General features: G+C 40.4%; 2 protein-coding genes across 2 annotated transcripts; both read right to left on the reverse strand.

Moving 5' to 3' along the window:
* Positions 1-24,530: 24,530 nt before the first annotated feature.
* On the reverse strand, positions 24,531-34,119 carry MMP10 (matrix metallopeptidase 10). Its single transcript, XM_012770514.2, has 10 exons — positions 34,015-34,119; positions 33,007-33,251; positions 32,766-32,914; positions 32,163-32,288; positions 30,531-30,692; positions 30,199-30,343; positions 29,267-29,400; positions 26,756-26,915; positions 25,962-26,065; positions 24,531-24,925 (listed from the first exon to the last, which is right to left on the reverse strand). The coding sequence occupies exons 1-10, from the start codon at positions 34,117-34,119 to the stop codon at positions 24,786-24,788; spliced, it is 1,470 nt and encodes a 489-aa protein (XP_012625968.1). The 3' UTR covers positions 24,531-24,785.
* Positions 34,120-43,697: 9,578 nt separating this feature from the next.
* Positions 43,698-52,343, reverse strand: MMP1 (matrix metallopeptidase 1). Its single transcript, XM_012770516.2, has 10 exons — positions 52,159-52,343; positions 51,424-51,668; positions 50,818-50,966; positions 50,450-50,575; positions 49,563-49,718; positions 48,944-49,061; positions 46,713-46,846; positions 45,069-45,231; positions 44,476-44,579; positions 43,698-44,294 (listed from the first exon to the last, which is right to left on the reverse strand). Exons 1-10 carry the CDS (start codon positions 52,258-52,260, stop codon positions 44,185-44,187), a joined length of 1,407 nt encoding a protein of 468 aa, XP_012625970.1. The 5' UTR covers positions 52,261-52,343; the 3' UTR covers positions 43,698-44,184.
* Between the last annotated feature and the right edge of the window lie 17,169 nt (positions 52,344-69,512).

A 69,512-nucleotide genomic window follows, 5' to 3' on the forward strand; every position in this document is an offset into this window, starting at 1 on the left:
CATGGATAAAAAGTACCCTGCACTCCCTTAATTTTCAGACAAAAAAACTGATGCAAAAATCTAATTCCTAAAAACATTGACCACAAATAAAAAGAAAAGCATTACCTCTAAAAAATAAGACTACATCTCTTTCAGGAATTTCATAAACAGCCTCAACTCCATTTGTCAGAAATGGCCAGAACTCAGAAATGAAATTGAGATCTTCATTGTAGTTGGTATTGCTGCGTATGAAGAACCTGGATGTGAAAAGGAAGCAAATGATTTTATCTAACTGCCAGTAACAACCTCTGGCTGACTTCCAATTTTTCTTATCACTAGAACCCAAAACTAACGTCCAAAAAGGTGACCACTTCCAGCATGCCCTTTATTTACATTACATCTTATATGACAAAAACCCTACTTGGAAGTCATTGAGAGATTGAGGTCCGGGAGGCTGCAGAAGGCTAAGGAAGATGTTGAAGGCCACACAGCTGATAAGAGGCAAAGGCTGCTCCTACCAAACCCTCCCCTTCCATGATCTTTCAGTTGGGAGTTTTGCTATGTTCATTTCATATTCCGTAGGGACTGGCATAACAGCACAGCAAGACTTCCACGTGAGCTTACAAAAGAGTTTCCAAGACCAAACAGAAGCACTGTAGCTTGCCAGCCCGGGGAAGGAACAAAGGGTCATACAAAGACTGGGGCATGGGAAAGAACCTCCCTGATCAGTCATTGTAGCAGATGCTGTTGATGTCCAAATCCCTCAAGTTCCCCCACCCCCCAAAATCACCTTCAGATTCCATAGGTATGTCCCATAAATGTCTCTCATCCACTGGACCTGAAGCGGGGTGCCCAAATTGTTGGCTAGTTGACACCTTTGGGAACCTCCCTCAAATAATGAGGGAAAGAATTGATGGAAAGCACTCTAGATTTTTTGCTCTTTGGTGGGACAGTTCTGAGAGATGTTCTATGTAGTTTTCAAAGGGTCTGAAATGGGACTGGGTCCCTGTTGCCCGTAATGGCAATCAGCTCTTTGATACATCCCTTGTGGGCTCTATACCCTTCTCTGTCTCACTTCCTTATCCTATGCCCTGTAGGATCACCTCCCAAATAAACTGCAGTACAGTATTTGCACTTAAATCCGTATCCTAGTGTATGCTTCAGTCTTCCCCCAGCTGCCTAAGGACTTCACGCAAATCAGTGAACATGTCCAGCCTTCAGTTCCCTCACGGATAAAATGGCATGGTCTTAGGGTATGTTCTCACTGGTCATTTAGGTGCCAAATTACAATATTACCTGAACTCCCTCTGTCAAATACAACATTCCCCTCACACAGTTGTTTTTAAGAGATTTTTTTCCCCCTGACATATAGAAAGCTTTCCATTAAGACAGAAGATGGGAAGAAAGTAAGAAAGGGGAGGAGGGAGGAAGGAAAGAAACACAATACATTTAATATGTTCCAGTATTAATCCACAAATATAAGACTTATAATACAAATGAAGGTGTTTTGTAAAAATATTCATCATTCTCTTGCATTTTCTCTCATGTAGATATTAACACAAAATAGTATAAAACATCAAACATTCTATAGCATCGGGAGACTTACTACCTCTTTTCAAACTCCCAGCAATATTCATTTTCTGGAGACCACAACTAGGAGAAAATTAGTATCTATTTGTGGTTCTCAATAACTCATATTTGTTCTCTAACTCTACGTGTTGGTGCATATGGTTATGGTTGCATGGGAGCCCTATAATACCTTTTACCTCATGGATTTTTAAATGAAGACCAAATGGTCTTTCTGTGAAAAAAATTTTTGAAGAATAAATTCTTTTGTGCAAATGCATTATTATTAAAATTACAAGTTAAAAAGTAACATATAGAACATTGAGTGAAATGTCAAAGTAACTTTTAAAAATACAAGTCATTGATAATGGTGATTTTTTTTTTTTTACCTGTTCTTAAAGAAGAACAATTGTCCACGAATTTTGCTTACAGCATCAAATGTTAATTTCCTATCACAGGCTTGTGGTATTTGCAACACTTTGGGTGGGATGGGATTTTTGGAAGGTCCTCAAAAAATAAATAAAAGTTCTGAAGTTAAGTTAGGTTGGCATACTGTATTAACACAAAACTACATTTGAATGAAGGCTCTTTCTTAAAGATCACAGTTAATAGTTGTTTATTTGAAACATATATATATAGACCAATAATGGCCTGTCCAAAGTACGTTTCTTTGTGCTCACCATAGATGGCCTGGATGGCATCGATGTTCCTCTGAGACAGCATGACATCACCATAGTAGAAGTAAGATGAGTGCATCAAAGAACCAATGTGGTTATCATGATTTAGTCCAAGGGAATGACCCAATTCATGTGCTGCAACATGATACAAGTTGTAATCTAAAAAGGCCAATAAAACACAGTTGCAGTTTTTAGAATGTTATATTTTCAAGGAAGTCAAAAAGGAAATATAAATCTCCAAACTGTGCAAACTTTATTGTTGACTTTGTTCAAATTTGGGGTGTGCATGTGGTGTGTGGTATGCATGCGTGTGTGTGTGTGTGTGTGTGTGTTCAATGAAAGGATCAAAGGCCTTCATTAATACTAGAGATGCTGATCACAGTCTGAATTTCTGAAATTGGACTAGTATCCTACAAAAAAATCAGATGACAGGGAAAAATCACAGCATTGATTAGCAAATGTCATTAAGTAAGAAAAAGTATTATATTTCAGAAGAATAATGGCATCCTATGAGCATTTATTATTTTGTTACACTCATAAATTTATATAGGCTTACTGCTAAAGTGAGCAAAATTCTCCAAAATCACTTTGCCAAAGGCTACCATTTTTCAATTTTAGTATATAAACATATATGTGATATGACATTTAATATCATAGTAAAAATTTTAGAGCAGCATATTTTGTGTCAGTAGAGTTACACAGCTTGAAGAAATAATATTCTCTTATGTTTGTACTAAAGGAGACAAAGTAGTTACCATTACCTTTCTAAACAATTTATAGCATCAAAAAAAGTTTATGTTTATTAAAGTATTTAAGGGTGATTCCAAAATTGTTTCATTTTACTGAAAGCATTCTTTTAGATAAAACCAAAAATATTACAATAAGCTATGGAAGGGGAAAAGTAAAAGAGACAGCAAAGGGATTAGCCGGCTCACTTCTGAGATCGTTGCTCCATGTTTCATCTTCATTAAAATGGACATCTCCCCCTAAGCCTTGTCCCGGTGGGAATGCATGAGCCAGGTAATTACTACCACGTCCGTAAAAGGGAGAATTGTCACCATGATCTGCAGGAAGAAGAATTCAACAAAGATACATCCCAGCTTTATTCGGCATGACCCAGGAGAGACAAGAGAACAATCACAGGTAGCAAAAGAAATTCTTCAACTCTGAGACTTTCAACCATTTGGCCCACAAAATCAACACCCTCGTATATAAGGAGGAATTCTGACCGAGCAAGTCCCAGAGCAGCAGCAGGGAAGTTCAGAATGATTTGGGGAGGGAAGAAGAGCTTACCTCCCCACACAAAGGATAGCATTATGTCTGCTTCACCCTCAAAGACCTGGGTGAAAGTTAGGTCTGCCGCATTGCTCCAGAGTTCAAAGGCTTTCCCAATGGCACGGTCCACGTCCCCTGGAGGCAAATCTGGTGTGCGGTTTTTGATCCTTAAAATGAAAAAAGAGAGAACAGAGACATACTAGACTTCATTTCTTACTGTCCTGGGGGGACATAGTATTCTCACCCTGGAGCTCAGTCTTTACCTGTAGGTCAGGTTTGTTCTCTGCCAACGATAGCTCCCATGGGTGCTGTCATAAAAGCCCACGTCGGGCATCCCACACCTGGGCTGCTTCATCACCTTCAGGGTCTCAGCATCTGGCTTCCCAGTCACCTTCAGCCCGAAGAATGCCTGCATTTGCTTCAGCTTTTCAACTACTGGGCCACTTTTTCTCTGCCCTCGGAATTGCTTGATTCCGCTCTTCAAGTTGTAGTAGTTTTCTAGGTATTTCTGATAAAGAAAAGAATACCGAAACACTGGATGTAAAACCTTTCTCAATTTTCTAGAAAGTTGCAACATTTCACTGTGGTGACAGAATAGCCTCTTTTCCTTAATTATAGAGTGCACAGAGGAAAAAGAGCTGTCTGCTTCCATAATCATGCTGTAGCCCTTATTCTGCTTATGATTGATGCAGAAAAGCTATTGCAGTAGAAAACCCCACGCTGTTCCTACCTCTAGCTTTCCTGTGAGCTCAGGATTAGTATAGCTGGTCTACATTTTGTTCCTTTAGTTCCCTCTAGCTGTACCTTCTAAAAAAACGTCTATGGATTGATAGATGTTAATAGATTTCTGTTTTTGTTCTGAAGGGACCTTTTTCTGATAAAATACTCTCTCCTGGAATGAATCCCAAACTTGCTTGAATTCCTATCCCTTGACTTATGAAAAATGAGGACCTAGTGCTCTTGCATTACTGACATGGGAAATGCAGCACTTACCTGGACTAGTTCCTCATCTTGCTCTTGGGTTTCTGGAGTTGCTGGGAGGCCATGAGACCCCAGGCCCCAGAGCAGCAGCAGCAGCAGAGAAAAGCTGGGCATGCTAGCCTTTGTCTTCCTTCTCAGGGCAAGACAACTGAGGGCTCCCACCTGCCTGCTGCTCCAGGGTCTCAGCCTGCAGCCTCCCTCTTTAAGTAGGGTCCTTGCATTCCCAGAAAACCAAAGACTATCTGATTCCCCTGAGGTAACATCCTCTTCATTTGCAATGTGTGGCCTCAATATTCATCAGAAATTGTGACATGAAGCAGGCTAACCTTTTGCTTTTGCAATCTCATGAGTATAATCAAACAGGACATCAACAATGAGACACACCCTACCCTATACAGTTGGGCAGAGCCCTAAAGCATGGCCGAGTCACATAAAAGGATCTGGGGAAAAAGCATTCCTGACAGAGGAAACTGCTGGTGCAAAATAATTTTTTTTTTTTTTTGAGACAGAGTCTCGCTTTTGTTGTCCAGGCTAGAGTGAGTGCCATGGCGTCAGCCTAGCTCACAGCAACCTCAAACTCCTGGGCTCAAGCGATCCTACTGCCTCAGCCTCCCGAGTAGCTGGGACTACAGGCATGCGCCACCATGCCCGCCTAATTTTTTCTATATATATTAGTTGGCCAATTAATTTCTTTCTATTTATAGTAGAGACGGGGTCTCGCTCTTGCTCAGGCTGGTTTTGAACTCCTGACCTCGAGCGATCCTCCCGCCTCAGCCTCCCAGAGTGCTAGGATTACAGGCGTGAGCCACCGCACCCGGCCATGGTGCAAAATATTGAGGAGTAAATGATCACATATATTCAAGAAGTAGTGCTGAGACCGACGTGGCTAGAGCAGAGTGGACAAAGGGGAGAACAGTAAGGGACTAAAAGAATGGTTACAATGGTAGAGGAAGATGAGAGAGAGTTTGCAGATCATTGCAGGGACTCTAGGTTTTGCTATGAGCAATATAGAGAATCACTGCTCTGGGGGACACTGTCCCTTGGTCTCTTGCTAGAGCTACTGGCTTTCGGGACTGCCATGTAGACAGGGACCTATAGCAACATGAGAGAGAGAGAGAGAGAGAGAGAGAGAGAGAGAGAGAGAGAGAGAGAAAGGCACAAGTAGAATGTGCTTCCCAAGGCCTGTCCCCAGTTGGAGGCACCTGAGCCTGCCCTATACAGCGTGTCATTTCTTCCCCAACACTTGCCAGGTCACTAAGACACATATTTTCTTTATCAAGAAAATCTTGGCTTTTGCTAATGTGTGTGATAAAGCTAAATGAAAGGAAATGAACTTATTTGCTGAATCGTTTTTCAATGAAAGGCAATGACTGTGAAGGTTTAACATGAGAAAAATATTTCTGAGAAGGCCTTGATAGCAATCAGCTGTTCTATTATGAAGCTGGGCCTGTGCTGTCCAGTGCAGGAGCCACTAATCTATGTGACCACCGAGCCCTTGAAATGTGGCTCATCTGTACTGGGGCATGCCACAAGTGTGAAATATGCACCAGATTCTGAGGACTTAGTATAAAGAAAAGAATGAAAAAAAATCTCATTCTTGATGTTGTAACATTGATTGCATGTAGAAATTATAATATTTTGAATATACTGGGTTAGATAAAATATGTTACTAAAATTAATTTCCCTTGTTTTCTTTTTATGTTTAAAAGTGTGGCTACTAGGAAATTTAAAATTCCACATAACTGCACTGATCTAGTGACCTATATGATTAAAAGATGGGCCAGTTAATCACGTGCCCCATCAGTTATTTATTATTTAGAGCCCAGTAGGTGCAGAACATTGCACTGGCATTGTGAGTGATCAAAACTATACCCTGTCTAGGCACAGTGGCTCATACCTGTAATCCTAGCACTTGGGGAGGCCAAGTCAGGAAGATCAATTGAGGCCAGAAGTTTGAGAAGTTTGTCTCTACAAAAAAATTTAAAAATTGGCCAGGCATAGTGGTGTGCATCTGTAGGCCTAACTCTTTGGAAGGCTAAGCCAGGAGGACTGCCTGAGCCTGGGAGTTGGAGGTTGCAGTGAGCTGTGATCAGGCCACTTCCCTCCAGCCTGGGTGACAGCACGAGACTCTGTCTCACAACAAACAAACAAAAACTGTACTCACTACCCCACACAAGAACCTGGACTCTGCCATCATCACGGCAGAATCTATGTGGGAAGATGAAACATACACATCTAACAAGTTAGCAGCAGATATCTCAAAGAAGTTGTGAAGATGAGTCTATATCCTCTTGATATAACTCTAAGTCTTTTTTTCCTTTTTTATTGACAAGCAGCTACAAGTGGAGATTGAGACTTGTCAATTTGCATGAAAATGAACGTTTGTTGCCTTAGAGACCCTATGGGTTTTTTCCTTTATTTTTTCTTTATGTATTTTGTGAGTGCCGGAATGAGGCTGTCTGCTAAAGATGGGCCTCTTTTTCCTGGCAATGGGGGAAGGGTCTTCTGCATAAATCCTAGGAGTGATGTAGATCTTGCCTGGCCTTTCTCCTCATGGGGTACTATTTGTTGTTTGCTTGCTTGGCTGCCTTCCCTCTATATATTTAGCTTCTCGAGGGTAAGTGTTTCGGTTACCTGTTACGCAACAAACCACTTTGAAATTTAGTGTTTCAAAATAATAACAATTTATCCTCTGTCTTGACTCTAAAGCTGATTGGATCTCAGCTGGACAGTTCGGCTGCTCTGGATTGGAATTGCTTCTGTAGGCACAGTCAGATCGTGGCGGGGCTGGAACAACCAAAATATTCTGGCTTCATCATGGGTCTGGTGTCTTGGTGGAGAAGATTAGAAGCAGGGCTCAGAAGATCTCTCTCTCTTTCTCTCTCTCTCTCTCCCATGCAGTCTCAGAGATTCCTCTCCTTCAGCAGAATAGCCAGTGTTTTCTTTTTCTGTTACTACTTTTGGCAGTACTTTCCCCATAGATGCTTGGACACATTTGATCCAGGGGGGCTAACCTGCATTTATTTATCCATTTAACAGATACTTAATTCATATCTTCAGTGTACCAATCACTTATGGTGGGGGAGCAAGAAATGGGCCAGATTCGTGCATGGTACCTGTAGTCTGTGCTATAAAATATTCATACAAAGTCCTGCAGTTGCACAGAAGATAAAGATGTAAATTTCCCCTGAGGACCTGGACAAAGGGAGATGGTGGATCAGTCTGGCCCTCTGTTTCTCACCCTTCATTAATCCTCATTCCTCCTCCCAGGCGTTTGTCAGATTCACAAACCCTCTTTAATCTTCTTTGCATATTTTTCTTTAAATGCAATCCCTTTAAAATCATAAACTCATTCTAGGTGATAATATCTGCGGAAATATGATTAGCATTTTGATTTCATAGTAAATGTTTGTCCCTGTACCACAGACAAACCTCTTCTGTGCCTCTAATGATTTGAGGCCCCCTTTGGGAAAAGCTGCTCTGGCCTGATGACTTTCTCCCTTTGCAGTGGACCAACCTCTTCCCACGAGAGCATGAACTCAACAAGCGATGCGGAGGGTTCTTCACTTCCTCCTCTTTTTTTTTTTTTTCTTTTTTTTTTAATATAGAGGTCAAAACTATGAGACTTCCTCCTCTTTGGCAAGTTCCTCTCCCCTTTTCCACCAAGTCAATTTGATTTCACAGAATCCCAGGGGTCTTATAAAGTCTCTGTTTTCCAAGTAGTGACCCTGGCATGACCTTGAGCACAACAGAGATGAGTGTATGAACTCCCAACAGACAATGGATAAGAACACATTCTCCCCTGTCGATTTAATGTGGTTTTTTTTTGTTTGTTTGTTTGTTTGTTTGTTTTTTGAGACAGAGTCTTGCTTTGTTGCCCAGGCTAGAGTGAATGCCGTGGCATCAGCCTAGCTCGCAGCAACCTCAATCTCCTGGGCTCAAGCGATCCTACTGCCTCAGCCTCCTGAGTAGCTGGGACTACAGGAATGAACCACCATGCTCGGCTAATTTTTTCTATATATTTTAGTTGGCCAATTAATTTCTTTCTATTTATAGTAGAGATGGGGTCTCGCTCTTGCTCAGGCTGGTTTTGAACTCCTGACCTCGAGCGATCCACCCGCCTCGGCCTCCCAGAGTGCTAGGATTACAGGCGTGAGCCACTGCAGATTTAATGCTTAACCACAACTTCCTCATCTAAATAGAGTGTTGCATGAGTTTAAGCAGAAAAGGGGAAGTGAAAGAATTTCTCAGGAAAAAGCAAATCCCATCTTTCACACGGGACTCATGATGCCTGCAGAGGCGAGGGAAATCCGGAGAGAGGGCACCTTCTAGGATAGGTGGGATATAGGTAGTGTTTTCCCAGCCAAGATGGGGCAGGAACTCCCTGAGCACTAAGGGGTGTGTGCTCACCGTGGGTGGAGAACGAGTCACCTCAGCACTCCTGGGGCTTCCTGCCAGGGGCTGCTCTTCTCTCCCAGCAGCCACAGAGACAGGAAAGGGGGCTCCTGGTGAACTCAGGAAAATGCCATTTTGACCTTGAGTAGCTGGGACTATAGGCATGTGCCACCATGCCCGGCTAATTTTTTCTATATATGTTTAGTTGTCCAACTAATTTCTTTCTATTTTTTTTTAGTAGAGACGGGGTCTCGCTCTTGCTCAGGCTGGTCTCAAACTCCTGAGCTCAAATGATCCGCCTGCCTCAGCCTACCAGAGTGCTAGCATTACAGGCATGAGCTACTGCACCGGATGGGACCCTGCCTAGGTTTTAATGTCATCTCTGCCATTTTTAAGAAATCTAACCTTCGACAGCATTCTCAATCTTTTAATGCCTTAGTTTCCCCAGTGTAAAATGGGAATGATTATGGTCCCTGCCTTATGAGGTTGTTGTGAGATAAAAATGAACTAATGTTAAAATGCTTAGCACAATACTGCCATTTGGTAGGAAATAAAAAAAAAATTAGCAATTATTATTATGGATAAAATTTATCAATGCCCACCAAGGCAATTCTCAACTCATCTTAGCATCCAAGGTCTTCTGTACTGAGGTCTCAAAATATCTTCTTAACCCAGCTTCTCAGTTTTCTTACCCAATGTGTAAAAAAAGATCCTGGAACTACTCATTCTTCAAATATCTCCTGAAATTTAATTGTCATGCCTTCATTCATGCGTTTCTTTTCCTCTGACTACAATGAATAAAATTCTATTCTTGTTTCAAGGCACAATTCAAATGAAACTTCATTTAAGAAATGTGTTTCGATAATTCTAGCAAGCTAGTTTTCTTTCTCTGAATTTTGTGGTATTATGTAGCTTTTTAAAAGGACTTTTCAAATTTTGCCTTATGCTTCAATATTTGTCTTCCCTTCTGAATGAAATTTTTTTTACAGGATAGACACCATACAAATCACAATGGTTTATAAAAATAGGTGTTGAATATGAAGAATTTGATACAAATGAACAAATTAATAGTTTTATGTGCAAATATCTCATGAATGGAATGTAATCAATGATGTGTTACCATGGTCCTGAAAATTGCTTAGGAAGTTTGAGTGTGATTTTTATATGCTACAGGAAAAAAAAAGTTTTTAGGAAGCCACAAATCACCCTGATTTTTATAGAGAATTTTTTTATGTTTTTGAGACAGCGTCACACTCTGTCACCATAGGCTAGAGTGCAGTGGTGCCATCATAGCTCACTGCAGCCTCCAACTTCTGGGCTCAAGTGATACACCTGCCTCAGTTTCCTGAGTGGCTGGCACTACAGGTGCATGCCACCATGCCAGGCTAAGAGAAAATTTTTTTTTTAGGCAGGTACACATCACCAAAATTATTTATAGGATATAACAGAAAAAGTAATATTCAATATGCACGTCTGTGCTTTCCAGGCAATTTTCCTATGTGTATTAGTTAGCTATTGCTGTGTAACAAATTGCCACAAACTTAGCAGCTTAAAACAAAACCACTTGAATATCTAATTCTCCATGTCCTACAGTGGGATGGTTGAGACAAAGCTTTGGAGGGAGCATGAGAGGAGGAAGAACATCCCTTCAGTCTGGAGAATGTATGGAATTGGACGAGGAATCTTGTTCCACTTTCCAGCTTGGTGGCAACAACACGTGGGAAGTCCAGATTCCAGGGGGTGCCTGTGGTTTAATGAGGGAGGCCAGTCCCTCACAAAACCCTTGAAAGGTAGGCACCATTTAATCTTTTTTGCAGGTGAGGAAAAATTGGGACTGAAATTATCTTCCCCAGGGTAGGACAAGGGGTGACATAACTGATATTTAAGACCAGGATCAACTGTTTTCAAAGTCATTGTTCCTTCTGGTATTGGTGCTTTATAGCTTAAAGCAGGCACCCTCAAACTATGGCCCATGGGCCATATGCGGGTCGCCTAGCACATTTATCCGGCCCTCCGGGTGTTTTTCCCACCGCTGCCTGTCCTGCTTAGCAGCCGACTCATCCCAGGCCCACAGTGCACACTCTCCAATGGTCTGAGGGACAGTGAACTGGCTCTCTGTTTAAAAAGTTTGAGGACTCCTGGCTTAAAGTAATGACTTTGGGCCTGAGGATAGTTGTGTATGCATGAGGAAGGAGGCAGTTGTTTATACCTTCTAAAAATCTAAACAGTGTGTTTGACAGAGTTAGAGTCAAAGGACTTGGATTTGAGCCCCAGCTCTTTCACTTACAAACCCTGCAAACCTGGACAAGTTTCTTGCCTATGTAATGCTCAATTGTTATAAGGAAATAATAATATTTAGGCCACCAAACTATTATAAATATACTGTTAGAAACATGTATTTTATAAATTGCATGAATACAATAGTAGTCATTATTTCCCTGATATTAAAAATTTTCCCTGTGCTCAGGTATTATATGGTAAGAAAAGGTAAATAGAGATACTCAGGGAAATGTAGCTCATGTTCTTGGTACATGGTTAGTATCTTCTCACTCTAAAAGAGGAAATATAATCAGGCCGCTAAAAATATGAGACAGCGTGAACCAGACCCCAAATGATCAACACTCTAAGTTGTGGCACTGAAAATGCTGAATAATTTTATATGATGAGCTCATGGAATGTTGAGTGAGAGGCAGAACTTGAAGGCAAGATTTTAGTATGAGGTAGAGATTTAGCAGATAGAGATGTGAAATCCAACCCTACTCCTTACTAGGTATGTAGACTCAACTCAATTCTGTTCCTTTGACTAGAAAATTATAACAGTAGCAATAATATCCCCCTAAATTTTTTATCAGAAAAATTAAACAAAATTATATATTTATATATAGCTCAAGGGCTGTCTGGAAAGTATCCAGCCATTGTTAATAATATAACAAGAATGGTTTGTGTGACATCCTTGGCTGCCAGGTTACGTTGTGTGACGTAACCTGGCAGCCAAGGAGAGTGGAGTGGGATGCACATGTGTGAACAATGACGACTTCACTGTACTATTCCACGGGGTGCTAGAAGCCATTGAGTGAGCATGTGTACTGTATGGCTATTACATTCAAAATGACTGAGTGAGTAGAGCAACAAATCTGCATCAAATTTTGCATTACGTTGGAACATTCCTCCATGGAAACTATTCAGATGATTCAGAAGGCTTTCGTGGATGATGCAATGAGTGCAGGAGAAATAAAAGTGTGGCACAAACGCTTCAAAGGTGGTCAAGAATCTGTTGAAAGTGATCCACATTCTGGAAGGCCTGCAACACGCAACACTTGAGAATGTTGAATGCATATGGGCTGCAATGAACAAAGGTCAGTGACTGACAGTGCGAGAACTAGAAGCTGTTCTGGGGATTCCAAAAACTACTGTGTCCGAGATTTTGATGCAGGATCTTGGCATGAAACGTGCCACGGCAAAATGCGTTCTGCAGCGTCTGCTACCAGAGCAGAAGGAAAATGGTGCTACATTTGCTAATGACCTTCAAACCACTACCAGTGAACCAGATTTGCTCAAGAAGGTCATAACTGGAGATGAATGATGGTTCTATGGCTATGATCCAGAAAGGAAGGCCCAGTCATCCAAAGGGAAATTGTCTGGTTTTCCACACCTGAAGAAGGTGTGGCGAAGTTACAGTAAGATCAAGACCATGTAAACAGTGGTTTTTGATTGGGAAAGTGTTGTCCATCATAAGTACACTTCTCCAGGCCAAACAATTAATAAGAAGTACTATCTCAATCTTCTTCATGGGTTGAGAGAAGCAATAAGATGAAAATCACCCCAGTTATGAGCAACTGATGATTGGCAGCTTCATCAGTACAATGCACCTGCCATGCATCACGTCTCATGCAGTTTTTTTGCGAAACATCAAATCACTCAGGTGACTCAGTCCCCCTTCAGCCCATATTTGGCACCCTTTGACATCTGGCTTTTCCCACAACTAAAATCACCTTTGAAGGGGAAGAGATTTCAGACAGTTAATGAGAGTCAGGAAAATTCAGCAATGCAGCTGATGACATTTCCAACACAGGATTTTGCAGAGTATTTTGAACTGTGGCAGAGATGCTGGGAGAACTGTGTGAGGTCCCAAAGTGACTACTTTGAAGGGACTGAGTCATCATTGTCCTACGTACAATGTTTCTTGTATCTTGTCTCTTCTTCAATAAATGTCTCCATTTTTCATATTAGGTGGCTGGATACTTTCAAGACGGACCTCCTATATATCTACTTCATCTACTTCAATGTTTGTCACATAGTGTTTGAATGCTGTTTATTCTTAGAGTTGAAAGATACCTTAAAACTATCTGATTATAATGGGTACGAAAATACAGTTAGATAAAAGGAATTATATCTAGCATTTGATAGCACAGTAGGTGACTATAGTTAACAACAATTTGTGATATAATTCAAAGTAGCTGGAAGAAGGCTGGGCACACTAGGTCATGCCTGTAATCTCAGCACTTTGGGAGGCTGAGGCAGGAGGATTCTTTGAGGCCTGGAGTTTGAGACTAGCCTGGGCAACATAGTGAGACCCTTTCTCTACAGAAAATTTAAGAATAGTAGCTGGGTGTGGTGGCATGCATCTGTAGTCCCAGCTACTCAGGAGGCTGAAGTGGAAGGATTGCTTGAGAGAGTTCAAGGCTGTAGTAAGCTATGATGACACCACTGCACTCCAGCCTGGGTGACAGAGCAAGACCTTGTCTCAAAATAAAAAATAAATAAATAACTAGAGGAGAGGAATTGGAATGTTCCCAACATAAAGAAGCAGTGAATATTTGAGTTAACGGGCGTCCTAATTACCCTGGTTTGATTATTACACATTGTATGCATGTATCAAAATATCACATGTGAAAAAAAAAGTAAAAAAAAAATAAAAAAATAAAATAAAAAAAAAATATCACATGTGGCCCCAAAATATGTACAACTGTTTTGTACCAGCAAAAAAATGCCTAATTAAACCTTCTTACTTTGCAAATGAGGAAACTGAAACCTTGATAGTCTCAGTTGTTTTGTTTCTTAGAAAGCAAAACAATTATGACTATGATTCAGCAGACAGGGTGTGTTCCTTTTAAGAATTTATCAAAGGAAGTGACTCTTGATGAAATCGTTGCTGCCCAGTGAGATAAGGCAAGAAAAAAAAACCACAAATATTTTCTGCTGAACCCTCATAATAAAGCAAGTTGAATAATTACCTTTAGAGACTTGGATACATTGCTCAAGAGGCAGCTATGTTACCAAGTATTGCATCATCATCATAATCATTGTTATAATCCCCATGATTGTACTGATGAGATAAATGTGATTTTAGGAACAATTGTGAAGTTGGCAAATTTCCAAGCTAGGTAAATTATGCCCTGAACTCACTTATATATTCCCCACCTTATGGGTTTAGCTAACAGTGGTGCAGTGATATCCCATCAATATGGTTGGGAAGGTTTTACTAATAAGTATAATTGTTTTTTTGTTTTTTCTTTTTAATTTTTAATTTTTTAATTTTTTAAATTTTTAATTTTTTTTAGATAATATATTTTTTAAATTTTAGTGTATTATGGGGGTACAAGTGTTAAGGTTACTTATATTGCCCATGCCCCTCTCCCCCCTCAAGTAAGAGCTTCAAGCATGTCCAAGTATAATTGTTTATAAATCAGCTTCCAAATATGAGCAGGCCTATCACTCACATGTCCTTGATCTAGGGAGGAAGTTAAGGAGCTAAATTTCCTACTGACCTCGCAGGGATTGAAGAGGTTGTACCCATAGATCCTCAACCACCCCCCTTTGATTTAATCCTTAAGAAACTAGGGCATTGCTTTGGTGCATGCTTTTATCATCACTGAAATAAATTTTTCCTGTTTCATAGCTGCTGAGGAAATACATTACACATGGAGGAGTATCTTGTGTTATGTAGCTGAGGGACAGGGCAATTTATTTTTTATTGACATGCTTCCTACTTCAAAGACAGATTTGATGATGTGACAGAATGATTATTAAGCGAACAAATGTGCTCAGTGGGTGACTAAATGAAAAAAGTTAATGAGTTATAAGATTTTGGGAGAAATTTTACTCAGTTGTTTTATTTACTGAATGCAGTGTTTCATTTAGTTTTAAACTCTTAATCACATGTTAGAAAGCTGATGCAAAAACATAAATTAATGGGACTACCCTTTTTTTTTTTTTTTGACTCTCTCAAACCTTCCTTTGGGATTCCCAAACCTGTCCTCTAACATCTCCATGCCATCGGGCATGCGATGCCCTTCCTTTGGAACACCTTCCTCTCTGGACTTGAAGCCTGGCAACTCCAACTCATTCTTCACATTTTAAAGTCAAACGTTACTTTTTTCTTACTTTTAGGGAGTTATTCATGCTTTCATTCAACTAACAGTGATTCACTGAGTGCTTACTATGCGCCAGTCTCCGAGTTGCAGTGGAAAATAACCAAAGGACAGTGTGGTCTAATGTGGGATGAATTTGAGGGGGCAGTTACCGTACAAAGTGATAAGCGCTGTGATCGGGGTATATTTTGGGAATGCACGGGAGGCACACAGCACAGCCCAGGAGGGCCAGAGAGAGCCTCTCATGGGAGGAGACTTCTGCACCCAGTCCCGCAAAGCAAGATGGTAGCCAGCAAGCAGGTGTAGCTAGAGGGGTGGAAGAGCTTTTGTTGTTGTAGAAGTTTTTATCCTTGGTATTTGCTTGGTTTCTTATTTTTTTTTTTTCTGTTTACCTTTTTACTTTTAACCAGAAACTATTGAATTAGAAGGGATGTTTATTGTACAGAATCAGGTAATTCTAATAGAACTGAATAGAAAAAAAATAGAAAAGCTTTGAAGCTGGGATGGCAAGAGAAAGTTCATTCTAATTCCTCCTTTGGCTTTTCCCCAAGCCTTCTGTTTCATTTATTTTATTCCACTTTCTACCTATTTAACTGGTGTTAGACACTAGATGTGGTGAGAATTCATCTGCTGCAATTCAGCCAGGTACATGACGAGCATCTGGACGGTTTTCTGCAGTCTAAACGCCACCTACTCCCAGAAGGAGCTTCCGGTAACTGTGTTTTCTTATTCTGCTTTTCCTTGTCTGTTTTCATCCAGGTACCCCTGGACTGTAGTATATCTCTTTTCCTGTGTGCTATAAACAAGGGCTTCTGAAAGTGTGGTCCATGAGTCAGTGCTGATCATGAACTCTTTGTTAATGGTCTTTGATAAGGTAAGTTCCACAACTGAGTGTGATTTCACAGCAATTTGAGAAAGTAATTTTATGTCTGTTGAATATAATCTAATAATGCAAAAATTGAGCATTTAAAAATGTCTTTGGTCATCTCATTTTCATAGTAATTCTCTTTTCTTGTATTTTACAAAAGTATTGACTCCTGATGAATTGGCAATGTAAGGAACTGGTCCTTCACTTCAAAAGGTTTGAGAAGAAACACCTCCTATACTCTTGTGTCTTTCTGTCTGGACCACCTCTCTCTCCCTTGTCTCCTAAGTTCTTTCGCTTTGGTTCTCCATATGGATGCCTATTTCTCTTGGAAGCCACCCTGATATTTCAGTGCTGGGGACAGAGACACTCCTGGGGTATCCCACAGCTCTGTGTGCTTCCCCCATGGGGCCATCACACTTGATGGCTCTCATTTCTCTACCTCCCCCAGGAGAATAGAAGCTCTGCAAGAGTGGGGCCATGTCTGTGAAGCTCTGTCTCCCTGATATGATGCCTACCATTTAGTAGCCACTCAGTGGATATCTGCCAAATGAGTGAATTAGCTGATGAATGATGGAGCAGAGGAGGTAGAACTGCCCGCCCTCCAACCTTCCAGAACCTGCTTCATGCAAGCATCGCTCTCTCCACTTAGATAGAGAGCAGTCAGGGTTTGCTTCTCGGGGGGACCAACTTGAACTCTCTCTGCACCTGGTCCTTGAGGCATGGAGAGCCCCCTGCCAGGTTGTCTGCCTCACCCCAGGGTTTAGGAAGAAACTGCTGTCCAGGCTGCTCTCTCCTCTTTGTCTCCAGGCTGCTGCCTAGGTGGTCTGGCCCTGTGCAACTTCCTAAGGTAGTCCTGCATTATAGCACCCTAATCCTCTCCTCCTTCACTCTGCCCACCTTCCCCTCCACCAATTCACAGACTTCCCTTTCTTAGGTCTGCTCACACACAGCTGGTCATCTTCCTGCATCTCAAATGCGGTTCACACATTCCTGCCTACACTTGTCTTACTGCCATCATGTCACCTTTTCCATTCTCTGTGTCTGTCTCTCTCTTCTCTGTGTCTGTCTCTCTCTTTCTCTGTGTCTGTCTCTATTTTTTTCTTTTTGTAGTGTGTGTGTGTTGCTCTGACTCTATTACTTCTCTGTCCCTTACATGCATATTTAACCCATGTGCCCTAATGTTTGTCAATAGTAAGAAAGGGACATTTATCATGCACATACCCCAAACTTGTTTGTGAATAATTTTATTAATGACTGCAAATGCTGTGTTCTAATGCTTTTTGGTGCCTGGATAAGAAAGTGAGTAAAATACAGAAAAATAAAGAGAAAGATACCCCTAATCAAGTAAGGGCATTGATGACCATTTTCTGACTTCAAATTTTTGCCTTGGCATGCACCCTAGACACACTCATATGTCTCACCATGTTAAGGGTGTCATTGCCAGATTGTGAGCTCTACAAGGGGATGGGACATTTCTGCCTCCAGACCTTCTTTAGCAGAACTGGATTTGGGCCTGAATTACCTGGAGAATTATTATGTGGCTGTGGCTTCACATAAGGAGATCACTCGATGTATTAGATATCTGTTGCTGAGTAGAAAATTGCCACAAATTTAGCAGCTTAAAACAGCACACATTTGTTACTTCCATTTCCACGGGTCATGAGTGTGGACATAGCTTAGCTGGTCCTCTGCATAGGATCTCAACGTATCGGCTAAATTGTATTCTCATCTGGAGGCTTCACTGGGGAAAAATCTTCTTCCAAGCTTACTTGGGTTGCATTTACTTACTTTTTCTGTCTCATCACCACCGTCCTGTGGCTACGTATTGACAAATCCCAGCCTGTTCTCAGCATTCCCCTGTCTTTCCAAAGCTAGAGCCTTTGTTCCCTTCCCGCAGGTGCAGGCATTTGCCTAATTTTCTGAACTGAAACTGACCAGAGGTAGGAAGCACTGAAATATTCACCTTACCTCTTTCTGGGAATCCGCATCAATTTGCCATTCGTGCTGGTCTTGTCCTGACGTAGGGTTCCGTGAAATAACAAGAAATATACATGTTGGTCCCTGCCTCTAGCTCCTGACACAATACTCCTAATCCCTTGGAATTTCCTGAGTGATAGGTGTGCTGGGAGGACCTTTTATTCTAATGTTGGGTCTCTGCTCCAGTTCCTAAGACAGAGCTCCTAGTAACCTTATAGGGAAAGGTGGTGGGCAAATCTTGTATCCTAATATTCGGTCTGGGCCCCTGGCTCCTGACATTGAACCCCTAATCCTTTGGGATTTCCTGGGTGATAGGAACATCTTTTATTTTAATGAGGCGATTCTTGGTGGGCTCTTGGATGGGGGCCAGTCACCATCCAAGGAAGACCAAGCCATGGTTGGAAGCCTGGAACTTTCAGCCCCACCCCCGTCTTCCAGTGAGGATTCGGAGATTGTGTTAATAACGGATCATGCCTATATGATGGAGCCTTCATAAAAATCCCTAAAGTATGAGATTTGGAGAACAGCCGGGTTGGTGAACACAAATGCGTCAAGATGCTGAGAGAGTGGCGTGCCTGGAGAGAGCATGGAAGCTGCATGTCCCTTCCACATCGGTCCCTACCTTTTCATCGGTACATAGGGCCCTTGTGATATCCTTTATAATAAACGTAAGTAAATGGTTCCCTGAGTTCTGAGAGCTGTTCTAGCAAATTATTGAACATGACAAGAGGGTCCTCAGAACCCCTGGTTTATAGCTGGTCTGTCAGAAGTGCAGGAGGCCTGGACATGCCTTTGGTGTCTGAAGTGAGGGGATCACGATTATAGGACTGAGTCCTGAACAATCTGAGGGGTCTCCACTAACTGCAGGTGTTTAGTGTCATAATTAAATTGCAGGATACCCAGGTGGTGTTGGGAGGGTTGAAATATTGATTCATGTGGGGAAAAAAAAACCCCACACATCTGGTGTTAGCAGCGTTGTGAGTATAGGGAAGAAAACAGTCTGGTTTTTCCATACAGATTCCAAGTCTGTTTAAAAATCTTTGGCTGAGCCCTGAAGTGCAAGGAGGCAGTTGGTTGTGTGACTTATCCTCTGTTTTAGTTTCTGCTCAGAGATTCTTATTCTGATACGAGGCCAGCAATGGGCTGTTCCCTGTTCAGAAGGATGCTTTGCCCTCCCCCTTTAACAAGCAGCTGGTGGTGTCCTGAGGGCCAGCCTCTTGCCTTCGGCCTGCATTCCCCAGCCTTGCTCACCAGAGTGTTCTCAGGATTCCTCCCACCTGCGGGGATCTCCACTGACTCACCTTCCGACCCCACCTGCTTGACTGGAGTATGACTGGACTCTGCTTCATGCCCCTTCTGAAGGTGTGTTTTGCCCAGTGGAGTGTAGCTCCTCATCAGCTCCCGAATCTGTGACAGGTTCTTGCCACTAGTTCTGCCCCAGTTCTCTCCTGTTCTGAAGAGATTCTAGTTCAACATATTCTGCTCTGAGAAATTGGTCAGGCCAAAATCAATTCCAAGACTGGCTAAACCTATGTCAGAAGTTAATTTTATGTGGGAAGGTACCATGGACAAAGCGGAGAATGATGCAGGCTTTGAAGGATGGCTGGTCGTCCACAGGTAACGAAGGTTAAAATGAGTGAGAAGGGAGGTGACGTGAGCACAGACTGGTAGGTAGACAACTACGGAGACAGAGGGACACCTAACATGTGTGTCTCCTCCAGTCCACTCTGCCACTCTCCTGCTGTACCCTTCATTGCACCCTCTCTAGACAGGGCACGGGCGGAGCCACAAGATATGGCGACTGAGGGAATGTCCCTGTGAGAAAAATAAAGAAGCCAAAGATGGCTGAGTTTCGAGATGAAGATAGAAGAAGGTGGTTCTGTTATCTGAACCAGGGACGCTGAAGAAGGAGCAAGTCTGGGGAGGGCACATACTGTTGAGGGGATGATAGAACACAAGAGTTGGATCACTCCTGTCTTTGTCTATCTAAAGGATGCCACTTACTATTGGGAGTCTAATAACTCCAAACATACAAAAAAGATACCATGAATCCAATACTTCTCCAGAAGTTCTGAGGGTGAATCTTGATTCAGGATTCCAAGTCAGAATTTATTTTGTCTCAGTGCTAATTGTCCTTAGACATTGTCACACACTGAGGGCTATGGAATCAGAAACACTGTGACAGGGACAACTCAGCAATCTCAGAGAACATCAGTATCATCAAATTTTTGTGTCCCCAAAAGCAAAGACATTAACTAGAGCATAGTGGAGACAAACTTAGGCTAGATTAGGCTGATTTACGATCTGTTAACATAGCCTCAAGAAGAGCAAAATCTTTGAAACCAGAGAGTAGTAGTTCTGGAGTAGAATCTTGGTGCTGCTGTTCACCACTTGCGGATCTTGTGAAAATTCATCCTTCTGAGTCTAAGATCCTCTAATATAAAGACATTACCATTTGCCATGGCTATCATGAGGGCTAAATAAATTGCACATATGAAAAACTATACACTGATGTGATCTTTACAAATTATATGAGTGCATTAAATTATCATGTGTCCCCAAACTATGTACATCTACTCTGCATCAATTAAAATAAATAAATAAAGTACTACACTTGTACAGCATCTAGAAATTAAAGTTCTTTTTTTCTTACCCCCTCAACCAAATAAAGGCATTCGTTAAAACCATTAATCAAGCCTGGAAACACAAGAGAAAAGATTTCCTACGAGTGCTTTCTTTGCCAACATTTTCCCAAGACTGTCTTTGCACGCTGTTTCTACTTTCTCATCTCACAGTCCTTCCTACTGGAAAACACTGATGTTGCTGTCTCAGCTTCAAAATTCTTTCCTCTCCCATTGACTGGCAGCACCATATTGGGGTGAGATTAAGCACCCTCACGCCCAACACTCCCCAAAGTCTAGGCCAGTTCTTGTGGTCCTGCTCTTGTTTTCACAGTGATTGACTCATTGTAGCTCCATGACCATAGAGCCCAGTCAGGAGAAAGTGGAGAAAACTTGTTTGGTGGATAGAGGCAATGTGTTGAAGAAATGTAATGCCTGCAGTCCTCTGGCCACCACAAGGAAATCTAGTCTAAAGGATGAAGCCATCACCCAGGACAGAGCCAAAAGAGTAGCTGAAAAAACTCATCAAACTACAAGTAAAAACTAAACCAAGGCTTTTCTTGTTAGTTGGTGAGCCCATGAATTTCTTTATTAAGTCAATCTGTCCCAGAAATCATCCTAAAGGATACTTTGGTCAGATTTCTGCCCCTAGGTCCCTACCCATGCTACTGCTGTTGGGATCATCACGACTTTTGTATCATGGAATCGGTGAACTGCTTTCTCAGTTCTTCTTCCTCTACTGAGCTCTTAAGTGAGATGGTTTTTCAACAGATGTACTCACAAATGACATATGTAAAAGGATATTAATTGAAAAAAATTCCTCAAATGTGTACTAATAAGGGTTTGTTAAATAAATTACAGGTTCATATCCCGGGTTGCTATATTTAATAGAATGAGGCAGCACTCTGTTTCTGAAGTGAAGCAGTCTCCAAGGTATATTAAATGAGAAAAAGTGAAGGGTAAAAAAATAAGGCTTAATAGACATGTGCACTAATGCACAAAGTAGATGAAAGGTTTCACAGGAAATTGGTAGCATTGGCTTACCTCTGGGAAAGCAAACCGGGTTGCTGAGATATGCTGAGAGGGAGAAAAATTTGCTACTAATGAAAGTAATGTTTCTTTCCTTTTGCATTTTGGGTCATTTACATGTATTTCCGATTCAAAAAACGAGTGCAAAATACTTAAAACATAGAAAAATGTTATTTTTAGGCAGCAAGAAAAAGCCCTTTGTGATTGTGATTAGTGCCTTCTACGAAATATTTCTGATTCTCCTCCCAGGTATGTGAGAGGATATTATCTTCCCACCTTTTGTATTAGATGAGGCAATGTAACTTTCTCTGGCCAATGAAATGTGGCAGAATGACATTTTTTTATATCCACCCCACAGCTTTGGGAGTCAGTGTGAAAGTTACCATAACTCCTTCCCTCTGCCATGATGAAGATCAGAGCTCAAAGTGGTGGCTGTTCCATCAGCCTGAGTCCTTTTTTAAAATTTATTTATTTTTTTTTTAAATTTCAGAATATTATGGGGTTGAGGACAACCTGAAGTAGACACCCCAGTAGAATACCATGATGCAGTCTTAGTTCCAAGCCACGGAAGATTGTTCATTACCATGGCACAACCTGGGCTAGCCTGAGTGACGCTTCATTTTACAAGATTTAGTCCTGAACCATCTTCTGTCTCTGCAGTCTTCCTATATAACCTCATCTATTTCCATGACTTAACCGATGCTGCCAAACTCACACAGTTTTTTAATCTACTTTGTTTTGAGCTCCAGATTCCTTTATCGAATGACCTATTAATGCCTTTACTTGGTTATCTTACAGGAATTCCTATATTTTAAGAATGAGATGATTCCTACTGACTCTTAGCTTTCACCCACAAAATTGCTTCTCTTCCAGCCTTTCTTCCCCTAACTCTTTTGAAGCCACTGCCATCCAAGAGGTTGTTCAAGATAGAAATCTAGGAGCTATTCTTTCTCTTTTAGTAGAGATGGGGTCTGGCTAACTTGCCCAGGCTGGTCTCAAACTCCTGGCCTCAAGCAATCCTCCTGCCTTAGCCTCCCAAAGTGCTGGGATTACAGGCAAGAGTAGGATCAATTCTTAACACCTCCTTTCCTTCAGAACTCTTTATCGAGTCCATCATGAAATCCAAACAGTGTCAAAATATACCTTAAATCCGTCATCTCTCTCAATCTCTCCTCCCCTGAGCCCCCACCCCCCATCATCTATAATAGCTCTTTCACCTGTGTTCCAACTTTCATCATTGCTTTCTTCCAATTATTTCCTGCTAGAATAACTATTCAGAATATATAATGGATTGTGTCATTCCTCTGGGTAAAATTTCTTTCAACAAATTCACAGTGAACCAAAAATAAAACCCAGGTCTTTAATACATCTGAAAGGCCCCAAATGATTTGATTCTGCCTACTTATCTAATATCATCTTATTCCATAGCTACCTTCCAACGCTGTAATCAGGTCCCCATTTTCTTTTAGTCCCTTCAGCATGCCAAGATTTTTTCCACCACTGAGTCTCATTTCCTTTTCTTGGAATGGTCTCTCTCCTCCTACCCATCCACCCACCTGGCTAAGTGGATGTAGATGATTTTCCTTTTTTCATTATTGTCCCAGAGAGACTTTCTCTAATAACCAACCCTTCCCAGGTAGCCCCTCCTACAACATTATTCTCCTTTACACAATTTTTTTTTTTTTTTTTTTTTTTTGAGACAGAGTCTCGCTTTGTTGCCCAGGCTAGAGTGAGTGCCGTGGCGTCAGCCTAGCTCACAGCAACCTCAAACTCCTGGGCTCGAGTGATCCTTCTGCCTCAGCCTCCCGGGTAGCTGGGACTACAGGCATGCGCCACCATGCCCGGCTAATTTTTTTTATATATATATCAGTTGGCCAATTAATTTCTTTCTATTTATAGTAGAGACGGGGTCTCGCTCTTGCTCAGGCTGGTTTTGAACTCCTGACCTTGAGCAATCCGCCCGCCTCGGCCTCCCAAGAGCTAGGATTACAGGCGTGAGCCACAGCGCCCGGCCATCCTTTACACATTTTGTTATTTCTCTGTCAATACCTTTATAATTTGTAATTATATATTAATTTGTGCTCTTTTGTTTGATTTCTTTCTCCTATTGGAGAGAACTCAATGAGGTTGGGGTACATGTGTTTTCCTCACTGTTCCATACTTTGCATCTATGACAGTGCCTGGCATTTAAGTGAGTCCATAAAAGAACGAACAGGTTTCTAAAGTGTACCTGGTAGGGCATAAGGCATGTACCTTAGTGGTGATAAATCTGTCATATAATTGGCACGTGCACACAAACTCTGACCACCCAGAGCTACCAGGTACAAAATGGCAAAAAAGAGTATTGTAATGAAAGGGTGAGATGACATGAGGAATTTGGTCTCTAGGGCAGGCAGGGAATGCCATTGAAGACAGCTTTGAGTTAAAACAAGAGGTATTGGGCTTCAAACTAGTTTTGTTTCCCCACCTATAAAATTATAAATTGGGTTAGATGATATGGCAAGTTCTCAGGCTCAAAACTTTTGGAATTCTATTTCCCAGTTTGGTTCAGAACCAGGACTACAGGGCAACTATTGACCCACAACTTTCTTTCTTAGGTGTGTAAGGAGCACTTACAATTTCTGTGAGGTGAAAACAAAGACCCTGTTGGTGCAGAGCATGGGAGAGGGTAGGTGACAGCCATATGGCCCATCCATAGAGTGTATGATCCTACTACGCCTACTGGCAGAGCATCTGTCAAATGCTTAGTCCCCAGTGTGGTCAGTTATTGAACATGAATTACTCTAGAAAGTAAGGAACAGTCCAAAAATAAAAAAAATATTTATTAAATAATTAATAAAACACTGCTGGAGATACATCCTCTTGTCTATTGCATATAAATATTTCTCACTTCTATTCAAAGTAATTCCAAAGCAAGCAAAGCATTCCAGACAAATGCTCCATAACACATGAAGGTGCCTGTGAGGTTCATCTTCTTCAGCCACAGCACATGCGGGAATAATTAATCATTTTGACTCATAATAAATTAGGTGAATAATTATTAGATTCATTTAAAATGCCGATGTCTGTCTTTTCTCTGCCTTGCCTGACACCGTAACCAGCTGTTGCTCTTCCATATATGTGTCACCATCCTGGCATTGGGGTCAAACTCAAACTGAGATGATCCACTGAAGAAATAGAAAAATCCTGTAAACATAGATGAGGAAAATGATGAGACATCTCCAAATAGACCATTTTGCACCAGATATAACTTAGAATAAGAACAAGCTAATCACGGATGACATTTATTAAGTGGTTACTCTGTACCAGGAGCTGAACTAAGTGCTTTTCACACTTTATGTCATCGACGGTTACCAAAAAAGTGGGAGGTGTTATTAACAAGAACAAAACTGAAAATTAGTGTTTGTTTTTTTTTTTAATTCTCCTATGGTATCCTCTTTAATGGAGGGAGGACTCTATCTCATCTGTCTGACTTCAAAGCCAGTGCTCTAAAACGTTACATTATACTGCTTCTAATTAGATAGAGTTCTGTGATATTTTAAAACCTTGTTTATTTTCCTTTCTTCCCAATCTCTTCTCCCCCACCAGGTCCTAAATCACAGCGTGGGAGGCAGTCAGACCCAAGAGAATCAGACCAATGGAAAAACACACCAGAGGCCTGTTTTCCGCATTGCACATACCATGGTCAATTTGTTTTAGCACCGAGATCGGCAGGCTCATGAGCACTGCAATTGTCAAGCCCTGGAAGCTGCCTCCAAACTTCCTTCAGGATAAGCAAGCACACATTTTGCTTCCCATCTACCCATTACCAGCAGTCAGACTTTGTCTATTCTGAGGATATAGGAGGATACCATTTATTTACAAATGACTAATATAGACAATTGCGGACTGCAACAGAAGCCGAGACAAGGCCCACTGGGATGGGATGGGAGAGAAGGGACGGCAGGATGGGATAGAGGAGAATGACACCTTGCCTCACACTGGTTGTATTTTTATACCAACATAGTGACCTGGAAGATAATGGCTTCAGTGTGAGAAAGTGTCCTAAGATTTTGCGTGCAGGTATAAAACAGAGACTTGGAAGTGATTTGAGAAAAACAACATGTAAACCCAATTTGCATAAATTGGAAAGTTAAAATTTTCAGGAGTTAGGAGTAAAAAGAATGAAATCATGAAATGCCCAGAAGTGCCCCCACTGGCAATGAAATGAGGGTCCTCTTACCAAATGCCTGAAACACGGCATCAACCTTTGGCTCAACTCCTGGAAAGTCATCAGCTATCAGCCTGGGGAAGCCATGCTCCATGGACTGGCTGTTTTCATCAAATCTGCACCAGGTGAAAGAAATATAGCTCAACATTGTGTAGAGTTCCTATTACATGCCACAGGATGATGTGATTTCCCAGTGTCTAATCCTATGTAAACTTTTCAAGTTGTGTAAAGAAGAGTTAAACATTTTTAGGAGTGCAATAATACTTTCTTGGGCTTATGTTTAGCACATAAAACAATAGTTTCCCCAGAAATAGGGACATCATGCCATTCTACAAAGGTTCAATACATATATCAGGGGACTATTTTATAAGCCTGGATACATAGAACCCAAATACTTTTCTGCCATAAATACATGAAGACTATATACACGTAAGATGCAAAGTGAATTAAATCATTTGGCTAAAAATAAACCTCTGGTTCTCTATCATACTGGAAGCCTGAAGACTTTGTCTCTATAGTCTGCCTCTTACAGATCTGCACTTCTAGGGCAGCTACATGGTGACTGGCCATGGGATGGGAAGTGAATGTGCCTTTGGACCCCACTGGCTGCTTCTGATGTCCTTTGGTGTTTGTCAGTGATCACCACGCTGAGAGCCTTTTATATATGTGAGGTTGGACAGTTGTAAGCTGTCTTCCTCAGAGTCGGAAAGTTAGAAGATAGAGGGTGGGCATGGGGAAGAGCCTTACAGAAAGAAAATAATTGCCCTAATTAGTCTCCATACAAAGTCATTGCTATTGCATCTCACCTCCAGTATTTGTCCTCTACAAAGAAGTATGTTTTCTTCTTGTCCTTATCAGAAAGAGCTGCATCAATTTTCCTTATGGTTGGAGGGAAACCCAGAGTGTGGATCCTTCTTGGGTAACCTGCTTGTATCTCACTTCCTCTGACTGCCCAGAACTGATTTCCTATTGAAAAAATAAACCCGAGAAATTCTGAGTGAAGCCATTGGTTTTAGAAATGATTATAGTGCATTTTTATGGTAAAGAGGAAGTCAACCTCTCTGGAAAACTGTCAGTTACTTACAAAGTTAAATACACATTTACACTATGACCCAGCAATTTCACTTATTAGATATTTACCCAAGAACAATGCATACAAACATCTACCTACCCCTTGGGGACACTTGGTATTGTTTGAAAACATTTTTTTTTTTATTGTTATAACTGGAGGATGCTAGTGGCATCTAGTAGGTAGAAGCCCAGGATGCTGCTAAACACCTTACAATACACAAGACAGCCCCCTCTCTCAAGAAAAATTTTTTTATTTCACAAGTCAATAGTGCTGAGGTCGGGAAACTCTAAGGTACACAAAAACATGTAAATGAATGTTCTCAGTAGACTTATTTACAGTAGCCCTCAAACAGAAAATGTCAAATATCCATCAACGGGTGACTAGATAAACAAATCGTGGCATATTCATGCAACAGAATAGTAATTGGCAAGAAGAAGAAGCCAGCTACTAAAATATGCAACAGTATGGATGCATTTCAAAAACATCTTGCAGTGAAACACATCTGCTTTATTCCATTTATGTGAATGTTTAGGAAAGGCAAAAGTGAGAGCAGACCAGTGGTTTCCTGGAACTGGAGGCAGAGAGTGGTGACTGGTTGCAGAGGGGCAGGAGGGAACTTTCTGGAATAATGGAAATGTTTTATGCTTTGATTGTAGTGGTGGATACTCTAGAGCATACTGTGTCAACATTTATTGAAATGTACACATCTCATTGCATATTAATGTTGCCTGATAACAATTTTTTTAAAGGTTCCTGGGACTACACTGTATTTGTAGATAACTTTGGAAAGAATGGGTATCTCAAAAATATAGAGTGTTGTAATCCATGAAAAAAAAAAAAAAGGAAGTCTTGGTTTTACTTCCAACCACCAACCTAATGCCCAGTTTACAGCTGGTGTTTAATAGAAATTTCCTGAATGAATGAACAAATAAATGAGTAGATAACTTTGGCTCACTGTCCTTTCTGTGTCTAATATTTATTATCTATAAATTATAGTGACCAGTTCTAGTTATTTCTTATCACCGCTAGTGACTTCTGAATCTAAATTTCTAACCTGGACTTCTTTCTCTCATTTCCCATCAAAAGTCAGTTGCTTATTGAACACTTGCTCCTAGATATCTCACTGTCTCCAAGTCCAATCTGTCCTTTTTCTGAATACTCTAGGAATCCACCCAAATTTGAGTGAATTAGGACAATGAAATCCTATCCATCTCTCTGCCTTTACTTTGTCACACTACTCCCTCCCACCCCCAAACTGATCCCTTCCTCACACCACTGCCAGATGAAATCTAAAATGCCAATCTGCTGTGCATCTCTCTTGCTCCATCTGAACTGAATGACTTGCACCTGTCTGAGTGGTTTCAGATATGCTTTTACTTTGGTAAGAAAAAGTTTCTTCTGCCTTAGAGACCTTTCCACTTTCTACATGCCCAGCCCATGTCTACACAGCAAAGGAAAACTTCAAGACTCATCCTAATATTGCCTCCTCTCAGGGATGTGTGCTGAGCCCTGGGTATGAGTCAGGAGCTTTTCCTCTGTGCTCCCCTCAATCCAAGCTCTTGTCATGTGATTTGCTGCCCACTCAGGAATATGAGTCCCTTTCTGTTCTGACCTCCCCTAACGGGCACAGTGTCTGGCATGCTGCAAGTGATAAGTAAAGGGTAGATGAATTAATGGATAGTAGTAATACTTCAGAGTTAAATAACCCTTTATAATTTCTAGTGCAATTTTGCTTTAATTCATTTAATCTTCTCAAAAATGAGATTGTCAGAAGTAAATATTTTTTAAAATCCCCATACTGTTTGACATTTAAAAATATTCCAAATTAACCTATGAGTCTAGGAAAAAGAAATAAAAACTGGGGGAAAAAAACCTTAAAAGTGAACAAAATGAGAATAATGAACACCAAAATTTGTGGGGTGAAAAGGGATATTTATGGGCATAAATTCTTATATTAGAAAAAAATGTTTTAAGTTATAAGGAATGGTACGTAGATAATTATACTTGTTAGGGGCCAAAGGAAAATATAAGTTAATAAGTATAATATAAGAAAATATAAGTTAATAAGTATAATAAATATAAGTTAATATAATATAAGAAAATATAAGTTAATAAGTATAATATAAGAAAATATAAGTTAATAAGTATCACATCTAAGAAGTTTAATATAATAGAGAAAACTCATGTCACTGAAATTTTTACAATACGATTTATTCCAAATTAAAAATCCTTATATAGTACTTACCTTTAAAAATGAAAACAGTATCCTTACTATTAACCTCATAGGCAGCATCTAAATGTGATGGCAGAGAGGGCCAAAATGTAGAAATTAAATGAAATTCAGGTTCAGGGTTCCACCGAGTTTTGCGCCAAAAATATCTGTAATACATAAAAATTATTTGCAATTGTCTTTCTCCTTTAGATAGATGAAAAAAGGAACATATATTTCTTTTCTTTTAATCATGCTAGTTCACCCATTTGCAGAAGTCTATATTGAACTGTCCTCCTGTATATGATTCCAGGGTAATGACATCTATGGTAGGAATTGTGACCCGTCCAACACAATTATTTAGCTTGGTTCCATTTTAAAAGTCTGTAAACAGTATGTGTATTATGTGCCCACTAACATTTTAAAAATATATTATGTGTATTTATGCTTGTATGGGAATAGAACATCTTTGTAAAGAGACAAAGCAATCAGTAGCAGTGGTTGTACATATGGAGAAAACCCAGGTCGGAGATGACAGAGAGATTTTTAACTCTGTATCTTATAGTACTGTTTGAATATTGTAACATATGTATATATCACATTTTCTAAAATTAAATTATTTAAATGGTGGCATTTGTTAGCAAAGGTAAAGATATCACCCTGCTTCTAAAGATCCACCAGTACTTTTTGAAGAAGTTCCATGATTTAGGATATTGAAAAAGTAAAGAAAACAGATAAAGCCCTCTGCCTTCATCAAGCTGACATTTTAATGATTAAGAATCATCCTTTGTGAAAAATGATCTGGATAATTCTAAGGAGAGGTTAAAAATGCAACAAGATCTAGATTTAAATGATTTCAAAATGTAGAGGAAATATTTCATTTAAAAATCACTGTCAAGTTTCTGTTTTTCTTTCTAAGCACTGTAGATCAAAAGAATAGACAGAAAAATGCCATTTTCTGGTCTGACCTGTCTTTAAAGAACAGGACTTCTCCCCTCAGAGTGCTGACTGCATCGAAGGACAGAGCAGGATCGCACTTGGCTGGTGTCACAGGTCTTGGAGGGACGGGTTTCGTGGGCACCGGGGTGTCATCAGAGAAGGCAGGGGGAGGTCCTAAAAGGGAGCAGATTCAGGGATACAAACATTAGGGAAATGTCATACATCTGTCGATTTACACGCTTTCTGAACATTCTCAAGGTCCTTTGAGCTAAATCACAAATGTTCTATGTAGCATTTTAAAGCTTTCCTGAAGACCATCATTGCAACGCGCATGATGCCTGATTTTTCCGATGTCACTCACCATAGAGGGACTGAATGCCGTCCACATCATCTTGAGAAAGGCGGAACTGGGCCAGGTCTGTAGACTTGTAGAGTGGGTGCATCACAGCTTTCACGTTGGCCGAGTGAGAGAGACCCAGGGAGTGGCCAAGTTCATGAACAGCAACGAGGAATAAATTGGTTCCTATTTGAAAAACCATAAATGTTTAGAATATAGCAGCTATTTGTTTTATAAATACAGGCCATCCTTGGAATCACAGTGCCTTTTCCTTATTTGTGGATTGGTTCATTGATTGGCATATTCCATGCTTCATAGAAATTCATGTGTTTTTCAAGGACAACTTTAAGTCAACATACAAGACAGTTTTTCATCATATCTCTCCCTAGTTCTGTCTTTGATCAGGAAAATGAAGTCACTTTTCCTATATTGATAATAATAATAAGCATTGCTCTAAAAGATTTTTCTTTGAAGGAAGTAAGTCTTATAGCATGTCAATAAATATAACTCTTCATTGTCTAAAAAGAAAAAAATAGTCATTGTTTGATGTTAGTGACATGTAACAGTTCCAATCTCAGTTGAAATTAATCATAGAATATTTTTCTTATTCCTCAAACTCTTAACCAACAAAACTCTGGTTATTTCCTCTTGGGACTTAGTCTGGTTCTTTCTTCTTCTTTTGTATTAACATCAAATAATTTTTGATTGTCAAAAATCTTCCCAGTAATAAGTGCCATTGGATATGTACAATCTTCAGTTGAAAACAAACATGCCCAATAACAGTTTTCCACAGCACAAATATAGTTGGATTCAGCTTTTCTTTATATTATAAAAAGAGTTTTACTGAATTTAGTAGTAGAAAGTATTTAATCAAGGCTGCAAGCAATTATGCAGAAAAGAATAGTTGTTCAAATAAAACTAGATCATTTCATGCGGGGCAAATTTCAGGCTTGTATTCAGTAAAGACATTGTTTGTGTTTACATGAAAAACCCCAACCAATCTCAGAAATAGTGATTGTTTCAACAGCGTGTTTTCAAACTTCAGAATCCCTCAAAAACATCAATAAATAGCATGCAGATAATTTTAGTTATTGTGTTTCGACTTAGTAAACTCTTTCAGAACCAGTTTAGAAAAAAAAAACAAAAAACCCCTTGTAAGCTAGTGACAGTGACATGCTTATTTAAACAAATGACTTGTCAGTTTTTAAAAAAAATTTAAAAATAATTTCCTGGCATATTCTCCTGATCTTTTAAGAGAGAGGAGGGCAAATGAGAAGAAAGGAAGAAACCCAAGGGCTAATTTTAGGGTCAGAACCGATTCAATGGAATTCATTCTACCCTAATCATGGATAGTAGGAGTGATGATAAACTTTATTAATTATGCTGATCCCAAAACTTTTACACGATCCTGAGTTGTGGAGAGAAGATTGAACGGTACTTAGATAACTGTACTTGTTAGGGGCCAAAGGAAAATGCAGACATGTTACAAAATTCATCAGTAAAGATTGAAATGAAGATACTTTGTTTACTACTCAAATAATAGAAAAATTGTCAGTTATTAGTATATTCTATTTACTGTCATTCTGGACAGCCAAATTAATCTTGGATAGGGTTAGACATTATTCCTGGAATCATCCTGAGAGGTTTATGACTTACCCGATGCATCCTCTGTCCAGTTTTCATCATCATCAAAGTGAACATCCCCATGAAACCCAGGTCCAGGTGGGTAGGCATGAGCCAAACTCCCTCCCGGTCCATAGAAAGGGAAAAAGTCTCCATGTTCTGATGGGAAAAAAAAAATGAATGGAAATATAAGTTTTTGGAATTTCTTTTTACCGTGTTTCAACAAGGCAATACCAGATGCTATGGTCTGAATGTTGGTGGCTTCCCCCACATTCATATGTTGAAACTTACTATCTCACATAGTTGTACTAAGGAGTGGGGCCTTTAGGATGCTATTAGACCACAAGGGCTCTGGCTTCCTGCATGGGATTAGTGACCTTGTCAAAGAGGCTTGGGGCAGCCTCCTGGCCCTTTCTGCCATGTGAGGATACAGAAGGTGCCATCTATGAGGAACAGGCTCTCACCAGACACCAAATCTGCTGATGCCTTTGATCGTGGACTTCCCAGTGTCCAGAATTGACAGCAATAAATTTCTGTTTTGTTTTTTTTTTTTTATAAACTACCCAGTCTAAAGTATTTTGTTATAGTAGCCTGAACAGACTAAAACACCAGATAATGAATATTTCATTTTATTACCTCCAACTGCAAAAGAAATCATTATGTCAGCCTCTCCTTCATACAGCCTGGAGAATGTGAGTGGCGTCACCTCCTCCCAGACTTTCAGAGCTCTCTCAATGGCAGAATCAACAGCATCTCTTGGCAAATCTGGTGTGTAATTCACAATCCTGTACGAGAAAAATCGAAGAAGATGATATTTTCTCCTATGCTACAGCTTATAAAATTTCAATCCTATGCGAAAACTCTTTAGACCCATCACCTGTAAGTAAGGTGGGTTTTCCTCCACTTCGGCGTGCCAGGAAAGGTAGTGAAGTGACCAACGTCAGGAACGCCACACCTGGGCTTGCGAATCACCTCCAGGGTGTCAGAGTCCAGCTTCCCCGTCACCTCCAACCCAAGGAACTTCTGCATTTCTCGGATTTTTTTAACAACAGAACCACTGTCCTTTCTTCTGACAAACATCTTCACATCTTTTGCGAGGTTATAGTAGTCTTCTAGGTATTTCTAATGAAATGATAAGTATAATTTTTAGGTCATTTTTCTGATTTTTAACCATTTACCCGAATTTTACATCTATCCTAATTTTTCTCTAGTTTCTTTTAAACAAAAGTAGGTATCACATTTAATTTGATTTTTTCATTAAGGTTCATTTCATCATTTGATTTTCATACAAGTTTTAGATTTGTTTGCAATTTAATTTGCTAGTCAAGTAAGGAATTTGGAGTTGAAAATCCAGGTTTAGCATCTTTTTTTAAAAAAGGAATTCTCCTTTGACATAATTATGTGACTACTCTGGGTGACTGTCTCTGACTTTTTCCCACTTAACATTGTTAAGACCTGGTTCAAGGCTCAAGTGGGATAAATTCTTTTGTCCAAACCTGACAAGTAACAATATATTAATAAACATGAGTACCTGATATTATTTGAAGATCAAACTTAGCAGTTTCCCCCTCCCCAATTATTTCGACTAAAGAAATTATACAGCCAGAGAAGTTTCATCTATTTTTCATTTGTTATGTTCATTTAGCCCCAAAGCTGATGCTACTGCTTTATTGTAACCTTGAGTTATTATATTCCCTTCCTGCACCTTTCTTTCCTTCTCTGCTAAGATGAAAAGAATTTCTACCTCCCAACACTTGAATATTCTCTGATGTGGACATTACTCCAATAAAATGACTTCTAATGAAATCAGCCTGCTTTGCTTTGGAAGACCAAGTCAGCACCCTTGTTCTCCCCGTGGCTGGCCAGTGGCTGCAATAATAATTACCCGGGCAAGATCCACGCTGGTGGCCTCCTCCTTTGCCCCTCTCTTCAGGGTATAAGCCGAACACACTGACAGGCACAACAGCACAAGAATGGCAAGGTGCTTCATCCTTACTGTCTTTAGCTCAGGGAAACACCTTCTCTGTCTACTGGCTTCTGGCTCTGCTCTCTAAGGACCTTCCTTTTATAGGGAGGCAGCACTCAGATCACCAACAGCATGATTCACACATGTGTGTTTCGAATCTGAATAACCGCAGGAATGGTCACAAAAATCTAATGTGAAGAGGATACAGCTCATACCAATCACTTCCCTCAACCTTCTCAACTTGAAAGAATGACTAATTTTCAGGAAATGGTTTCTGTGTACAGAGGAAAAAGAATTGGCTACATAATTCATGTCTTTGTATTTACCAACAGAGCGCTGACAAGCCTGGTAAAATATCGAATGTTTACATGTTTTAGAATCAGTGCAATTTTCTTTTGAAAAGACTCTATTTTAAACTCAAATAGAAGCAGGTAAGGAATAAGTAGATTTTGTTTTTGTTTGTTTGTTTGTTTTGATACAGAGTCTGACTCTATTGCCTGGGCTAGAGTGCCGTGGCATCAGCCTAGCTCACAGCAACCTCAAACTCCTGGGCTCAAGCGATCCTCCTGCCTCATCCTCCCGCATAGCCGGGACTACAGGCATGCCAAGCTAATTTTTTCTATGTGTTTTTAGTTGTCCAGCTAAATTTCTATTCTTTTCTATTTTATTTATTTATTTATTTTAGTAGAGATGGGGTCTCGCTCTTGCACAGGCTGGTCTTGAACTCCTGAGCTCAAACGATCCACCCACCTCGGCCTCCCATAGTGCTAGGATTACAGATGTGAGCCACCATGTCCAGCCAGGAATAAGCAGATTGATGGAAAGAAATTCCAGGTATAATTGTAGTCTAAATGTGAGGATTGCTATCTAAGATGATATTAGAACAAATGTTTCATTTCTTGAGTCCTCGTTTACAACAGCTATTACTGATTTTCAAATAGATTTACTAGCCCTGCAGTAGAGTACCATGCGAAGGGGTGGACCAGGGAAAGGAAGAGGTATAGAGGAAAGAAGCAGCAAAGGAGTGAACCTTTGGCGTTCACTCTTTCTCCATCTCAGAGTGGCTAATATGTTCATAGTAACTGCTCCATAAAGACTTATTAAATGGAAAGGAATTAAATTGCATGTTAGACTGAGAGGTTCCTTCTACCTTTATCCTCTTCTTTGCTTCTAAAAATTCTCTTCACCCTCTTTGCCTACTCCTTGAGTACAAAGGAGGAGATGGGTTGAGATTTGTAAATGGGGAATGATTTCAAATCCTTTTTCCTTCATGTGCCTAACCATGCACCCTTGCCTATTAAGAGTATTTTATTTCTTTTTTCTCAGCCAGATAGAGTGTTTTTCGTACAGTAAGTCTGTAATAACATTTTTGTCAAATTAACCTATTAATATAAAGCACCCGGCCAGGCGCAGTGGCTCACGCCTATAATCCTAGCTCTCTGGGAGGCCGAGGCGGGCGGATTGCTCAAGATCAGGAGTTCAAAACCAGCCTGAGCAAGAGCGAGATCCTGTCTCTACTATAAATAGAAAGAAATTAATTGGCTAACTAATATAGATAGAAAAAATTAGCCGGGCATGGTGGTGCATGCCTGTAGTCCCAGCTACTTGGGAGGCTGAAGCAGTAGGATCGCTTGAGCCCAGGAGTTTGAGGTTGCTGCAAGCTAGACTGACCCCACGGCACTCACTCTAGTCAGGGCAACAAATCAAGACTCTGTCTCAAAAAAAAAAAAAAGAAAAAGAAAAAAAAATATAAAGCACCCTGAAATTCTTGTGGTATAGAATTATATTTTTCTCTCACTGAAGATGAATTAACTCTACTATGTCTGAAGTATGTAATTGAAAAATAATAGATTACATTTATGAGCATGTAGGAACAATCTTTTCAGCTTCACCTACCATCTCCATCCTACTTGAGGTATGCTGGACAGGTGGGACTTTCGGGAACCAGGAGGCTCTGAGACCTCCCAGGCAGAGTTGGAGACAAGCTTGGATAGGCACTAAGCCAGCTAAGTCAACTTGTGGCATAATGTGGCCAAGAAGTTTGCTCTGCAACATCAGCTTGAAAACATGATGTCACAGCACAAAACATTACTCTTGTATCCATGATGACACTGGAGTACACATTCCTACTGTGCTACCAGTTGTATGAAAGTATAGCACGTACAACTGTGTACAGCGCACAGCACTTGATAATGATAACAGATCACTGTGTTACTGGTTTATGCATTTGCTATATATTTTATCATTATTTTAGAGTGTACTCCTCCTGCTTACAAAAAATAAGTTAATTGTAAAATAGCCTCAGGCAGGTCCTTCGGGAGGTACTCCAGAAGAAGACGTTGTTGCCATAGGAGATGACAGCTCCACGTGTGCTTGTGACCCTGAAGACCTTCCAGTGGGACGAGATGTGGAGATGGAAGATGGAGATTTTGATGATCCTGACCCTCTTCAGGCCTAGGCTAATGTGTTTATGTCTTACTTTTTTAACAAAACGGTTATAAAAGTCAAACAAATTTAAAAAGAATTTTAAATAGAAAAAAGGTTATAGAATAGAATATAAAGGAAGAAAATGTTTTTTGTACAGCTTAACAATGTTTGTGTTTTAACCTAAGTATTATTACAAAAGAGTCAAAAAGTTTTAAAATAAAAAGTTTATAAAGTGAAAACATTTTAGTAAGCTGAGGTTCATTTATTATAGAAGAGAAATATGTTTCTATAAATTCAGTGTAGCCTAAGTGCACAGTATTTATAACGTCTGCAGTAGTGTACAGTAATGTCCTAGTCCCTCACAGTCACTCACCACTCACTCACTGACTCACCCAGAGAAACTTACAGTCCTATCAAGCTCCATTCATGGAAAGCACCTTATACAGGCAAACTGGTTTTTATCTTTTATACCATATATTTACTGTACGTTTTCTACGTTTAGATACAAAAACACCTACCATTGTGTTTCAATTGCCTACAGTATTCTGTAATGCTGTACAGATTTATAGCCTAGGTGTGTAGTAGGCCATATCATCTAGGTCTGTGTAAATATACTTTACGATGTTCACACAATGACAAAATTGCCTAAACACACATTCTTAGAACATATCCCCATTGTTAAACAATGTATGGCTGTATATAATTTCTTTGGGCGATTATTTTGTCATTTATAATAATGGGGTGGATAAACCCTCACTGGCAGGGTTTTTATGTAGGCTTTATGCTGGGGAACAAATCTCTTCTTATTTCACTCCAACATCTTTAACAAAGTTTATTGGCCTGACAAGTCTATGCCAATGCCCCCAGGCACTGATTTGATAAGCTCTGAGATGTCTCATTTTCATTTGAGTCATAACTGTGTTGGTGTTGACACATTCTGTTAATAGATCTTATTATGTTGTAATGATACAATGAAAGTTTATGTTATAGTAAAAACTACGATTATAATCGAGAGTCAGGGAGAATAGCACATGCCTCACAGCAGTAATGGTGTGTAAACTTATGTTACATTAAACCATCACACCTGAAAGAAACTAATGGGCTTGGGGCAGGGGAGTCCTATGCTTGCCTTTAAATAATTCATTACTTGTTAAACTTCAGGCAAACAGGCATAAAGAATTCATCCTAAAAGGAAGATGAAACCCCTGGTACAGAGCTTCTACTGAATGCCAGGTCTTAAATGTACACTATTCCTGATCTTCAGAACAATCCAACAAGGTTGAGATCAGAATTAGAAAAATTAAGTAATAAGCTCAAAGGTCAGAAAGCGAACAAGGGGTAACAAATGACTCAGAACTGCTAGCATAGAACCCTAATCACTACAATTTATCTATCAACTATAGCGTGACCCTAACTTCAGTATTTTGCAACTTCTTCTTTCATAGGAAATTACCAGTTTTATTATAGGTTGTGTTATTGTGTTAAATCACAGACTCAGAAAAATTGAGAAGTTCACCTCTTTCCCATACTTTTCATACCAGTGTGACTGTTTGAGAATGGGAACACAGTTTACTGCTGAAGTTTTAGCCATTTTATCTCTCTCATGATACTTTAGCCACATATTTTAGATTCCACATCCTTGCCATAGAAAAGACTACGAACTGAAGGAAGCAAAGTACCAAAATAGGCGTTAGACCTCAAAATCACAGCCTCGGTGTCTGTTGTAAAGATTAGAGAAAGCATAATTATCTGTTGTAGCCTGCAATAGCCATTATTATTAATCACAGCTAAACACATAAAATAATGTTATGTGAATGTGGTTACTGTATTTCCAACTTGGATTAGGGTTCATTGTTGGGTTGACTCATTGGTGCCGTGGGCTCTTTTGGTGTGAAGAAGCTTGTTGGGGTGGAGAGTAGCACTGATGAGAAATTCTGGCCGTAGGAGAATGTGGGGAGGAAAATGCAATTATCATTTGTTGAATATTTTCAACATGGCAGGCACTGTGCTAGGTGATTTAGCCTCTTCCATCCTCATGACAACCCACAAGGTAGTGTTGTTTTCCGTTGATCACAGAAAGGAAACTAAGATTCAGAGAGGCCAGATCATTTGCTTGAGATCACAACCAGGTGGAGTGGCAGAGCAGATCTTGCAGCTTTGCGCTGCAATTCATTAGCCAGAATGCTCCTTCTTCAAGACACATGGGGCTAAATTCTCCAAAAGGCTTCAATGTAGAAAGCTAGAGCTTTGATTAAAAAAAAAAAAATCCAAACAAACAAAATCCTTACTTTTCAGTGTATTTCTGGGTTCATAGGCAATATGGGAATCTCCAAACACTCCTCCAGAATGACTCCATGTCAAGTTTTCTGAGGCTGCATTGATTTGCTCTAGTAAAGAAAGCATGTCTGACACAGTAGCTACATTAGCTTCCTTAGCAGGTAACTTACTGGCTAGGGAAGCTACCTGCTAAGGAAGTTACCTGCTAGGTAGTTACCCACTGGGTAAGTCCACCATTACCCATTATGATCTATCTGGTTTGTGCAAGGGTTTCAAGGATGAATTGGATGAAGTTATGCTAAGATCACACTCTCTGCTGCTTTTAAGTCTTTCGTAGTGTCTTCAGTCTGTGCAGTCCTTCTAGGATGTGATGTTGGTTTTTTTGCTGCTTCTGGTTTACTATTGTGTTCAGAAAGTTTAGGAGGAGCAGTTTTAGGGGCTCTTCCTACCATAAAGGTCTTACTCCACAAGTCAGGAAATCAGTAGTAGAATTTGGCCAAGGAAACAACCACAAGATGGTCTGCGGACCCGCTGGACCCACTTTGCGATGACCTTGAGTCAGAACCCTATTTATCACTTACTTCATAAGCCTGCTTTCTAAGCTGGAAGATCATAAGCCATTTTAGGACCTTGGATACCAGTGTCAGTTCAGATCTAGCATCCAAATGAAAAATCTGAGTACTCCTCTCTCCCCAGTGCAGTTATCCTGGTAGATGGTCATAGTTCCCTTTGTGGGGATAATTTAACACATGCATATACACATATAACCCTCAGTGTGTAATAGTAGTGACACACAGTTACTAAAATGTGTGTATTTGTATGTGTGTAGCAGACTAGGTCACCTTGGAGAAGGATTGCTCTCTCTGCATGTATACACACACACACACACACACACACACATATATATATATATATACATTCTCCCATGGAAACACATACCCTATGAACCGTACAAATCATTGCCCTCTGGTAGCCATTCCAGCCTCCCTGTCCTTTAGAATTGATTTCATTTGTCTTGCCTCTGATGGTTAAGTGCTGCTACCTATCCTTTTGTCATTCCGAAATCCCATCATCCCTAAATGGTACTAGAGAGGCCAATTCCACAGCGACATCTCATACCCTCAACTCCATTCCACAGAGAGCAACCACCACCACATGTCTCTGAGACATCAGTGAGTCCCCTCTCTATTGCATTCTTTGCAGCCTCAGAGAAAGGAGTATCTTCTGGGCCTTCCCAGGGAAGAGTCTGCTAGTGGGTTCTCCAATCTCATGTCATAAATCCATTCTAAGGTTCACATCTCCCTGTGCCTTCTGACTCCTTCCTTGATGCCATGCCACAGACCTTCTGGCATCTCCACCTCATATCCTGTAGGACATCACTACACCCAAGATTTGAGAATCTACGTCGGCAGAATATTAGACAAGCTCCTGGTTTCCATTCCAGAATGTTGAGTGCCAAGTCATGAGTGAGTGTACCCATGTCAATAAATTCTTCCCCGTGCATTCTTACATCCTCCAACCTCAATCCAGCGCCTCTAAGATCCACTGCCATCCATGTTTCCTTGGTTCCTGATGATACTTAATGGCCAAGTCCTATAATTCCCATGGTTTGCAAGCTATTTCCTGACATAGGTGTGATCTGAACCATGCTGAGACCTGACCTCAGTTACTTACCTGAAAATGAGGAGGGGCGGGAAAGGTAGTTTGAGAGGAGGACAAGCATTGTCTTGTGAGGTATTGTCTGAGATAAGGTCTCTGTCAGTTCTCTATGCAAGGGTAGTTTGCTGTCCTCTGGCAAGAGGGAGGTACTACTTCTGCCTGTGTGGAGCTTTCAGGGAAATTTAAGCGTTCCAGATTTTTGGGTTTGTCTACCCATTATTCCAGCTAGAAAACGCCCAATTTTGCAATTAGACTTAATACTGATTTTCAGCAAAGTCTACCATAGATGAGGATTTCTTTAAATGTTGCCATTAATGTCTGTTGGCATTCATAGTGTGTCTTGAGCTGATAGTTGCCTTTCCTGAGCATATTACTTTATCAAATTCCCAGAGCAGTTAACCAGTCCACTTCATACTTCTTTTTATTTTTTTAATTTCAGGATATTATGGGGATACAAACATTTTGGTTACATGTTATGACTTTGCGTCACCCAAGCCAGGATTAGAGGCATGCTCTTCCCCCATACAACACTTATAATCACCATTCCTCTTATACTACAGAAGTGTCATAGCCACTGGTAACATTACATCTCACCCTTCATCTTTATCTCTTCACAGTCAACCACAAATAACAGTCTCAGTATCCGTGATGACACGAAATACCAAGGGTATCACCATCCTACTTCCAGCTTAAATTATCTTAGTCTGGCATTCCTAGAAAGCAGAGCCTGAGACAAAATCGTAAATAGCTTTCGCGTGATCCAACGAGGAGCTGAATTGGAGAAGAAGAAGAGCAAGACAGGGAAAGTGAAAGAGATAATGCAATGATAAATTGTCAACTAGACAGAAATATGGGAAATGTGCTGGTCTATATGGGTCTATCTGAAAACCCACTTGAAATATGTCTTAGGAACACCTTTCTGAAGAAAGAAAGAGAGAAAGAAAGAAAGAAAGAAAGAAAGAAAGAAAGAAAGAAAGAAAGAAAGAAAGAAAGAAAGAAAGAAAGAAAGAAAGAGATACATTCTTCTCACATTGGCATAATATTTGCTCTGCAAACGATTACTCTTCTCATTTCTAGGTTCCATGTGCATGAGTTCTAAGTGGGTTCTGCAGCAGACTCTGATGCAACATCAACAGAGAAACCACAAAAGCCTTAGACCTAGAAGCAAGAAGCACAATGCACAGGCCTGACAAGAACAGCTATTGGCTTAGAAGCTGGTTTAGAACCTGTACAGAACCAGTCGCCACTGCCGTGGCTAGGATACAAGACAGAAGAGTCCAAGGAATAATCTGAAGAGATGTCTGACAATCTCAGTGATTCAGCATTTCCACACTTAGGCATAGAATCAAAACAGAAATGCCTACATATGAGCAGCATTATTTATAGAAGACCCCAAATGGCAACAACCCAAAGTCTGTCAACAGTGAATGAAGGATAAAATCGTAATGTTGGACACAGTAAGACAGATATAAGAGAGTACATATTTGATCCAATTTAGTTCAAAAGCAGGCAAATTTTACCTATGGTATTAGAAGTCAACATTGTCGACTGACTTCTAATTGTGGATACCTTTGGGAAAATAATGAACATACAATGGATGCTGTTAGTTCCTTCTCAAGATCCCCATTAGTACCTGGGCACCCATTCTCCTGGCTACCGAAAGAGTTGGCTGCTTACAACTCACTGCTGTCTCCCATTTCCCTTGGTAAATAGGAGCATCTTGTCTGGGAAGCTGTGCCTCCTGTCCCAAACCAGAGTTTGACTGATGACTGGTTGACACAGGGGTACAGAAGGGTGCTCCTAAGACATATTTCAAGTGGGACTAACTGGTTCAGTCTTTGCTCCATAGCTTGCTCATGAGATCAGAGCAATCTTCATCTGAGACCACACTCTTTAGCTTTTCCCTTACTCTGAAATGTTTCTCTCACTCCTCTTCTCCTGAGAGCACTCCTCTCCCAATGGCCCTACCAAAGAATTCAGGCTCTGCTCCCAGCGAACCAACCCCAACCCGAGACAGTTGAGCAGTGATGCAATGGCCTTGAGGGGACTGCTGTGGGGTTGGCAATGTTCTATTCCTTGACCTGGACGAGAGTTGTGTGAGTTTGTGATAATTCATTAACGTGAACATTTATGATTTGTGCATTTTTCTACATTTATGTTATACTTCAATATAGAAAAGTTTATTTTAAAGAGAGAGAGAGAGAGAGAGAAAGAGAGAGAGAGAGAGAGAGAGAGAGAGAGAGAGAGAGAGAGAGAGAGAGAGAGTTGGCCAAAGGAGAAGTTAGTTGCATTGCTCTCTAAATTCTTGAGTTGAGAACTGCCTGAGAGTCATAAGTACCTTAAAATATCCTCAAGATGCTCTACGTTCTTGGAAAATCCTCAAACACCCTTGAGCACCCTGTGAACTACTAATAAAACTCATGTGGCTTGGAAGCTACCTGCAGGAATCTTACTACGTTAACTTCCTCCCAAATTAGTCGTGGTAAACCAGAGAATGCTCACCTAGACAGACTAGATTATGCAGTGTTCACAAACCCTAAATTCTTAGTGGCTCACATAATGAAAGTGTATTTCTTCCTACTTAAGCACAGTGTGCTGAGATTTGGGGTAATTGTTTGCAGTGGCAATCCAGGAATGTTGGGTTCTTCTGTCTGTGGCCGCTCTCTCCTGACTTGCTTCTACAATCACCACAACAGGGGACCACTGGAGCAATTTGTTCTAGCAATCACTCGTTTTGGTCTGGAAGTGATTATTTTTCACTTCTTCACATAAGCGACCAGCCAGCCAGAAGTAGCCAGTTGCCCTGCTGCAAATCCTAGGAGTTGCAGTGGGGCAACTGCAAGGAGTAGGAGTGTGGGACAACGGGTCCACCCACGGGCGCAGCAGAAGAGGAAGTCACATATACTTAGAAAGCTCGACCGTGTTGCCACTGATTTGACCTAAAACCAATTTCGAAATCCTTCTATGGAACAAGGGAAATAGATTTTTCCCCCTCTGTATGATATAAATTTCATGAGAACGGAGAATGTTTGAACTTTTTCCTAATTCCCCACATAATTAGAAATATTAATAATCCTAATTATGTGGGGAATTATATTGTCTACTTGCCATTTTGCATAGTGTCTACTTGCCATTTCATATCTAAAAATTAATCTCTGTAAGTGTGGCTGTATAATCAGAAAATAACAATATAATAAGTATAAAAGAAAATTTATGAAAACAGTAGAGACAAGAATAGCTTTATTCCAATCATAAAACACTTTATTTTGGGTAAGGGGAATTATCCCTTGCCTATCAGGCTGGTACTAGTGACTGCTCAAGTGTTCTGGAGCTGCTTTTCTTCTGGTGAAGATTGACTTCTTTTGTCTCTTTCTCTCTTGAAAGAAGATGTTCCTCACTGAGGCTGCTGTTTTACAGGATCAAGATCAGAGGTTCATACTCTGGGAAAAATCTTCTTTCCAACACTTGCCCATATGAATACATAAGCCATGAACTTGACCTTTTTACCCATCATTTGCGGGACTAAATTGTATCAGTACATAAAATACTACATTCTAAATTGTAAAAAACATATACAGAGTGAGATATAAATAAGGTTATACTTAAGAGCTCTGTGTAACAGTGATTCTAGAGTATAAAAATTACTGAAAGATGTATGGCTCTTCAGGAAAACACCTTTCTTGGGCTCATGAAATATATTTTTCCATTGAACTTTGTAATGGTTGATCAATTTTTTCTGCAGTTGAACCAGCTATTAGCTTTCAGGAGAGTCAAAATTCTCTTTGTTTTAGGATCAAATTTGTATTGTCTTGTTCCATGAAAGAAATAGAAGAATCCTAGAAATAAAACAAAAGAGACTTACTACATTATACAAGTAGTTTCTAGGTTTAACTTGAATTCTTGAGAAACCAATTCACTTGTTAGCACAAATATTTTTGGCATTTGCTGATCCAGCTAAGAAAATGGTTACTATTACCAGGGCAACAAAACGGAGGAAATACATATGTAGTCACTTACCATCTTTCTTGAAAACAGCATCAATTTTGTGGCCAATTCCAGGGAAGTCATGTGCTATCATTTTGGGATAACCTGCATCCATGGATTGTTTATATTCATCATACCTGGTCAGAAAAGAATTAGAAGTGTCATAATTTTTTGCTAAATATGTAGATTTTTCAAAATCATTACAGAAAACATGCCATCAGGAATTTAACCAAAACTTTTAATTCTGTAGATCACTTGTAAAATGGAGAGTAGATGAGTTGAGGTAGAATGTTGGGTAGGCTAAAAGTTTTATAGGGTCCCTCTGAAATCCAACATCTAATTTTCTAGTGGATTCCACACTATGTTCTATTAAGGTGAAATGCTATGAAAGCTAAGTTCCTTTTGGCTGAAGTAGCTCTGTTAAAATGAATGCCCTCATTTTTGCATCTTTTAAAAATTCAGCCCCATATGTTCCCTGGATTCCCAGCTCAGGCATTGTGTGCCGATAAGTGGTCAATAGACTAAATGGATGATAGACTGGCTCCAGCCATTTTGAAATGGTTCAATCTAAAACTTTCTAGGGAGAAAGAACAGGTGCCCTAACATTGTCTGCACTTGGTCTTTACCTCCAGTATTTGTTAGCAACAAAGAAGTATGTTTTTCCAGTATCTTCCTCAGAAACAGCGGCATCAATATGCTTCACAGTTTTGGGGAAGCCAAAGGATTTGTAGATGTCCTTGGGGTATCCAGGTAGTACATTCTGCCCCTGAACAGCCCAGTACTTATTGCCTGCAAATCAAGAAACAGTGGATGAAAATACTTGCCCAGGGTTCCAGTAGATGAATAAGCAGATTTCCAGCTAAGTTCTTAGTTTTACATCCGAGAGCAGTGCCCTGGGTGCAGATTAGAACCATCTAGTGAGATTTTTGAAAATACCGACACCAGGATCCTATCCTAGACCAATTAGAGGAGTCTAGTTTTTGAAGCTTCCTAGGTGATTCTAATCTGCAGAAAGCTTTAAGAATGACTGGTTTATAGCTGAGGGTCCCAAAGCCAGATGTTCAAATGACCAAAGAATTTGTCATGCCACCTCAGTGATATAAACCTTACCTCTCCAGGTTGCCCATGGACTGTGGATGTTTGAACCAATGATATCCCAAAGGGCAGAGCGTTATAATAACTTACAACCTGTAATGACTTGCAACCCTGGATGCAAATCACTGTATTTGACTAGAACACACTTCAAGTACTTGGATTAATGCTGTATCCAAATGTTTATACTCAGTAAGCCCCTCATCACGTAAGGCTGCTCTTATATCCTAAAGCCAGGATTGCTCTTCTTGCACAAATATGCTTATTTACCCGTTATGAAAAAGGAATTTGAAACTTTGTATATCTAAAGTCCTATTTAATTTAATGATTTAAAGACTAGAAATCCTATTTCCAAGTGTTTTGCTCATGTGAACTGCATTCAATTCTGCGTCTTGAGCGTGTGTGTGGCTGAGTCAAGCATCCTGTCTGTACTATGCCAGACACATATTGGCAAAAGTCCCTGTTTTTGGCATAGTGTCTTCAAAGCCAGGGGCTGGACATTGGATTGTGTTTCGTTCTGATAGAATCAAAAAAGCTTGTTCCATTCAATTCACAGTAATTCAGGACTTCTCATACTTTTATGTGCATGTGTGAATTGCCTGGGAAACTTGACAAAATTTAGATGCTGTTAAAGAAGGTCTGGAGTGGGACCTGAGATTCTATATTGGTAACAGACCACCCGGTGATGCCAATGCCACCAGTCTGATGACCACAGCCTGACAGCAAGGCTGCCCAGTGGGGGCCTCTCCCACTCCCCCACTCTTAAGAGGGTGGTTTATATTAAGATAAAGTCTAGGAAACCACACAAACAAAATTTTTCTGTTCCATCCTCTGTTGTATTAGGCCAAGTCTCAAATTTTACTCCTAAGTACCTCCTGGAATATGGTGGAGGGTTTAAATACATAAATAGTTTGCACAGAAAAATACTTTCGTGAGTCTAGATTCATAAATAGGCCAGAAGACTTCTATCTCCAGTCATGTGCTTTTTATTCAAAATAACTCAGAAATATACTATGTAATTTTTAGTGAGGCTGATGGATTTTCATTAATTTGGTTGGTGAGACTGTTGGATTTTCAAAAGTCTCTGGACAGAATGTAGCTAGTACCCTTATATCTCAGTCCAAAAGTGGATGAAAAATTAATTCATAGAAACAGTGAAAAATAATCAGAAGCATTACCTTTGAAAAACCGGACTTCATCTCTATCGGCAACTTCATAAGCAGCTTCAAGTCCAGTTGGCAGTTGTGGCCAGAAAACAGAAACGAAATTGAGCTCAACTTCCGGGTAGAAGGGATTTGTGCGCATGTAGAACCTGATTGGAACAAAAGAAAAAAAGGTTGAGCTCTGGCTGACATCCAACTCCTTCTTGTTGCTGGCACTAGTGGTTTGCTGGTAAATCTTTAACATCCAGCTCCCCGATGGGGGTGGGAGGACAGGGAAAGTCCTGGTTTGTAGCATTTGCTTATTTTCCTCAGTTAAAATATTCCTATTCTGGCAGGTTCCAAGAGTGACAGAAGAACACCATTATATAGTATACAAATAAAATAGGCGTAAATAACCTCGAGAATATAAATAAATAGTAACGTGTACTAGAAATAATTACAGAGTGATGAATTTCGATTACTTTTATTACTTTTGGTTTTAATATAATTTTGTTTACAGAATTTAATTTTTAATAATGGCTGTGCTTCACAACCAACTTGCAGAATTCTTCAAAATTTAACAGCTGGTTTTAGAGAGCCTTTAGGGGCCAGCTATAGCACATTACTGCCCGGAACACAACACTAATATCCTACGTGTAGTGACTATTCGCAACACACCAGGCCCATGACACACCAGGCCATTACATCAGACCTTATCACAAAAACCCTACAAAAGAGTATTACTCCCATGTCAGGGAGGGGAGAAGTTGAGGTCAGGGAGACTAAGGGAGGTGCCTAAGGCCACTCAGCTGTTAAAAGGCAAAGGTTCATCTTAAACTCAGCTCTGGCAGGCACACCCTTTGTTGTCCTTTGGTCAATAGTACTTATACAAAGTTGATTCTCACGTTCACAGGGACAGCATAGGTGCAGCATAGACTGTCATGGGGCTGACAGAAGAGTGTTGGGGATCCAGGCAGCAGGGAAGACTATGGCCTTGGTGGTCATAAACCTGACTTCTAGTCCCAGTCCTGCCCCTGCCTGGCTGTGAGACCTTGGGCAAGTCAGTTACTATCTCTAGCCTTCCATGACTTGGTGACATTTAAATGACCTCAGTGTCCTTTCAGTTCCTGCAAGTCCTCAAATTGGTCCTGTTCCTTGGAATAATCCCTCAAATACTTGCTCTGATAGGTGTGTCCTGCTACCTTGAGAGCTGTCCTTTAAAACCTTGCGTTTCCTTAACATGTCCCAGTATTGAGCTACCCCCTGTATGGTTTACACGCGACCTTCTCTTTTACATGCAAAACTAATAAAGAGAGAATGGAAAGCATTAGGAGCCAATGCCTTGAATTTGGGGATAGATATGACCACAAAAGTAGTAAACAGTGCCAACAACTCTACAAGAAGAAAGGCTGGAGAGAACGAGCCTTTTAGAACACCCCTACTTTCTATGTGCTGGTCTTTCTGTAGACTGCGTCATTCACAAAAGAGCATATTATTATTTTGCCTGGTTCTTTAGGACCACTGTCACACAAAGAGCAGGCCTGTTCCTTGGATGTGAGTGTACCTCAAACTTTTTGAGTCCATATGCATAGAAGGAGCTCTAGGATCCTCCTCTGAGGACACCCCATTGTGGCTGCAAATATCTTCCTGAGAAGGGGGGGTGGGTTCATGAACTCCTAGGGACTCTCCCAGCATTGGCTCCTTTAATTCTCATTGTTGGGCCTCCAACAGGTAACAGAGACCTTTCATGATGACAAGATTTGGGAGAGCCATCTTTTTTCCAAATGCAGAATTGACAATTAAAAGGTGGCTATGCAACCCTTGTTGGCATGATGGTTTTGTGAAAAGAACTGAGTTCTCTTGATAAAGTCCTAACATTCTTACTATCATAAAGAGGGACATAATGAAAAGAATCCTAAGGCAGGGGACAGAAGACAGTAACTGCTCTGTCACCAATAAGCTCTGAGACCAAAATGTCTCTATCCTTCTCTCTGCCTTACTTTACTGATCTGTAAGTGGGATTATATTTATTGATTTTTCTACTTTAATGATATTTTTCAGAGAATCAAATGATCTAACACCTGTGGGAAATCAAAATTGTTACAAGTACGATACATTGTACAAACACAAGCGATTGCTACCACATACTTACAGACGTGAACAAATGTAAGATAAATAACACGTGAAGAATAATAGTGGCCCATAGTAGTGAACATTATTATTATTGTTACAAATGCAGAACACATAGAAGAACTGCGATGTCTTACCTGTCTTTAAAGAACATCACTTCTCCCCGAATCGTAGTTATAGCATCAAAGGTTAGCTTACTATCACACACTTGTGGAGTTTGTGGGCCTATTGGCTGGTTGGGATTCTGGGACGGTCCTAAACAAAATAAAAGACCTGGAGTTAGTTTTGCCTAGTATTGGAAAACTGAACAAACAATGAAAAGCAGCTTCTTAAGGGATATAGCTAATGGTCGATTTCTTTTTTCTTTTTTTTTTTTGAGACAGAGTCTTGATTTGTTGCCCAGGTTAGAGTGAGTGCCATGGCATCAGCCTAGCTCACAGCAACCTCAAACTCCTGGGCTCAAGCAATCCTACTGCCTCAGCCTCCCCAGTAGGTAGGACTACAGCATGCACCACCATGCCCAGCTAATTTTTTCTATCTATATTAGGTGGCCAATTAATTTCTTTCTATTTTTAGTAGAGACGGGGTCTCGCTCTTTCTCAGGCTGGTTTCAAACTCCTGACCTCGACCAATCTGCCTGCCTCGGCCTCCCAGAGTGCTAGGATTACAGGCGTGAGCCACCGCACCCAGCTAATGGTCGATTTCTTTGGGATAGACTTAAAGACCTGTAGGCCATAGCTTTTTCTTTATACTCACCATATATGGCTTGGATGCCATCAATGTCATCCTGAGCTAGCTGAACATCACCACTGAATGCATAGGTGGGGTACATCAAAGCCCCAATATCAGTAGAATGAGAGAGTCCAAGGGAATGCCCCAATTCATGAGCCGCAACACGATACAAGTTGTAATCTAAAAGGAGCAATAAATTCACTTGTAATTATTTGAAAAATATTCACACTTGAGGCATTTAGTTAAGGAGTAATACACAACTCTACAAGGACTAATGCTTACAATTTGTCAGTGGCTTTTCGAAATATACATATTAATATAACTTTTTGCAAAGGCGGGACACATGCATTTATTAATAATGAAGAACCATGTTAAAGCCTAAACTCTATCATTGCACTGATACAATTAAAAGACAAACTCAGCTGACTCTAGCACAGATTAGTAAATCTTGTTAATGATTAGATGGCACATATTTCACAGAGAAGGAATAAATTTCTATTAACACTTAATATTTTTTCTTATGTATAAAACTGATAAATGCTTACAGCTGGAAAATTTTGAAAGCACAGAAAGCTGCCCCCCCCCCCAATTTCCACATAAGCTTGCTGCTACTGTTAAATTTTGCTGTGTCCTTCTAATAAAAAAGATTCAGTGTATATGCCCACAAGTAAAACATTAAGGTTTTCGACATTTTCATAACAGAAAATTTAAAGTGGTCTGGCCGTCACCACTAAGATGTTGCACTAGCAGAAAGAACCTCTTTTATACTTTTCTAAATGTATCGTTATTTTCTGAGTGGCAACAGAAAAATGCATACTTATATGAATACATTCTTTCAGCTACATCAACCAATATTACAATGAGCCACAAAGAGGTGGGAGAATTGAGAGATGCAAAACTGGTTGACTTACTTCTGAAATTGTTGGTCCACTGTTCGTCTTCATCAAAATGAGCATCCCCTCCAATACCTGGGCCTGGCTGAAAAGCATGAGCGAGGTTTCCTCCAGGTCCATCAAAGGGAGAATTATCCCGATGATCTGCAAGAAACAATTCAACCAATGTCCCTCTTGGTTCTTATTCAACCTAACCCAGGAGGGCAAGCATTGGCTTTGTGAGAAGGCCAATAGACTTCCATCGAATGTGACGTAGTTTCCTATTTCCTCAGGCCCATAAAATCAACACGCCTCTTAAACGAGGAATTCCAGCTACAAAGCTGAAGAGCTTTAGGGGCAAGGTAAAGTTAAGGTGAGAATAATTTCATGCTACAGGGAGAGCTTACCTCCCCTGACGAAGGATATCATGATGTCTGCTTGGCCCTCAAAGACTCTGGTGAATGTCAGGGGTGAGGCATTACTCCAGAGTTGAAAGGCTTTCTCAATGGCATGGTCCACATCTGCCCTTGACAGATCTGGTGTGTAATTTTCAATCCTTAGAATGAAAGGAAATAGAGACTCATCAGACTTTCTTTCCCTTTTTTTTTTTTTTTTTTTTTTTTTGAGATAGGATCTCGCTTTGTTGCCAGGCTAGAGTGAGTGCCATGGCATCAGCCTAGTTCACAGCAACCTCAGACTCTTGGGCTCAAGCAATCCTACTGCCTCAGCCCCCTGAGTAGCTGGTACTACAGGTGTGCACCACAATGCCCGGCTAATTTTTTCTATATATTTTTTTAGTTGTCCAGCTAATTTCTTTCTACTTTTTTTTTAGTAGAGATTGGGTCTCGCTCTTGCTCAAGCTGGTTTCGAACTCCTGACCTCGAGCAATCTGCCCATCTTGGCCTCCCAGAGTGCTAGGATTACAGGCGTGAGCCACCAGGCCCAGCCCAGACTTTATTTCTTACCGCTGCAATGGGAAATAGCCTTCTCACTCTGGTGCTCAGTCTGCTTACCTGTAGGTCAGATGTGTTTTCTCCCAACGAGGGTTCCCCTGAGTGAGGACAAACCGTGCCACATCCGGCACCCCACACCTGGGCTGCTTCATCACCTTCAGGGTCTCAGTGTCTGGCTTCCCAGTCACCTTCAGCCCAAAGAATTCCTGCATTTGCTTCAATTTTTCAACCACGGGACCACTGTTTCTCTTCTTTTCAATTTGCTTCCCATCATTCTTCAGGTCATAGTAGTTTTCCAGGTATTTCTGTTAAAAGATAAAATTACTGAAACACTGGATAGGAAATCTTTCTCATTTTTTAAAAAATTAATAACAATGAGGTTTTCCGCGAAAACAGAGAAACTACTTTTAAAGCTTATGTTTAGATTTCATGATTCTTATAGTGCTTATCATTAGTGGAAACGATGCAATTTCAGAGTAGAAATGTCCCTACCATTAGTTACTACGAAGTCAGAACTTCATAGCAGAGCAGGATTGGCAGAGCGATATTTGCATAGTGTTGCAAATCTACAATTTGTAGAGCGAGACTTGCATACTGTTCCTTCAATTCCCTCTCACCTCCAAATGGAAGAGAAGAATCTATGCATGGCTAGATACATTTGTTGGGAGGGTGCTGTTCCTGACAAAATAAATTCTCTTTGCAAGAAATCCATCCTTAAATAAACTCCATTATTCTATCGTGGACAAATACAAAATGAAAGACATGCATCACAGGCACATGTAATGCGGCATTTACCTGGACTATCTCCACATCTTGCTCTTGGGTTTCTGGAGCCACTGGGAGGCCATGAGACCCCAGGCTCCAGAGTAGGAGCAACAGCAGAGAAAATCTGGGCATGCTGGTCTTTGTCTTCTTTCTCAGGGCAAGACAACTGATAGCACCCACCTCTCTGCTGGTCCAATATCTCAGCTGGGAAGCTTCCTCTTTATATAGGGAGTACTTGCCCTTCCAGAAAGCTGCAGGCTGTCTGAGTCATGTTTTATAATATCCTCCTGATTAGCAATGCATTGCCTGAGCAATCATCAGAAACGGTGACTCCGAGCAGATTATTTGGGTTTGATTGGTGTTGCAATCTCATGATTAATGTCAAACAGGATGTGTGTGTGAAGGAGACACGCTCCACCATGTAAACAGTTGTTTTCCCCAATTCATTTCGATCCTGTTTGAGAAGGGCCCTTGTTACACACACAGGTTGCAGAGTACTCCATGGCTTTTTTGAAAATTGGATTTTGCTGCCTGATTCTGCTGGTTGTAAAGTGCTCCAGGTTTCTGCACATACTTTGCTCCCAGGGCAGAGAGTAGAGTTACTAGAGAACAGCCATGGGGGAGGTGTCCCATGGCTGTTCAGCACCTGCAGTGACTGAAGCTCAGCTCCTCAACCACTCTGTGGTGTCTCTCTGGAATTCTGGCCTTTGTTAAGCCAACTGGTATACTATGGCAATAGCACCATGGTTTCCCTTGATCTTTATTCAGGATTTGAGAGCCTTGCCTCAGGAGACCACTCATCCACGGGTAGGGTGTGACATGACTCCCTGCTCTGTGTAGACCTTCCCCTTCAGCACCATGGAACAAACAGGATCCTTCTCTGAAACCTCTCAGAGTGTACCAGGTGAGCAACAGACCCAGTGTGACTCTGGGGTCTTAGTTTTATACGTCCTTCTTCCCCTCAATGTGAGCACATATTTGCTACTTGGGGCTCGGCAGCATTTATTAACTCTTTCATCTATGCACTCGTTCATGTAGTTATGCATTCATTCATTCAAAAAATATTATTTAGCATCTCCTGCACATTAAGGTAAATACACGGCCATGCACTGAAAGATGTACATTCATGTATTTATGTTCCACATAAAATTGTCTCAGGTACCACCAGGGCCTTCCCTGCCACTCTTGGGGAGAGAAACGGATCTATCTCTGTGTCTTCCGTCTCCTTGTGCCCCACCCTCCTTCCTTGGAAGTGTTTACCTGAGATATGAAGTTGAGAAACATTGGCCTGTGTTATTCCCCTTCAGCACCCATGGTGTCCCTCACCATTCCCACAGTGTCAGGTCTGCTTTCTCGGAACTTTTCTCACCTCACGGGTTACTGTTTTCCTTGCCATGCCAAGACAATGTCTTATTCATCAGTTATTCTTCAATATATCTTGGATTGATTTGAAAGAACTCATTTCCTCTCTAATCATTTAACCACAACTTCCTCATCTAAATAGAATAATACATGAGTTCAAGATGGTAAGAGGAACTGGGAGAATTCTCACGAAAATGAAGTCCCCTTCTCACGGACGTTGTACGGAGACCGAAGAACATTTGCAATGGAAGTGACTCCAGCACAGGCAGCAAAAACAGCAAAAGGGGCTCTTTATATTAGAGTTTGTTTTAAAAGTCAAGGGTTGGCAGACACACTCCAACTGCTGGGGAATCCGGTCAGTGTGAGGAGGTTACCCCCTGGCTCCACTGAGGCCTGGGAAGCCAGGGTCGCTAGGTTAACTCGGGAGAACAGCGTTGTGACCATCTGGGATTGGGCAATAAACTGCATAAGCTGTCACCCTAGAAGAGGCTCATAAAATGTCCCAACTGGCAAGAGTCTGCATATCCTACTATTTAGAAGTTTTCAAACTTTTGTAAACTACAGTATCCTTTGCTTAAACAAAATCCCTTTTGGAAAACCGATTTGCAAACCAGATAAAAGCAGAGGTTCTCTGATGGAAGTCGGAAATGGGGCCTCAGAGTCCCCCCACACACACACACACATGACACCCACGTTGTCCTGCCCTTGCTAGCAAAGTCCACCATTTTCTCCAGGTCTCAGTCCAGAGCTATTACCCTAAACACTCACAGTGTTTCATTACATGTCAGGGTTGCTGAAGTGGATTGGAAACTGGTTGCATAGAAAAGCTTTTAGTGAAATTTCTTCCTAAAATAACAAAGAAATTTTAAATTAAGTTATGGTTAAGCAGCCAGTCTCATACATTCACATGGTCCCCAATCTTGAAATTTCCAGTTAGGTATTCCCAGCAGAACTTCTAATACAGCACATATGACTTCTGGGTTAGTGCTAGTGTGTGATTCATTTGAGAGTAAAAAAGAAAACACAAATCTAAAACAGAAAGCTGGGGTTGAAATCTTCCCAAATCCTAGCAATGACTAGACTTAGCACAGTTTCTAAGAAGCTCAGAACAAGCTAAACGTGTATTTGCTCTTCACATCCGGATGATTTCATTCTTCTGGGATCATCTTCTCCCATAATTCCCTTTTGTATGTAATTTTGTGGAACTCCCTCTACCCCTTATTCCTTGGGAGAATAACAATATTAAGGGGGCTCTTGTAAGTATGGCTGTGTCAACCAACTCCTAACTGTTTCCAGGCAGGCAAATTATTTCCATGGTTTTCTTGGTTGTTTTGTACTGGCTGCTCTGTGAAAGGCCTCAAATATGTTTGCAGTTTTCCATATTAAATTCAATCTTGCAATGGCAATCTTGCTTCATTTTTTTTAGTGCTTGGAAATCAGCCTTTTTAATTCTATAACTACATTTGAGTGTTAGATATTTTTCTATTTTTTTTTTTTGTCCTATAGTCTTGAAATACTATTTTAGCCAGAAACTTTAAATATTTAATACTGTGTTGTTTTGTTTTGGAAGTAATATGAGGGAAAAAAGTTGTACCACCCTCTATATTCAGCATACATGTGGACACGTGACAACTTATGGATGACCACTGTTAGCCAGGCACTTAACAGACACCTGGTCTACACTGGTCCTGTTAGTCCTCATGGTTATCCTCTAGGTAGAAATGACTGACCCATCAACCCTGAGTCTTGGGTCACACAGGTTCAGGGGCAGTCACCAGTTGAACACCGGTCTATGTGATGGTCTAGATGTGTCACACACACACACACACACACACACACACACACACACACAGTATAGAGATCTTGCTTCTCTAACAAAAAGAAAGTGTCTGGAGAGACAAGGAGCATTACATTAACTCCCTCATGCCCACAATAATGTCCCTATGCTACCACCCTGTCCCTCAGGCCTGTAGGAATCTTCCCCTTCGAGCTACAGCTCAATCTCCCTTATTTCCCTCACCAAACTTCCAGAAATTGTCGTTTGTATTTACTACCTCAACTTAGTGTTTGCAAACGATTGTTGAATGAATTAATGAATGAATAAGTCAGTGAATAGATAAATACTTAAATGACACTTAAACTATTTCTCATTAGGCTCAATTGTCTGCAAAAAAGTTTTATGCCCATGGTTAGGTTTTGATGTCTTTTACTCTCCTAAGACTAAAGTTATTTAAATTATCACAGGATGAAATTGGGTATATCTCCTAATTGGGGATTTTAAATGAAGCACAGCACATTAATTTTTGGTGATTTGTGTGCCATGCCATAATCATTTAGTATCTGATTATTTTGAGCACTTCATTAATTTTCCAATAGTATTTTCTCATCTACATAATTTATTAAACACTCTGGAAAATGCTTACAGGGAGTACATTCTGGAAACAGACTTTTGTAGCTACAGCTCCCCTTTAAGGAAGTTCAAACCAAGGGCCTTGCTGGGGCAGAGTCCTGCTTGCACCATAGCTCAGCTGAGACCTGTCGAAACCATTCTTTCTCTGCTCTGCGCTCATATCTGTGTGTATGAATTTGAGATCATGAGGAAGCTTAGGACACTGCTATGGGAGTTTGATCATGTGCCCAAAATATGACTTGCTTGTTCGGGATTCTCTGATATATATATATATATATATATATATATATATATATATATATATATATATATATATATATACTGGTTCCAGACCTTTTATTCTATGATCCAGATTTCAAATTATATTCTGTTGTTGCAGAAGTTTCCTGTATTTATGACAAACTGGAATGCTCTCTAAGCCCAATATCCAGCTCTTTTTACTTCCTATTAACTACTCACACCTCAGCTATAATTCTATATAGTGACAGCTGGAACAGTCAGCTGGTTTTCTTTGAATCAGTCAACATTTAACGATTGCTGGGTGAAAGAAACAGAATTTAACATTTACTGGGCTCTCTATACCTTTAATATACATGACCCTTTTATCCTTGCAATAATCCTGTGGAACAGTTAGGGCAAATACTATTATTTCTATTTCATAGATGAAGAAACTGTGGCAGCTGTCCGGGATTAAGTCTTTTGTCCAGGTTTTCCCACTGGCAAGTGATAGAAACAGGAACTTGAAAATAGGTGTTTGGTTGCAAAACCAAGTGATTCAGCTCTTAACACAAATGTTTAAACTATGCAGACATTTTTGTGTATTGACATGGGGATATGTTTTTTAGTTCTAATAGCAAATTATTGATGAAACCGTCACTGAGACTACAGAGCCCCTTTTTGCTTAAACTGACTTCTTTACCTGTGATTTCAAGCCTTCCCTCTTGCATGTACGTGTTTCTTTCTCTTGGCACAGATCTGTGCCCTCATCCTGTGAGCATCGCTGCCCTGTGAAAGAAACTGATGGTCACAGTGCTAAATATTGTCACAAGCTGGTACTGCTTGAGCAGCTCCCTTCTCTTTCTCGTCAATGTTATTACTTCACCTTCACCTTCACCTTTACCTTGGCCTTGACCTTACCCCTCACGCTGCATTCTCAAATGTTACTTCTCACTCCCACATTTGGAAAAGGCAAGTGGCTTTTCCTCAGTTTACATTCTCAGCAATCCTTTTTAGCATGTGATGCTCAGTCTTGGGAATGAATACTCCTTTCCTTAGCTTGGGAGTTTCTCCACTTTGCTTTCTCTCCCTGCATGTTTCTGATTATTTCCTCTCTTTTGCTGGCATCTCTTCCTTTCCCTTCCTCTTGAATCTAGCCAGTCACTAAGGTCCTGTCCTGGGGCCTCATCTTTAATCTCGGACCACTGTTTTTCTAGGGCAGTCTCATCTACTCCCACAACTTCAACCAACATCCCCACACAAATTCCTTCCTAAATTGGGTCCCTAGTTTTCTTTTTCTTTAGTTTCTATCTCCTAGTTTCAACTGCCGCCAGGACACCTCCACCTGGATATGTCTGGTATCATTTCCTTTTAAACCAGGACTTTTATTCCTCACTTTACTACTTGCTATCTAGTACAGAGCCTCCTAAACCACTGACCCGAGTTCAAATCCCGACTCTGCCAACTACTAGCTAAATGACCCAACCTTTTTATGTCTCAATTTTCTCATCTAAAAGATCGAAATAATAGTACTACCTGCCTTAGATGTTTGTTCTGAGACTGAAATAAGAGGATACATGTAAAATATGTTACTATAATGACTGAAAAACAGTGAGCACACAAAAATCATTTGTAAATATTTTTTATGAATAAAGTGCTTCAGTAGTTTCCATTGTCTAGCCAAGCAAATACAAACTAATTGTAACACTCAAGACCTTCCATGCTCAGGTCTAAAAAAGATTTACCAGTTCCACTTCTCACTCATCTGACTCCTTTCCAAACAAACTGAATTGTATCGTTTCTTAAATGTGCCTTGCACCATGTCCCCTGCCTTTTCCTACTTTTTATTCCCCTCTATTGCTACTAGTACAATTCTACTCATTCTTCAAGGTCCAATTTAAATGTTACTTCATTGACAAAGTTTTCTGTTTTCTCCCTTTGTGAGATAATTTTACTCTAAATTTTCACACGACCTTACATTTTCTTAGAGCCCTTTTCAAATTTTCTTGATCTGGACATTGCTCTCCTAATAGAAGGTAATTTGTTGGAAAAAAAAAAAAAGGCAAGTGTTATATTTCTGTTTGTGTCTCTGCCCATTCTGCAGGGCTTATGAGGTTGCTTTGTACAAACATGCTCAACATGGAAAATGTCAGGTTAAATTCGACAGAATAGGAAAAGTGGCACATTATACTTCTGAGGGTAAGTGTCCCTTCTTTTAAGGAAGAATTCTTTCAATTTTGCAAGACTAAGGGAAAACATAGTTACTATGTGTGTTGAAATGGTTAAACCCAAGGAACCATACTGAAGTCCCAAAGAAATTATATTTATCAGATTGCCATAGTATATGTAAACAACAATATATTAGTTAAGTATTCCTCTGATCTTTGTATAAACAATTTAAATACATATAGACTTAACTCACTCCCACTTAATAGACAGGTCTAATATGTAAGGTGTCAGGCTACATGTTAGGAATTGCAAAAATAATCAGACACCAATTTTGCTCTCAGAAACTAATTTTCTCATGAAATGGATGCAGCCTAATTATTGTAAAAATTATTATTTCTTCAAGTAGCTGTTAAAATTCTAGATGTAGATGAATACAGATGCAAAAATTCTCAACAAAATGCTAGCAATCTGAATCCAAAAATCTCATCAAAAAGATAATCTCTACCACAATCATGTGTGTTTTATACCATGGATATAAAGATGTTTCAACATATGCAAATCAATAAATGTGATTCACCACATAAACAGAATTAAAAACAAAAGCCATTCATGATCATCTCAGTAGATGCAGAAAAAGCATTTGATAAAATCTAGCACTCTTTCATGATAAAAACCCTCAACAAACTAGGCATAGAAGGAACATACCTCAAAAGAATAAAAGCCATATATGACAGACCCACAGCCACCATTGTACTCAGTGGGGAAAAGTTGAAAGCATTCCCCCTAATAACTGGAACCAGACCAAGATGCCATCTTTCACCACTTCTATTCATCATGATGCTGGCAGTCCTCACTAGAGCAATCAGGCAAGAGAAAGCAATAAAGGGGCATCCAAATGGGAAAAGAGGAGATCAAACTATCCCTGTTTGCTGATGATGTGATCTTATATCTAGAAAACCCTAAGGACTCCTCCAAGACTGCTAGATTTGATAAATGAATTTGGTAACCAGAACTCTCAGATTATAAAATCAATGTACACAAATTAGTAGCATTTCTATGTGCTAATACTAACCAAGCTGAGACTCAAATTAAGAACTCAATCTCATTTACAATATAATAGCTGCAAAAAACAAACAAACAAACAAATAAACAAACAAAAAACCAACCTAGGAATATACTCAATCAAGATCTCTACAAAGATCTCTACAAAGAGAACTAGCTAACATTGATAAAAGAAAGCACAGATGACACAAACAAATGGAAAAATATCTCATGCTCATGGGTTAGAAGAATCAATATTGTTTAAATGTCCATACTTCCCAAAGTAATCTACAGATTCTATACAAATACTATCAAAATACCAATATTGTTTTCACAGATTTAGAAAAAAAATCCTAAATTTCATATGGAATTGAAAAAGGGCCTGAATAGCCAAAGCAATCCTACATAAAAAGAACAAATCTGGGGGAATCACATTACCTGACTTCAAACTATACTGCAAGGCTGTAGTAACCAAAACAGCTGGTTTAAAAGTAGACACATAGGGCTGGGCGTGGTGGCTCACGCCTGTAATCCTAGCATTCTGGGAGGCTGAGGTGGGTGGATCGCTCTAAGTCAGGAGTTGGAAACCAGCCTGAGCAAGATCAAGACCCTGTCTCTACTAAAAATAGAAAGAATATAATTGGCCAACTAAAAATATATAGAAAAAATTAGCTGGGCATGGTGGTGCATGCCTGTAGCCCCAGCTTCTTTGGAGGCTGAGGCAGAAGGATCACTTGAGCCCAGGAATTTGAGACTGCTGTGAGCTAGGCTGACGCCACGGCACTCTAGCCCGGGAAACAGAGTGAGACCCTGTCTCAAAAATATATATATAAATAAATAAAAGTAGACACATAGATCAATGGAACATGATAGAGAACCCAGAATTAAAACCATATACTTACAACCAACTGATCTTCAACAAAGCAGACAAAAATATATACCAGGGAAATGACACCCTATTCAATAAATGGTGGTGGGAAAATTGAATAGCCACATGAAGGAAGAATGAAACTGGATCCCTATCTCTTACCATATACAAAATTAACTCAAGATGGGTTAAAGACTTAAATGTAAGGCCTAAAACCATAAAAATTCTAGATGAAAACCTAGGAAAAACTCTTCTTAACATTGGCCAAGGTAAACAATTTATGACTAGACCCCAAAAGCAAATACAACAAAAACAAAGATAAATAAATGGGACTTAATTAAACTAAGTAGCTTCTGCACAGCAAAAGAAATAATCAACAGAGTAAACAGACAGCCTACAGAATGGGAGAACATATTCACAAACTATACATTTGATAAAAAATTAACATCCAGAATCTAGAAGGAATTCAAACACATCGGCAAGGAAAAAAAGAACAAAAACGCCATTAAAGACTGGGCAAAAGACATGAGCATTTTTCAGAAGAAGAGAAACAAATGACCAACAAACACATGAAAAAATGTTCAACATTACTAATCACCAAGTAAATGCAAATTAAAACCACAACGAGATACCACCTCACCCCTGTCAGAGTGGCCATTATATAAAAGGCAAAAAACAATAGATGTTGGCACCAATGCAGTGAAAGGGAATACTTATACTCTGTTGGTGGGAATGTAAATTAGAACAACCTCTATGGATAACTGTATGGAGATTTTTCAGATGACTAAAAGTAGATCTACCATTCAATCAGAAATCCCAATACTGGATATCTAGCCAAAGGAAAAGAAGTCATTATATCAAAAAGACTCCTGCACTCATATGTTTATCACAGCACAATTCACAATTGCAAAGATATGGAATCAACCCAAGTGCCCATCAACTGATGAGTGGATAAAGAAAATGTTATATATATATACACATACACACATACATACATATATACATACACACACACCATGGAGTGCTACTCAGCAATAAGAATGAATGAAATAATGTCATTTGCAGCAACTTGGATGTAACTGTAGGCCATTATCCTAAGTGAAGTAACTCAGGAACAGAAAACCAAATACAGCATGTTCTCACTTATAAGAACGTGAGCTATAGGTAGACATGGTCATACAGAGTGGAATAAGAGACATTGCAGACTCAGAAGAGGGAGGGTGGAAGGTGGGTAAGGGATGAAAAATTACCTGTTGTGTACAATGTATACTATTTGAGTGGCAGGTACACTAAAAATGCAGACTTCACCACTATACGATTCATTAATGTGACAAAAAAACGGTTTGTATTCACTAAATCTATTGAAATAAATTTAAAAAATTAAAAATTAAAATTTTAAGTGTAATTTCTATTATGCCAATGAATATTTATCTGGGCATATATCTCCAAGATTATTATGGAGGACAACAGAGAAAATAAGATTCAAAATGCAAGTGTGTGCTTTCCAGAAAATTTATCCAAAAATTTCTTAATGGTCAAAACAAATGTAACCAAAGTCCCTTTTTTACTACTCATCTAAGCATGCCTCTTTTAGTTCTGGTACTTAGTACCGATAACACATCTTGTTATGTTGGCATCAGTTATATCAGTTGGATTTTCTTGGATGGGTAAGTGGAGAGGATCTGTGTGGTCAGACAACTGGCTGGACTATTTCAACAAGCCCTGCCTAAGACACTCCTCTGTTGGGTCCTAGGAAGCTGATGAAAGTGAACGGTTTGAGAGAACGAAAGTGAACGGCTACACACCAAAACATCAATAAACATTAGTTGGGATTTGGCATAAGGCTGAGGACATGAGACTAGTCAATTTCAGACTCACATAGTACATTGTAGAGAATTTGGGAGATTCATTACATTTCAGAAAAGAGACCTTTGAAATGACTCATAAAAGTATTTAATCTTAGAGCCGGGTGCTGTGGCTCATGCCTATAATCCTGGCACTCTGGGAGGCCAAGACAGGAGGATTGCTTGAGCTCAGGAGTTTGCGACCAGCCTGAGCAAGAGGGAGACCCTGTCTCTACTAAAAAAAAAAAAAAAAAAAAATAGAAAAAATTAGCTGGGTGTCATGGCACATGCCTGTAGTTCCAGCTACTTGGGAGGCTGAGGCAGAAGGATTGCTTGAGCTCAGGGGTTTGAGGTTGCAGTGAGCTATGATGATGCCATTACACTCTACCCAGGGCAACAGAGTAAAACTCTGTCTCAAAAAAAAAAACATTAATCTTACATATCAGTTGAAAAGGAAGTCAACTTCTGCTTTCCCATTTCATATTAATGGTCTTCAAAGTTGATGTAATATAATAATATTATTTTCCATATAAATCACATGCAATGAGAACAGTAGAACAACATAGCAGTATAAATTCTAAATAAGAGTGAGATATATTGTTGGTATTGCTTTTTATGCTGTAGCAACTAAATTCAATGTAAGGTAAAGTACAGAGATAGCCATTGCTTGTCACCTCCAACCAGGTTCTGTGGAGGGCTGGGTCTGGTGTAGGTTCTGTATAGAGGCTAGAGAAAGACAGTGCCCTTCCTTTAGGCACCATCTGGTTCTTCTCCCTGGCCTTGGTGTCCAGGCCACACAGCTTTCAAAAATAGAATGCCTGTAGTGCATAGGAGACTGTGTACAGACAGGATGACTGGGGCATAATGGTTTTTAGAGAAATCTTCTCCAAGGATTATTGCCAGAACCCCTCAGAAGGCTCTCTCCTAAAAGCTACACAACTAGAGCTTCTGTTTGTTTTCTTCCCTGACTTTGGGACTGAGCTTCAGGTCATAGAACCTCCCTCAAGTCCCCCAGAATCTCTGTCTCTCAGCTCTACCAGGGCCCTGCTGTCAAGGTTGTAAGAGCAAATCCACATACTCATTTACACAGGAGGTTAGCACAGTCTGCATAAAAAGGGAGCAGTGGGTGTTATATAATTTACTTACACACATATATGGATATTCATGACTCAATATCTGAAAATATACATCTCTATATAACTACATATGTATACATACTTAACACAGTGACTACAAAAGAATATATAGTATAATTCTATAGACCGCATGTGTCATGGATAATATATTGACATATAAAATTATAACTTTCTTCCAAGTTTTTCCCTGACCTTGCCAAGAGCTACGTGGCCCCTAGTCTTGGAGGTGTCTTCAGGACTGAAATCAAAAGCTACCTGCAGACAATATCTCTTTCCAAGTTTTGGGAAAGCCAAGACCCATGCTCCACTTTCATCTCCTTGGAAGCTCCTGGGGGTGGTTGTGAGGTGGGCCTAGGGAGGCTGGATCCCTTAGAGCTGGATCCTTAGTGTAAATGAGGAAAAGGTGAAACTCAGATATTACCCTCTCCAAGACTCCAGTAGGTGGCAGAGTGGAGATTTAAACTCAGGGCTGTCTGATTCCCAAGTCATCTCATACGTTCCAGTACCAGTGCTTTGTGCATAAAACAGTGGCTTTCTAGCTATAGTGAGTGCCGATATCTTGTACATGGGGAGGAGAGGTATAGTGGAATCCTTTTTCAAGCACCCACCAAATGATGTGATAGACAAAGTGCAGGACTTAGAATCAAATGATATAGGTTTGAATCACAGCTGAGCAACCTTAGATATTATCTGCAAAAAGGAAGTAATAATCCCTAGCCCATTTATTTATTTATGATATGATTGAACTGACAAGTACTTTGTAAATTGAATGACTACATGTTGTTATTATTACCTTTCGACCTTTCAGACTGTCCCCATGATCAGGGTCTACATAGCAATAAAAAGTAAAAAGAGGAATTCACTGAGATGCAACTCATTTTCTTAGTCTATATTTAGTATTTTCTTGAACTGAAAAGAGAAATTTTGCCTTAGAATATTAACCCAAATACTATCTGTATGGATGTATTAAAAATTCTATATATTCCCATTGATTGATATTCCAAGAAACTTGATTGCAAATGTAGAATTATCAGATCCAAAATTTAGAACTGGAAACACCATTCTGGTGTGAAAAAAATATGATTTTTTGTGTAAGACAGATTTGGATTCAAAACCTGATTTTGCAACTTTTTAGACCTATAATTTTGGGCATATCAACCTTTTAAATATTCTGTTTTCTCACCTTCTAGTGGAAATAATATTAAGATCTGGCATAATGGTTTGGGGGATAATTAAATCCCCAAGTGCAATGAACATCATACTTGTCATATAATAGCTGCTCAAAGAATATTAATTTTCCTTCTAGTGGAAAGACACCAAAAACCACCTACTTTATCCCTCTTACATTGGATATGAAAAAATTGAGCCCCGAAATGTTTTTATTTCATTGGAAACAAAACAATTGGAACCATGGTTCAAGTGTCTTGATGAGAATGTTTCGATACACTAAATATTGATACTAAATGATTATCTATAATGTAAATTATATATGATCCTTAAGGGAATTATTATTATGCAATGAGGTAAAGCAGGTCAATTGGAATATAATTTTCTGCTGAATGTACATGATAAACCAATACAATGAGTTACTGCCCTTATTAATTTTGGCATCTTGCCCAGGAAGCAGCTGCAGTGTAAGGCATTACATCATCAACATTGGCATCATTTTCATTGTTAGGAGCTAAAGTCTGATTCCAAGAAGGTGGTAAATTCCTTAGTTGCCTATATCATGGTCAGGAAGTCACGTATCATACATATCATACCTTTAGTTTTATCTTACGGAAGGGAAAACTTTCCCCTTAATCATGCTGAGGAGGTTTCCTTGATAATATGATCATATTAAGAATCAACTTCCTATTATTCTGTGACCTCTTATTTATCAGGACCATACCCCAGGGTGGAATCTTCCCCAGAGGAGCTTTTCCCTACTGACCTACAGGGGTTAAGTGACTAGCTTGGATCCTCGAGTACCTTTCTCTGGGAAATCCTTGGAAGGCCAGGGTGCCCATCCCCCTATATTTTTTGCCCCTTTTTGAAGCATCTTTAATCTATTTCAGAGTTGCTTTAGAAATTTTCTTTTGCATGCAGAGTTAGCTAAGTAAGTTAATAGTTTGATTTGTTGTTTATAGCCTGACTACTTTCAAAAGAAATTTGCTGCTGCAATGGAATAGTTATTTGCTAACTGAATTAATTAATTAATATGCTTTGGGGAGAACTTTCTCAGTTGTTACATTTATTTAATGAAATTTGTTGTGCTTAATCATGTAATTAGCCCATGACTTCATATTCTTCCCTCTACAATATAACTCAGAAAAGACCATCTTTACTGTAGTCAAACTCATTGTGATTCCCCAAATATGCTATGTTCTTTCATTTCATGCCTTGGCATATGCCATTCCTTTCCTCTCTGCACTTGGCCTGGTAGACTCTTACTTCTTACGTCTAGGATCAAGCATTGCTTCCTTCCCAAATTTCGTTCATTCAAAAAAAGTTTAATAAGCACTGAATAAGTCACAGGCACGGTGCTGGGCAGCATCTGATGTGCCCATGTAGGGCGTATTTGGGTGGACAGTTACAATGTGCTGCCTATTAATGAATGCACGTAAGAGAAAGAATGAACCAGCCAGAGGGCAGGGAGAGAGGTTGGAGAACACACCGCAGAGAAGGTAACCCTTGAGCTGGGTCTTCAAGAACAAGTCAGCTGGGAGAAAGGCATGCCTATTTTCATCAGGACCCCATTTGATTAGGAGGAATGGCAAAGTGAGTTAAAGTGAGGATTATTTTTAAGAATCAGAGGAATCTCATGGAACCCGTTCATGAGAGGTGCTTTGAAGGGAGGGGTTGGGTGGGTGGGTAGGGTTAGATTTCTCCAACTCCCCCGCCCCCCACTAGTTTCTCACTGGTCTCTGTACTGTTTCTCGCCACTCAGACACTGCCATGCCTGCCAGCACCTGAGTGAGGCAGAGCATTTGACTGTTGCAGTTCAGCCAGGTGCATGAATGATTTCTGGACACGTCTTGGCTAGTCTAAATGTGAATAACAGGCTGTGAGGGCTTCTTTACTGCTTGTACTTATTTTACCGAATAACTTATTTTCAGTACGGAAATCTGGGTTGTGACATGTTCCCTTCCTTGCAGATGTGACATGATGAGGAACGACCAACACCTGCAGACAACTTCACCCCGAGGAAGCCCACAGCTTGGGTTCCAGGAGACAGTTTAACACAGACAGCGATTAAATCAGGGCTGTTCTCTCCTCGTGGACTGCTGGCTTCACCATGACATGGCATTTTCCTCTGCCCTGCTGGGATCCCACAGCCAATGCCAACTATTCTCTGAAGGTCTACGGCTTGCCAAGCCCCTCTTAATTTATGTCTAAGCCTAGAATCACTTTGTTGCAAGATAAATTACAGTAAATTTATAATAAGGAACTTGGGGAATCTTATGTAATCCAATCTCAGGACAGCCTTATTGAAAAATGGGAAGATTACAGGCACTCTTTTTCTATTTCTCTGCGTGTCTCTCTCTTTTTCCTATATGTTCTTGGCCCGAGCTTGAATGTTTCCTCTATTTTTCTCTTTCTGTAGACTTCATCAAGATTGATGTTCCCCTATAACACCAGCCAGAGCATGACTTTGCCTTTCCATGGTCCTAATTCTGGGTCCAATTCCAGGTGATCTTATAAATCGAGTCCATCACATGGGCTGACCATGTGTTCTGAATCTGTCTCTTCCAATTTTTGAAGAGAGCACTTCTTTCTCTGTTTATTCTTGTGTCCATCTCTAATCCAATCAGCTATGGCCACAACTGGGGTCTGCTGGTACAAACACAGTTGCCTAGGTCTGCCACATCCATGGGGACTTTAGGAGACATGCCCAGAGAAGGGAAAACAACTGGGCATGAGCTCCAAATATGTCATCCACAATGTTCCAGGCAGTGGGTACAGTGAACTTGAGGCCAGGAGGAAGAAGGAAGCTAGGTATATATATAGGGAACTTCAAGTGGTTCAACATGGCTAGAGTGTACCATTTGGGGTAGGACATAATGAGAGATGAGATAGAGCAGTGGCCAGGGCTGAAATTATGCAGGGCCTTGACACCCTGCTAAGGAGTCGAAGGAGCCAAAACATCAGGCTCCTTCTCCCCTCTCAGCCTTTACACGTGCTACATACCCTCCATCTGGAGGAGCTACAAGCCCTCCTCTCCGTGATTTACTAAGTATTTGCTCTTTGGGTCTCAGCTTAAATAAATGTACCTGCTCTGAAATCCTTCCCTGAGCTCCCGGCCCTGAGTAGTTGCTGGGCGTTTCCCCAGCTCTGCGCCTGCGCAGAGCACTGCTCGCGTCCCACTTACGGACTGCTTGCCTGTTCATTTTCTGTCTCCTCCACTGAGTATAAGCAGGATCCCTGTCCGAATGTATCTTTAACCCTAACGCAGTGCCTAGCAATAACAGACATTTAAGGAATGAATAAATCAATGCAGGAACAAGATGGACCCAAATCAAGTCACCAGCAAGCACCCTTTTCCTTGCTTGAAATTTAAGTCGATTTTGCTTCTTAGTCCAGCTGGAGGGAGCTCTCTCAGCCCCTAGTCCTTGAGGAGTGCAGGCCCTCCTGCAGGTTCTCTGGTCTCAACCCTGGGAACTGGATAAATAGTCTCTCCAGACACCTCTCTGCTCCCTATTCCCTGCCTGCTTCCTACAGGATCAATCCAGATTATTTACCTAATGTGACTCTGTGTTTTGTCATCATAATCCTTTCTTTTCTCCACTTGCTTCTCCCTCATTTCCTCCCTTGCCCTGCTGAAACACTCCTCCACCCATCATCACCTGCTCATTCTTGGACCATCTGTCAGGGCTCACACATTCCTGTTCCAAACTGTCCATTCCACCAGCACATCGCCTCTTCTCTGTGTCAGACACACAAATGTACAAATACCATAATTCACACTCTCGATTTGCACAAGCAGCAAAAACAGGCAATCTGAAATTATAAATGATACTACACTTGCTAACCTGTTTTATTTCATTAGTGATTGTGATGCTGCATCCTTGTACTACAGGAGAGTGGTCAAATATCAACTTATTTTGCATGCGTTCTGTAGCTCAATATTGTAGTGCCCCAGGGCTCAATCCTTGGATTGCTTCTCTTCTATATAAACTCTGTTGTCAAACTCATCTAGTCTCAAGACTTTAAATCCATCTATTATATATGCTGATAACTCCCAACTTTGTGTCTCCAATCCAGACCTTTTCCCTCAACTGCAGACTCACATATACAACGCCTCTACTTGGATGCCATATAAACATCTTAAACATGCCACATATCCAAAATCCAACTTCTGATCCTTCCCCTAAGCCCTGCTCCACCCACAGCCTTTCACATCTCAGGTGATGGCAGCTTGGCAGCTTCATCCTTCTAGCTGCTCACTTCAAAAGACTTGAAATCATCCCAAATACCTCCCTTTTTCTCACACTTCCCTGCCAGTCCATCATTAACTCCTGCTGGTTCTACCCCCAATATATCCTTCTCACCACTTCCCTGCTCCCGCCCTGGTTGGACCCAGCATCCTCTCCGGAATTCTCTGCAATAGCCTCCTCAGAGGTCTCTGTGTACTCACACTTTCTCCCCCAGGTCTAATAGAAGAGTGCATGGGGCTCTTCTGCTCTGTACTTTCCAGTAGTCCCTCGTTTCACTCATAGTGGAAGCCCAGGTGTGTCCATTGGCCCACGTCCCCCTGCATGATTTGCTCCCACCTCAGCCCTCACCTCTGGCACTTCATTTTCTAGTACTCCCACGCCCTCGCATGCCTTGGTTACTGTAAGCCAGGCATCCTCAAACTACGGCCCCCCAGGCCACATGCCGCCCACTGAGGACTTTTATCTGGCCCGCCAGGTGTTTTTGCCACTCCGCTGCCTGTCCTGTTTAGCAGCCGACTTGTCCCGGGCCCACAGTGCGCACTCTCCAATGGTCTGAGGGACAGCGAACTGGCCCCCTGTTTAAAAGGTTTGAAGACCCCTGCTGTAAGCAGTCCTCTCTCTGTTCTTTGAACATCTCGACCACCCTCTACCTTGGAGTTCTCCACTACAGCGGTTCTCTCTGCCTGGAGTGCTGCTCTTTCCCCAGACTCACTTGACAAGCTCTCTTGCCTCCTCCAAGTCTCTGTTGAGATCTCACTTTTTCCATGAGGCCCACTTTGACCACCTTATTTAATACTGCAGCCCCCATCTTGCCCCCATCTCTCTTCACTGGCAAATCCCCTCACCCCATTCCACCTTTTTAAAATTTTCCTTGGCACTTAATCTCCTTCTAATATGTGATATAAGATATTTATTTGCTAT

Source organism: Microcebus murinus, chromosome 4 (assembly GCF_040939455.1).
Source record: "Microcebus murinus isolate Inina chromosome 4, M.murinus_Inina_mat1.0, whole genome shotgun sequence".
Taxonomy (NCBI): Eukaryota; Metazoa; Chordata; class Mammalia; order Primates; family Cheirogaleidae; genus Microcebus; species Microcebus murinus.

Excerpts from the sequence above, each read along its gene's own strand:
- MMP10 (XM_012770514.2), bottom strand. The coding sequence starts at position 34,119 with ATGAAGCACCTTGCCATTCTTGTGCTGTTGTGCCTGTCAGTGTGTTCG. Across the intron at positions 30,344-30,530 it reads CGGCATTCAGTCCCTCTATG|GACCTCCCCCTGCCTTCTCT; the intron begins GTGAGTGACATC and ends GCTCCCTTTTAG. Across the intron at positions 29,401-30,198 it reads GTCCTGTTCTTTAAAGACAG|ATATTTTTGGCGCAAAACTC; the intron begins GTCAGACCAGAA and ends TATGTATTACAG.
- MMP1 (XM_012770516.2), bottom strand. The coding sequence starts at position 52,260 with ATGCCCAGATTTTCTCTGCTGTTGCTCCTACTCTGGAGCCTGGGGTCT. Across the intron at positions 49,719-50,449 it reads GTGGACCAACAATTTCAGAA|ATTACAACTTGTATCGTGTT; the intron begins GTAAGTCAACCA and ends TGCTCCTTTTAG. Across the intron at positions 44,580-45,068 it reads GTTGCTAACAAATACTGGAG|GTATGATGAATATAAACAAT; the intron begins GTAAAGACCAAG and ends TTTTCTGACCAG.